Source organism: Vidua macroura, chromosome 5 (genome assembly GCF_024509145.1).
Source record: "Vidua macroura isolate BioBank_ID:100142 chromosome 5, ASM2450914v1, whole genome shotgun sequence".
Taxonomy (NCBI): domain Eukaryota; kingdom Metazoa; phylum Chordata; class Aves; order Passeriformes; family Viduidae; genus Vidua; species Vidua macroura.
Window position 1 is genome coordinate 26,721,129 of NC_071575.1, and position 72,089 is coordinate 26,793,217.

General features: G+C 38.4%; 1 protein-coding gene across 1 annotated transcript; it reads right to left on the minus strand.

Annotated features, from left to right (window-relative positions):
- Positions 1 to 9,604: 9,604 nt before the first annotated feature.
- On the minus strand, positions 9,605 to 42,935 carry SYT10 (synaptotagmin 10). Its single transcript, XM_053977964.1, has 7 exons — positions 42,785 to 42,935; positions 30,671 to 31,028; positions 24,098 to 24,662; positions 12,914 to 13,034; positions 12,405 to 12,576; positions 10,800 to 10,929; positions 9,605 to 9,728 (listed from the first exon to the last, which is right to left on the minus strand). The coding sequence occupies exons 1-7, from the start codon at positions 42,933 to 42,935 to the stop codon at positions 9,657 to 9,659; spliced, it is 1,569 nt and encodes a 522-aa protein (XP_053833939.1). The 3' UTR covers positions 9,605 to 9,656.
- Positions 42,936 to 72,089: the final 29,154 nt, after the last annotated feature.

A 72,089-nucleotide genomic window follows, 5' to 3' on the forward strand; every position in this document is an offset into this window, starting at 1 on the left:
CAGAGTGCTTTCAGAGGAAATTGCATATTAAAAAGACCTACAGAGTGGCTTTGTTCTATTTGGTCTATTTTCATGATATTAAGAAAATATTTTCATTTTAATTAATACAAGAACTATTGGCATATAAATCAGCAAGTGATTAGCTCAAAAGAAAGCTCCTTTTGAAAGCACACTAGAATACTTGTATATTTGGAATAGGGTGATAAATAGATTTTTTTAGCAATGCAAAATATAGAAATGAAGGTGTATTGTTAATACACTAAGATTAAAGAGGCTGAATTGAATCACTTCTATTGTGCTATATTATTCCAATAACTATTAAAACTACATTAGATACATTTACTGTTTTGTGGGTTTTTTTTAAGATAGCCCAAAAAAGGAGGTGGAATATTCTAATTCTAGTCAGAAAAAGTCACATGTAAAGAAAAATGCCTTTTTGCCAGCATCTTTATATTTTGCTGCCACAGATATTTTTTGCTGAAAGGCTTTTTTACTTTTTTTTTTTTGCATCAGTATTATTTTCAGTGCATGAGTAGATTGGTACTTTAGTACCATTTTTTGCCCTGCTAGAGATTAAATTAGAATGTTCTGTCTTGAGAAAAAATCCATTTTTAACAACAGTACATGAGAAAAAAGGAAAGAAAAATTTAAAAGCCATATTGGTATAATTTGAATGAAATCTCTTTTCTCAGCACAGATTGCTCATTATCAAGCCCTCTTTTGGTAGGACTGCTCTTCGACTTCAAAGACTGCCCTGTGCCTGGAGGGGAGGCAGAATAAGAGCCAGGATTTGAGGGGTTAATCCTCAGAGCTTCTCTGAAACCTGACTGTGGCCTACAATTGTCTGTCTGCTACTGGCAAGTAGCTAAAGTGCAATAGTGCCAGGCTCCCTTTCAGAGGAATACAGAAAAGGTCCAGCTGTGCAGGTTTCAGCTGCTGGCTAAGATAAAGCTATACTTTCTCATTAGTGATTCTAATTCCATAGCCCAAAGTTACCTTTGTGGACTAAGAACTGAAAAGGTTGTAGGTTTAAATAAATTAATCAGATTTTGTGCTATAAGGATAATTAAGATCATTAAACACTTATAATACACAAGGCTTGAAAGGAATAGATGTAAGAGTGTGACGTGCTCTTTGGAGAGTCCACAAAATCTCCTTTTTCATTTTCTGTGGTAGCCAAATCTCCATTTACCTGAAGAAGAAAGACACACCCATCCACACATACCCATTTGACTAAAATAATTACAGCTGGCAATTCTCTGTCTTGTTCAGCTATGCAGTCATTTCCCTCAAAACTATTATTACACAATTAAGCCTCAGAAAATTGTGGTGAGGCAAGTAATGGTCCTCTATTGATCACTCTGATTTTTAATAAAAGGCAGCCACTCCCAGGGTGAAACATTCAGAGTACACCCACTACTATGTGACAATCTGGGACAAAGGAATAAGAATTCATTATTCAGCTGAACCCCCATGAATAGGAAGAACAGAAGGAGACAGAATTTGGCTGAAACCTCAGTTCCAGGACCCTATTCATACACAAAGACCTGTGGGATATTAAGGGAGAAATACAACATAATTATGACTTCATATTTTTGAGTCATCAGAGAATTAGCACCTGCAGCAGCCCAATGACTTGTCCACCATTTTGTGGTATTAGTTGAGGCTTGACTTGAGAACAAAACTAGTATCTTGTGCACCACAGCAGCATTTCCAGAGCTGTTTCCTGTTGGTTATTCAAACACTCTTTGTCAGGAGTGAGAGAAATAGCGGATTGTCCCAGTGGGTCTGCTGGTAGATAAAACTGGCACTGAGAGATAAAAGAAACAATGGGAAGGATTCCACTGATTGATGAATGGAAAAAGATATTTGCTTTTATAAATAAGGTTTAAGTTTGCTGATAAATGAAATTAGACATTGAAAGATGAAAGAAACAATGGGGGGAAAACCCTAAATTCCGTAAGAATTAAAAATTAAAAGGGAGGGTTATACATTAGAGGGAAATCTTCGGTATCAAGCATATCGGAAAGTCTGTACCTCTCAAGTACCTCAGCCAATGGGGAAAGAGAGAAAGGAAATGTGGCCAGGAAATTAGGATAAAAAAGGAGGCTGCGTCCTCCAAAAATTTGAGAGACCCCAGGGGAATGGCCCATGGCCTCTCCCTTTATTCAAATAAAGTAAAAGGACTCCTCTGTCTCATTTTTGGACATAAACCTCTAATGTTTGTGGATTAATTTTCCTGACAGGAGCTTTGATAATGTGAAGAGGTGACATTACATAAAAGTGTTTTTTCACCTGGAGATCTTCCAACCCATGTCAGGTGCAAATAAATAGGAGGCCATTACAGCATCCAAGAGGCCATCCAGCATCCATCCACATGTCTGAGCACATGTGGGAAATGTCCTTTTTTTGCCTCAGTTGTCTTGCAAGAAAAAGACCAGGGGTATGGGATGTGCCATGAGCTCTTTGCACTGTGAATCCTCTGAGAGTAGGATCTGTGGGGCAGAGGGTTGTTTTTATTTGAAGAACAGACTCAGGTTCTGAAATTGGTTCTCAGTACCCTCATGAGCTGGCAAATGGCCGTACAAGATATGAGGTGGGGGAATCACGTCAAAAATCCCTTTCTATTTGGAAGTATTTGTTACACAAACATTTTCTCTATTGAAAAGACCATTCAACCCCTTTTTATACTTTCCACTTTTCCTTTTAACAGAATTTTTGCCTTTTTTTTGGGAGGGGGGTTTGTTTATTTTTTAATTTTCCAGAGGGCTCTCTTCATACTCGATAGGCTTTTCCCCTCCTCTCTTGTCTCCTGTTATGGCTCAGATGTCATAAGAGATTTTAAATATCTTCTTGTTCAGTCCTCTTCACTTCTGATCCTATTATCACTCTCAACTCATAGCATATTGAAAAAAAGCAACTCGACCCTTTTTCTCTCTCCTCTTGCAGACTACTTTTATGGAAATGTATCTGCTTCACAAAAATATCCAACAGCCTACAATTTCTCCTGAAATTAACCTAGAAAGTGTCCCAAAAAAACCCAGATTCCTTTCTGTCAGTGCTAATCTTAATTGCCTAAAATTCCTATCTGTGATGTTGACAAATATTTGTTGGAACATTTCTGATATTTGAAATCACACAGGGCCAGGCAACTAGGAATTCTATACCTGCAGGAAAATATTGCTTTACAATCAGAATCATAGCTTTTCCTTTTTAAACTAAGAGGTCCCAGGATAAAAAAAAATATCTCTACCATTATTCAACACAGGAAAGCGATTTTAAGCATGTTCTAGACCTTTATTTATTGTACAGAAAGCTTTTACTCCCCACTCTTGTTTAAATTTTATTTTATTTTCCTCATGGGTAGATGCATGGATAGATTTACTTTACTTTATGTCTTGAATTTTTAAGGTATTAAAACATCCCAAACTGTTTAAAAGCAATCTCTCAAAACCACTTATATGCTTGTATTTTGAAGGAGAGGAAAATTGTGTAAAAGGTAGGTTGCTGCCACGAAAACATGTTTCTGGCACTCTTTTCTAATCAAAGACTTTGTGAACCCTGAAGTTGTGATGAAATAGCTGTGCCCTCATCCTTTCCTTGGTCTGTCTTCAGTTCTTTTTTTGTGTCAGGCTTCCTGACTTCACTTCTCCTGGGGAGAGTCAGGATTTCACAATTCTTTAATTTTGGTGGGCTTTGGGACACTGTGTCTGTCTTAATTGTGCCAACCCAGGCAGTCTGAATGGATGTACAACTTTTCTTTTAGAGAGTCCGTGAATACTCCACTTCATTAAAAATAGAATGGCATTTAAATATTTAATCTTAAATATGCAAACTTAAATATTTCAAATAAATGGATTTGAAAATAACAGTCTATATGCATATTTATCCTGTCTCAAGCTTTCCCACCCATTCATGGGAGAGCAGCCAAGCCTATTTTCTCTGTGAACTACAGTACCAGCTTGCATCCCCATCCTGCTGAGACATAAATCTTGTCTGCTCTGAACCAGATCTCTTGATCTTTCCTGTGCCTTTTTCCCTATGCCTGCTTGGGATTTCTCCATTTTAGATGAGATGCATTTTTCAGACTGGCTACAGAATCAGCAGACTCTCCCAGGCCACCAAGATGGACATTAAAATTTTATACAACTCATTTGCTCCTGAGAGACACTCCCCTGTCAAATATTTTCCCCCCTAAAGTAGATTTATTGAAGTCACCTAGTTCAGGACCAATAGTCAACTCAAAATATTGTATTAATAAATTATTACAGAGCAGCTCCACTTTCATCACAGCAACTCTGTGACTTCCTGCAGGTCCAACTTCCAGAACATACTGCCTTGATTTATTTTTCAGGCAGTCATCATCCTTTTCCACGGGAGGGAGCTTTGATGTTCTGGCAACCTATATAACCTGTATTTATATGTATTAGCTATATTTTGACAATGTTGGTACTGACGATCTTCAATAGCATCAGCATGGCTCAGCAACACAGGCTGAGCCACAGAGTGCTGTAAGAAATGTCCTCCCTTGGATCAGCAAGGCACAAACACTTGTCTTTAATACCAACAAAGTGACTGGTCCCCATGAGGGCACAGCGCCAAATTGGTTTTTCCTATTCTGCAAATTTAACGTGCTTTGTGCCCTTCCAGAGGCCTGAGCCCTATGGAACACAAGAATCACAGTCTACACTTGGGTGGAAAAGAATTCACGCGGCAATAGCAGAGGCATTCTCCTCTCTGAGCCTGTAAAGAGGTTTCCCAGCAACAGCAACATTGTAGAGGTGCTATCAGATAAAACATCAAATCACAGCCCTGAGCACCTGTTATCACCAAACATCCCTTAGCACTCAGCACAAGACTGAAGGTGTTAGTTCCATTTTCCTGACCAGACTGCCCTGTGAAATTCAAATCCCACCTGCAGCTTCATTTTCTCTTAGATTTCTAGCTCCTGGTTTCCTTCATGCTGTTAAAAAACTGTCGTTTTCCAGGGTTAAGGAAAAGTGCCTTGTGCAGGAGATATTTATTCATCTAGAAGAGTAAACAAAAGACACTTTTAGAAGTTAAGGTAATTTTTGCCTTGGAAAAGGCAAATGGCTGTGATCAGCACCCCAATTAACTCCTATGCTTAATGCTGATGCTTCTTCAGGGACGTGCTTCTTTTGTCCCATTTTACAGCAGAGAAAGAAAGGACAAGTGGTAAAACTGTTGGAATCTGTTACAGGGGGAAGGTTTCAATTTCAGGGCATTTGCATGGAACAGCTTTGTGTCTACTGCCACATTTTCCTTCATCTTTTCTAGCTCTGGGTCTGCTCTGTGCCATAATTTAGCTGTTTTCAGAGAGCTCAGTTTAGACTGGCAAGACTCAGAAGCTAAATGAAAATGAATCTTGAGTTAAACTGAATCTCTGCTGTGGTGTGAATGAGAGAGAAAATGTCCCATGAAAACCTCCATTAATATTTCTCATATATTTGGTATATTTTATCCATATTTTGGATGGTCTAACACATATTACATGAACTTTGTCCAAAAGTCACCTCACTGTCTGATTAACATATACATCATATCTTAACACCTATAAAATTTTCAAGTATGTTCATTTGTAGAAATAATGTAATATGAACTTTTCAGGTCAAGGAACTGTCACTCAGTACACATTTTTCAGGTGTTTATCATGAACTGAAACGTATTTCTTATTAGGTATGGGTTACATACAACTTCTGTTGTAACAGAAGTGCTAAATAATAGTGATTGTACATCCAGCAAGTGCAAATACTTGTATGTGCAAACCTAGGTTTTTGCATGCTCAAATAAGGTGATTTTCAAATTTGGCAGGCACATTTATGGATTTCTGAAAAATGTTATATTTTCAGCAGAAGAAGAACTCTATTACTGAGTTCTGAAATACCCTTTTTTTGAATGTTTGCTCACCCAAAAAATACAGACAAATTATTTCAGATGTATAAAGCCTGTTAAATTAATGGAGTATAATAAAAAGTTAGTACATATAAAAGCTTATAAAAAAGAGATAGTAAAATAATCTTGTAACTAGACTATCATGTATGTGTTGTACATCATCATGTTAAAAATTTTTTAAAAGGATTACATTGAATCCAATTAAAAAGCCGAGAAAGAGGAGAAAAGGATGGGTCAAATGAATCTTTTAACTAAACTTTTTCTTAATATTGCTCCAAAAATGCATCCACAGAAAGAAATTAGGTAATTTCTTTTTCCCTTGAAAAAAATCAACCCAATGAAAACATTCAATGGTAGCTCAATATTTTCTTCAAAAATATTGGAAGTGGTGGTGATTCTTTAAGAAAAATATATAATTTTGTTACCTAAACATAAGTAGTCCAAAGAATTGCATTTATTGAAGAAGAAATTTTGCAGGGGAAGTTGCTGGCCACTTTATCTCTGACCAATATTCATATTCCTAAGCCCAGCATAGACAAAAGATGGTGAGGAAAGAGCTGGTTGCTTGCTGGGAGGGTGAGGGGAAGGGCCATGTCACCAGAGCTGTAAAATACTGGGATCCAAAACTGAGGTCATGGAGTGCAGTACATGACTTAAATCTTCGTGAGCTTGTGCTCACCTGTGCAGTGTGAAAGCATAAAAAAGCCAGGCCATGCAAATAAAATTCTTATTAAGTACTGATGCATTTTCCAGTAAACTGCTTCATGCAAAATCAGTCAGGCCTTTAGGAAAGAAAGATTTTCTGACTGTTGTAAAAGAACAACAATATATTTTAAACCAGCCTTTGCCACATTTGTTTTTTCCCAAATTAGAGTAATGCATGAGATAAAGGAGAATTGTGAATAAGCAGAAAAAAAAACCCCAGATGGGAGTAGACAGCTTCTCCAAATTTCTAAATTAAAATATTTAAAATTCCTTAATAAAGATATACATCGAGCAACATATTCCTTGACTTAAACTGTGCTAAGCTCTTCCTTGACGCTTCTGTGATGTCACTGAGAGTAACTTGTGAACAAGCTCTAAAGCCAATGGATGGGTTAAGCTAAATACCTATCCTGTCTTTTGAGATGGCTAAGGAAACAATGGGGAAAAAATACCTTTTTCACTAATTCTATTAATCGCTGCTAAGGGAATAAAGATAATTACTTGAGGGATCATTTTTGAAGCTAGATGTACAGATGAGTTTGCAGTCTGATTTCTCCTAGATGCAGAGCACCCATCAATCAAGTTTAGACACAGAAGTCATTCACTGTTGTTATTAACAATACTAAAAATAACACAACAAGGGGCACAAACTGAGCCTTTGGTATTTGACAACAATTAAAATTTAAGAAAATGAATCTTGAAATACCTTACTACCTATGATGAAACACACAGGATAGTCACAGAACTGTAAAATAGGTAAAAATACGTTGCTCATTGCTGAACACTTATGCTACATTTGACCGTGAATTTGCTTGCTTTTTGGATATTAGGTGCAAAAAAGTGCAAAGAATATTTGATTAACTGTTACAGTATCACATTACAAAAAGTATTTTCTAGGCCACAAAGGCCACTGTTGATATAATTTATATTAAGATAAATGTATACATAAAATAGTTTTTCAATCTCCATATATATATATATATATCTGTTTCTGTATCAGCCTTGCAGAATCCTGTTGAAAATGATCTAGGCCACAGAATTTTGTTAGGATAAGAAAGATGGGAGAGAAAAAACCTCACAGAGGAGAGTTTGTTCTCCTATTAAAAAAAATGACTCATCCAGAGCAAAAGGAGGAATGAAATTCTGCAAGTCTGCTCTGTATTTATGGTGATGAAAATACAATCTTAAGCAGGGAGGATCAGTGTTCAGCATTACCAATCCTCTCTGGGAGAAACCATTTCAGCCTAGAGGCCATGAATAACAACCTGAAACAGGCATTCAAAAACTTGGGTGGAGCCTTTTTTTTTCACTTTTTTCTTTTTTTTCCCTTATTTGTAAAGATTGTCTGATAGATTGATTTTTATATTTATTTCCTTGCTTGCTGTGTTCATAGGCACAGGAGGCAAGGTATAAAAGCTGCCTCCTTTTTTGACTTAGATACACCTGCAATGTTAGGACCAGCCCTGCTAGCTTTTCTGGAGCAGCTTAAGACACTTCAAGGCACTTTTGACTGCCTTAGAGATTAGTCAATGGCATGGAGGGACTGGATCTTCAGGAACGTATTCTGTGTCAGCCAGGCTAAACCAACTCAAAATGGTTCTTCAGAAGTTTGCCAAAATAACCTTTTCCCTTCATATACAGATGAATTCTCAAAATTTCTTTCATTATCATAGATCAATCTTTGTAGATTTTTCTCCTGTATGACACTTCTGTAAAAATATGTTTTGGAAAACAGTCTCCTCTGTTTTCTTTATATATATTGCAAAGACACAAAAGGTGCCACCACCCAACTTTTTCTAATTACAGTCCAGCTTTCAAAACCTCAGACCCAACCATGCTGTCTGTGCTACACTCTTCAGAGAAAGAAAGAAAAGAAAAAAGGAAAAAAAAAGAAAGGAACTATGTGATTTATCTGATTGAGGTAAACTGCAGTGCTTGGAGATAAATCCACAAAATAATATATATATAGTTCTCTTCTAGTTTTTAAAGTATCTGACTACAGCCAATAGATTTTTTGCATTTGCTCTCACTGTGTATTCTAATAAATTAGTTTACTTACTTGTAAAATAGTCACATTTTGATTTCTCTGCCTATAGACTGACAGAAAACACATCTCAAATTCATATTTAGCGTATGTGTCTAGAGGCATCCAGACAGCAACCAGAAACTAAATTCCATGTGTGCTGTGCACTCAGTCAAAATAACTTCAAAGAAATCTGTCTGTCACATTAAAACAAGAATCACAAAAATGTTGTGGGTAATTGCAATATTTGGTCAATTTTGTGAAGAGATAAATCACATTAAATCAATTCCTTTAGTTCTGAGCATTCTCTCCTCTGCAGTTTGACTTGTGTAGAGATGCAGCTGTCATCATGAGTGCTGCAAGGTTATAGCTGCATAGATCCAATTCTCATACCTGTTTCAGAAGGGCTGGACCTAAAGCCCATTGAAGTCAGTAGATCTGCCTCATTGGCTCCAGTGGGCTTTAAATCAGCCCTTCCTCTCTGCCCAAGGAATGAACTGATTTTCCAGATACTCAAAACATGACAGCAGTTGGTTTTTTTCATGCAACATTCAGTTTGAAGTGCTATCTTGCAAAGTCATAGAGGATTTAGTGCAATTTAGAAGGAATTTACTACATGAGCTGTATATGAATATTTGCTCTCCCTCAAAAGAATTAGGTGTTAAAAGGTGCAGTAGTTTTGAATTACTTAAGGGATTTTTTTTTTCTGGTTTCTTTGCCTGTGAAAAGATACAGGCCCCATCAAACCACTGCTTGAATATGACACTGGATATATGCGAGAGATAAAACAGGTTAATGAATTCGCACAAGGAAGATTTATATTTGATTAGAGTCAACTTCATTCATACTTTAACAAATTATTATAAACCATCATATAAGACTTAGAATAGGAAAGATGTATTTTGATTAAAAAATATGGATACAGTTAATCTGTGGAAGCCAAACCTTCTGTTGATGTAGATGTGAGCTACGGGGGAGTTTTGGACACTGAGCACGATGGATCCATTTGGGCTTCCTAGGGCGTAAGCGGTGGTTTGGGTGAGGAACAGGATCCCTGGCTATCAAAACTGGTTGCTCGGCCAGGTAGCTGCAAGAAAAGTGTTATTTTTACAAATGTCATCACGTCTGGCTGTGCATGATGCTCATTTCAGAGGATAAGATACTCCCTAAAAAAAGAATCCAGATCACATCTAGACCCTTTCTAGTCTCTGGATCAAAGTGTCCAGCAGAACTAATAATGGGAAGAAAATTTCTGAAGCGACCTTCTAAAAATGCCTCTGATTCATTTCACAGGAATGGGTTTATTTCACCATCAGGGGTTGTACCTCTGTCTCCTAATTTACATGAACCAGGTAGAGCCATGAACCTCTAAAAGACACTCCTCTGCTGCCTTGACTCAGTTTCCTTGCCCCCACATGCTTCTTGGTGTTTTACTGAAGCCTTGATATTATGCTTTTGCTACCTCTAACAGGACATGCTGCGCAGCCATGTGCTCCAGAGTGGGGGAATCACATGGCCTCAGGCAGCAGCTCATTTTTCTACAGATTGCTTTTGTGATGGGCTACACAGTGCCCTGCTGCTTCCTAAGGCTTCAATATGTATCTTTCTGAGTCCAGAGCTGTGAGGATTTTGTGTACAGAACACCAACAATGTGTGGCCGCAGAAGATCACAGAAGGAGTCCAAGCCCAGGGACTTGTAGATATAATCGCCCCTACATTTGAAAAAGCTCCAGTAAGCATCTGTTGAATAACTCTGGAGGGAGCTGCTCATATGTTGCCACAATTTAGCCTAATTTGCAGGCCAGTTACAGATTAATGTTTTAGCAACAGCAGTTTATGCTAACGATTTTTGAATAGGAAATGATTGCTTTTGAAATTTTCACAAATGATCTCTTCAAAGTAGCTGTAAGCTCTTTATTAAAATCTCTGAAAATTTTAAACATCTAAGTGCAATCTTACAATGCCATCAGAGCATCATGGAAACTGTTGAAATGGCACTTTTAAATTACAGATAAACCCATGCAACTAGATTTAGGCTGTGCTAATGATCTTTTATCTGATCTACAGGTGTTGCACTGATTTTCGTGATTCTCAGCAGCCCATAAATGTGAGGGGCAAAATCTTTCAATATCAAGGACAAAATTTTGCTACTTATTACCTCTACTAGTGGGTGCCAGTGAGTTATTGGTTTTCGTGGGTAAGCCAACATTTCATTCCAATGATCTCTTCCAAGGCCTTCGGCATCGATTCCCGTCCGACATACTCCAATGACCTCATTGTGCCCTACTCTGAGAATTGTAGAGTGAGAAAGAATTTATTTTTAATGAAAAATAGTTTTAATAACATCTGATATACAATTCTGTTTACTGGCTTAGTGTGGCACAGAATACATGGCCAAAGTTTTCACATCATTTATTACAGATATTAGTTTTAATGGTAGTATAGTAAAATTAAATTCTGTAATGGTAACATCAAAAACCTCCAGCCACTACCAGAATGCTTCTAACAGCTATAAAAATAGCAGTGAAAACATAATCCTTGCCATTAAAAGGTTACAGCCCAAAAAACACAAGGACAGAAAAGGATCATAACACAAAGTTATCTGAAGGAAAACATGCTTGAATTTTGTGAGAGAGGAAGGTGAAGGAAAATGGTGGGGAATACATTTCCTGCTGCAAATGCTTCAGACATAATTTCAAAAACTATTTCTTAGCTCTAGCTGTTGTGATCTTTGGAAGTTCAGTCAAAAATGTGAAAGGTAAGAGTCATAGTTGTAATAGGCTATGCCTTAATATTTCATGCTCCTCACAGTGCCATAAACTGGTTGAGAAACATCAGAAAGTTTCTGTACCTTGACTCTATGTACCTTAGAATAATGCTTTCCAATTTCCCCTTAGCAAGTGCTGGGAAGGGAGGAGCTGAGGAGGACTGAAAGTGTGCAAGCTGCTGTGCCCCTTCCCTGCTAATGGCACCACAGTGCCACTCTCATGTCTGACTGAGAAAGTCTTCCTGGCAGAACTTGGAGAACAACCAGAAATCTGATGGCAAGGGAAAACAATCTGAAGGGTGATGTTACTAAATTGGACTTTCACAGTGTATTTGCCCTGCAATCTCAAGAGCTCATTACAAATAGCACTTGAATGAAGCAGACTTGGCTTGGGCAGGGTTCTGTCAGTCTTGATCAACCTGCAGTCCTTGAGCCACTCTAAGCAGGAGTCTCTTCCTCTCAGTTCTCAGTGAGCCATAGATAATTAGCCTAAGATATGTTATCAGTGAGGGCTGAATCCAAAGGTTACATATTGAAGGTTACATATGGAAAGGTTATTTTACTGAATCAACTGAAGAAATAATTACAACTTAGTTCAATGACATAATTAGCATTTAATTCCTTTTTAGTCATTGAAATTTTCTTTAGTTTCAAATACCTGTTGGTATTGGAGGTGTGAGGACTTTCTTAAGCCAGAAGACATACCTGATTTATAAAGTTTGTACATAGTCCAGCCCCTAGAAATGGACAGGAATGTATGTCAGGCCTAGTGGCCTGAAAGAAAATTGAGCCATATTTCTTCCTCGTTTCAGTCATTTATGACACAAATAAAATGCCATGTGCTCTAAGAGGTGTGGAAGCTTTAAACCTCTTCATTAAAAGGCCCCAAGGCTTTACCTTTTGTGACACTGAAGCTGCTTGTAAGCTCGAGGCAGAAAGCAGTTGCTTGCAGTGATAAGGAATTGTCTCAATGGTCAGAAAGAGAACTGTGCTTACCTGTCGTAATCCATCACTGCAATGGAGAGGCTGACTTGGTCCACGTTCTCTGGAGGGATATCAAAGATGATGGCCTCATTATAAATGGGATTCAGCGTGTTCTTCTTTGTTGTTGTTTTCCGCTTTTTCAGCCTCCGTCCCTCGCACATCAGCGACACTTTGACGTACGGATCTGAGTAACATATAATCAGCTCATGCATTAGGACTCAAAGCCATTCAAATGGGTAGCACAAGAACAATATTTGTGGTAAGAATGTTATACTGCTAAGGTAAAAGGTTGCAAAGGTTTGAGTGACCCTGGCAAACACTGCTTTCATCATGGTGTAAATGCAAAGGAAAGGTACAGCCGTGCTGAACAGACACACTGGCTGCCACTCCATCTAGAGAGGGTTTGTATCCATTCTCTGCTACTTCCATCCCACAGCCATGTTAGACACACAAAACCCAAGGAACACTTATTAATCCCCTTTCTGAATAGACTCTGCCTTGTTTAAAAGAAGTAGATTCACCTGATGCACCAGTTATATCCATTGCTTTGAGATTCCGACATTTGATGACTGTCAAAGTCATTCTCCCAGCAGTAGGCAAATAACAAAGGGAAAACATGATCTCACCCAAATCTATGCTTTCCTGAAAAAGAAAAGCAATTATTAGAAACCTGATCATACTACTAAAATTCAGTTCAGATTATGCAAAACTGTAACATTTTTTTAACATGGAGAGAGGCTTCTTTTGCAGCCTCAGATGCTTCTGAAGAAGTCATAAACAGTTTTCAAAAATAATTTCCATAAAGTACAGGAGGAATAACAACAAAATAATAGTTTAGAGACAAGATCTTAAATTACTAAACTGAGAAATTAAAACAAAATCAGAGACAAAACTTTCTGGATTCCTGGTATTTTTGTGCTGAATTCACACAAACAAAAAGGTGCTGAAAGTAGAATGTCAAGTTCTGCTCTTGAAAACACTCATACTCTATCAGCCCCAATAGAAAGAAATCTGACGGAGCATTTAGAACATGCACATTTACATGCCCTTTAGACACTGGAATTTATGTAGGAGAATAATTTCTGCACAGGTATGTGTATAAAAAGGTAATCCTGTCAAAGTGTTTCAAAAAGAAGAATATACTTGTAAAAGTTGCTCTCTTTACTGCTCTCAATGTGCTTTGAGAGGTTGTTCTGTTTCAGAAGAAAAGCAAACTAAAGGAGTAGCACCTACAGCTTTCCTGGCTCAACAACAACTTTTTGGAGGATAATATACTCAGAAGGACGGATGGGTTCCATATGAATTTTAATAATCCTCACAAAGAGACAGGTTCTATGTCGAGGCCATGTGCTAAGTGCTCATGCAATAAGATGTTGTCATGCAGTTTAGATACTACAGTACTTGACATGTGTAACCTAAGGGAGTTTCTACCAGTTCTTATTTTTTCCTTTTCTCAGTTATACAGTTATCCTAACACTGCAAAAGCTAAGGTTTTGAGATGTTTTTTATGTTCTAAATTGTTCCTGTTCTAAATTGTAAATACACCTTTGCTACCTTCCCACCCTCCAAAAAATTGCATATTAAGAACTTAGGATATGAGTTTGTAAGGAGCATGTAAGGAAGCCACTCTGCAAGGCAACCACTCTCAAACATGCTTATATGATCTCAAAGGACTTTTTTTTTCGACTAGTACTAAAAAGCTTATTTTTAACATCTCAGCTTCAGTATTTTATCTGTCAAACCTATGGTTACCCTGAGAATACAAATTTGTTTGAGAGCTGCTGGATTTACTGTATAGCTGTTCTAGTATCAAAAGGCAAGCATAGTATATTTTTAAATGAAACATAATAAAATAATGATTGCTGTGTAGATGAGAAATATATTGTTTACAGTTATAAGACAAGACTGGGCTTCTTGTTCACATTCTTCAGCTGTTGTCAACAGTTTTATTGACTTCCCTCAGGCTAATACTCTGTCTAAATTGAAACAAGTATTTCACATCTTTCTTGAGTAAAGATGAACTTAATCACATGCTTTAGGGTGTGAGGTTTTTTGTATTTGGTTTTGTTATTGTTTTTTTCCCTCTGCATTGCAGACTAGATTGAAGAATACAGTTTTGAATAGCTTTAAAGTCTTTGTTGTAGTGGTAATAAAATATTGACTTTTGTGCAGGCCGGTCAATTCACAAGTTCAGTCATTTTGCTGGGATTTTGTTTTGACAATTACTAGTTTGATAAGCATGTGAACATGCACTGTGGGGAAATTTCATGCTTGTCAGTATTTCAGATTTATCAGAATTTCAAAATGATTGAGCTCATTTAGTTCACACAAGACAAATACAGCTATTTGACCTCTTCCTTTCTTTGCCACAAAGAGTACAGAATTTTGTCCAGAGACTAAATTACCAAACCCAATTTTCTATTTCAGAAAACAAATAAAACTTGAACAACTAAATGGTAATTCTTTCCACTCATGTGTTACAATGGTAAGTGATATATCTTTCAGTTCAGATATATCTGAACATTTGAAGCAGAGCTTCTCCTACTGGCATTACTCTGTGAGTCTGATGGTTGTTTCTTATATCCAAATATCAAACAGATCTTCCTCTTTTGTTTGAAAAGAAAATAGAGTTCCCAGAGTTTCAGTGCTTCAAAGTTACCTAAGATCTCTGTAGAGAAAGGTGATGAAGATGGGTTGGATCATGAAACACCATGGGTAGCTCATAAAAAGATCTATTTTTTTCTTTTGCAGAGAGATAGCTTGAGTATGTGAATAGAGAAAAAATAATTTTTGAAGATGGGAGTATGAACCTGAATGTTCTATTATTTCTTTTTGAAGAGAAATTGGGTAGCCACTCAAAGGTGTGTGTGAGCCCAGCTGATAAAGCAGAATACAGACAGGAGTATGTACTAGTATTTTAAAATGTTTTAAAAGAAGCATTGCTCAAAATGCTTGCCAAACTCTGTTGTCACTCTACATTTTGAGAGGCATAGAGAAAAGCAGTTTCTGCTCTGAGTATCTGCCAAGACTGGTGATCTTTCTTCATACAGGAGTGTGAATGTGTGAAGTTCTAAATGTTTTTTTTTAAGAATTAAGATTAAAATTATACCTATTATAGTATAAGAAACTGGGTATTACAAGAAATGTCTGATATCTCCATTTTCACACAAACCCACATTTTATTGTTAATTTGAGCACTAGAGATTCATAAATTTGGAGCTGAAAACACAGATTCAGACCTAGATTATAAGCATAGTAACTCTTTGTTTTGTTTTTTTATTTTTTGAACTTCTCATGACAGTCTTTGTTAATCACATTGATTGTCATGAGTAACATTTTAAATTCCCTGGATCCTTAAATATTATCAATTTTAGTTGAGATTTAAATATAGCATTCACTTTAGTTTAGAATCTCAGTGCTATGGAAAATTCATGTGTTTTTTTCACTGTATAATTCACTAGATAATTAAGTTGACACAAGTAGTCTGACAGGAGCCCTTCAGCACAAGCAAACCTGAAGGAACCAAGGCACAGAGTGCCCCCAACAATCAAATCTGCATCACAGTGTGCCTCAAACAAAACACAACTCACAAGACACAATCAAGTGGATGTCATCTGTGCATATTTTTAAATAATTCTCAGATTGCCTTGCATGTATCACATATTTTCCAAAAATTGCGCATCTTAGATAACTCCCATGACACTTCATCTCTTTCATAGACCTATTTTGAATTTTTCTTTTTTTTCTTGAACTAAATGTGGGTTTCAATTAACAGCTAGCTTTATGGATTCTTGTAATGATTGCCTCCCACTGGCTTCCAATAACAGGTACAGAAAACTCAGCGTCGAGCACAGCTGCCCTTATGCAAATGGAAGCTTTTGTTGACACCTCATATCTCTCCTTCACTTATTTCCCTTCTGTATCCACCAGCCACCACACAGCACTAAGGACCTGAAACAGTGGCCAGCACTCTACCAGCTTCAGTTACTTTCATAGCTGCCCTTTTACCTCTGCCCCATCCATTTTCTGGTACAGTGGGTCTAGAACAAAATAAAACAAAGAAAAAATGGTCTCACATGCACATATCAGTTATTCTGATGAACTTTGTGGGTTTTGAGCTACAAAATGCAGATTTTTAAAATTAGCGTCATTCCCATCCCACATTAGTAAGCACGTGAATGAATGTGCTAATAATATTTTTCCATTACTTCCATTAGGATGGATCTATTAGGATCTCTCCACAGTCTCTGCTTTGTGGGCTCCTGTGAAATTAGTCCAGGAGCTGGCACAGTCAGAAATAAAAAGTTCCTTATTCTATTATATTTGTTATCATACCAAATGGACACCAGTGCTCTCATTTCCACACATATGCTTGTAAAAATTGCAGCATTTCTACAGAGGCTGTGCTCCTTACTCACAATATGGAAAAAAGGGAAGGGATGTGAGGAGAAGTTTGGAGAACTTGTAGGGGAGCATCAATTAAATGGATTGAGGTTTTTGAACTGCTGTTGCTGGTAAAAGCTCTGCTGCCACTTACTCCAATTAATTTTCTCAGTAGTTACCACAAAATTCAATAAAAGAGACAACTTTTAACTAGGAACCTCCACAAGTTCAGTGGGGAAGGTGGCTATAGATCCTTCTATGTTCAGGATGTTTTTTACTTACATATCAACCCCCACAACTCTGAAACTGAAGAGGAAAACTGTTTATTGCCTATACTGATAGACTAATAACTTTCATAGTTTCCCTCCTCTATGCCAACATCTTAACTCATTTCCTATGATAGCAGGGGTAAAAAACTTTTAGGGACCTGATATGTGAAAAAAGGTTTCATTTCTGAGTCACAAGTGAACTTTAGACCATTTTTTTCACTGATGTTTGTTTCTTTCTCTTTTCCACTAGTTTTTCAAGTTTTGAAATTCAAGCAAAATCTTAAAGCAGCAACTTGCTCTGTATTCTTACAATTAACTATGTAAATGTTACTGAAACTGGAAAATTTACATGATTTTGTTGTTACTAGTCTGTCATTAATTTCCATGGTTAAAATGAGAAGTATCTACATAATTAGTAGTGCAGCAGAAATTAGATTCTCCCAAAAAATTACTTGTTGCTACTTTATTTGTCATTCATATTATTGTAATCCACAGTAACAAGTTCAGTTCTTAATCTCAATTTTAATATCTGGAACTACTTTCCTATTAATTGTAATTGAAATTATATTTTAAAGACTGCATGTAAGAGTAGCACAACAGAAATACTAACGGTGGCATGAATTCCATTTGTACTGGATTTCTAACCAAATTAATTGCAAATTTCATTCTCAGTTTTCCTGTTATATTTTGAGCAAGCCATTGTAATGAATAATAATAGTAAATTTCTGTCTACCTAAGAAGGTATTCAGGCATTTGGTTTTCTAGACTTTTAACTGTTTCCTTTAGCAATACTGAAAACTGTTCTTATATATAGTATGTAAATTTAAAGAAAAATGTGTTGGCAGAGTTAGAACTTTGGATTACTTGAATATTTCAGGAAGAGAATTCCCCCATAGCACAGATTTATCTTTCTCTGTATAGAAACATATTATATATATTTCTGCTTTCCAATGAAAACTGCTGACATTAAGCTTCAAGATTCAGGGATAAAATATAACAATGAATGTTGGGAGTTGGACGGAAAGAGAAAGAAGACCTGGCCCCTGAGAAAATTAGCTAAGAATGTGTTAAGGTATTTCTGGTTTTGAGGCATATATCAAGAGTTCAAAGAGTGATAGTAAAGACCAGAACAGAAATCTACCAGTCTGTTTTCTCATTTATGCATTTAGAATGCAATGGTACCCTCACTATCACAGAAATTGTTAAAAGCTCTGTGAGGCTCAGGCTGGAGAGCTAATTCTGCCACCTCCCGAGGGGATTTTCCTTTGGAAACTTTGTCCCTACCACTAATATTTATTTTCGTCTTCTGTTATTCTTTGCATATCAAACCCAGCTCTTTCCTTCCTCTCAGTACCAGCTCCTGATTAAGCTGTTGCCCTGGGAAATGAATCAATTAAGTTTGTGTTTGTTCTTGCCTCTGTGGAAGACAGTATGGAAGCAGTGGGGCCTGTTGCTCTATAATGACTGTGTCATCTGCTTATGGAGGGTTGATGCTTGTCTGAGCCTGTCACGCTGGCTGCTCTGGGTAAGCTCTGCTGCTGGTTGCAGCCCTGATGGCAGAGGGAGGACTCCCTGAGGCTGCAGAATGCCCTCAGTAGTGCCCTGGAAGCCTCCTGGGTGTTCCTTGTGCTGCTCCTTCTGTACAGAACCATCTGTCTTGTGCACTGGGGGGTTGTTACGCCTTGCCAGGCAGCAAGGAAGCCCATCCCTGCCTCAGAACAGCTGAGAACAGAGGTTCTTCTGGGAACTAACTGTGACAGGAGAATGAACCAAATTGTATGTGGCCTCCCACAGAAAGATGCTTTTCTGAAGCTGCAGGGCAATGTCTGCAAAGAGACTTTGCAGTGAGAAACTCAGAGAGCTTTCAGGGCACAGCAGGTCAGACAAGTCATGTACCTGCAGCTGCCACAGCACTGTCTGTATGCAGAGATATTAAAATCCCTTGAGGAAACCATGCCCTTATTCACCTAATGTTTATTACTTTTAGGGTAGAGTGGAAGTAGCAGTTTGCCTCTAGAAAATCAAAATATTAAAATAATTTGTCTTTTCAAATGAAAAGAAACATTAAATAATAATAATAGAAACCTTCTCTGCCTTCAGGAACAGGACAGAAACCCATCCTTTCTCCATTGTCTTTTCTAGTTATCAACCAGACCTAAAGCAGTTCCAAACATAAATGAAGGTCTCCAAAAGGTTTCAAGAATGATCCAGAGTATTCTCTCACCTGCTCAGCAGCAGCATTGGTCACATGGATCCCTTTTATCACTGGCCCTGAGCAGAAATGACAAGTGCCAGCAGTTCCTGGCTTAGAAGGGGCTGTTCCTGTTACAGACACGATCAGTGCTCCTACACTGACAAGCCCTTAGTCTTTCACACTGGTTTAAGGTTCTGCTGAACATTTCAGGTGCATTTCCAGAGACATTCACAGGTCTAAGTGCCTTCTGATGAAGAAGGGTAGCTGTAGGGCTTGGCCCACTACATTGGTAAAACATTTCCTCACAGTGCTGCTCTTTGAACACTAAGAAACAGGACAATCCTGAAAACGTGGCCTCAAGGTTAGGCTACAAAAGACACCTCTGTCAGCTCTCTACCACAACTGCCTTACTCAGGAAAAGGTCTAAAGCTTTGTCCACTTACAAAACAGGGAAGATGGAGAAAACAAAGCAAAAATTATGCTCTGGGTGAAATTCAGAGATAGGCTTCATTCTTGTTTGACAAGGAAATCAGAAGAATCTATTTCCATAACAGAGGCCAGCAGAATAAACTGTGTTATTTCCTACTCTGGGAAGTGTTTGATATAAATGAACTGAGACAAATGTTATTATCCTACCTATTTAAAAATACATATATTTAATCACTTCTGTCTTTTCCAGTGATGCTATTAATTATATTCCAGTTGCTTTAGAAACAGCAATCATGCACCACAGACATCACATGAAGACTATGTCCTTACAAAATCTGCTTCTACATTCCACTTCACAAATGAGCAAACTGCAGCACTGAAATGCCTGGTGTTGGGAAATAGTAATCAAGTTCCATCTGTCTACATGAGATAATTCAAGAGGGTACAAGTACATGACAATTTGATGATTAAGATCCCCAAGAGGCTACCTCTGTTAGAAATGGGAATGGCTTTCCTCTAAAGTCTGAGCTTTAATTTTTTCCCAATTGCATGGTTTCCTATCATTGGTTACTCCAACAGACTTCACAGGATACCTTCAGGAAAAAAAAATCTTTCTTACAGTCACTTGCCAATATTTTTAGGCAATAGCCTTAGAGGGATTTTCCAAAGCAGGTGATAATTTTTAAAAGTATTATAGTAACCTAATAAACATTTACATGCAGAAATTGATGGATCACAAGCAGTGGACTTCTTGCCTAGAAAATTTTAAGACACTGAATATTAGAAGTGCATGTTAGCAATTCCAAAAAGAGAGTTTTCTTTTTTTAAAGTAGAGTAACAAAACCTCAGAAATGTATGCAAAATTTACAAGCACTTGACAAAAACAGAAGCCTCATGTGTTGATTAAACAAACCATTTGATATTATTTGTTTGCCTCTAATGCTATTAATTAATTTTCTCAAGTGTAGTGAGAATTAAAGTATTCCATTATAATGAACAACCTTAACAGGTAGTCCAAATCTGACTCTTGATTTTTTTTCCTTTTTTTTTTTTTTTAATTAATCAGGTGAACAGAAGCAAATGATGGGTTATTAATTGAAAATTCAATCACCTATTCAAGAAAAATTTGGGGGTATATCAGATATCTAAGATACTTTTCCTACACTGCTGATTTTGCTCTAAATTTAAATTAATAATCTAACTTTGCATTTTAGATTATTAATCTAACAGGTACATGTTACATATTATTAAACGTGGTATGTTTTCAATATACAACACAGAAATACAACAGAGAAACAATGGTATGAACGAAGAAATGAAGGTAAAACCCAAAGTACAATATGTGAACAAATATCAGCATCTGAAAACAATGGGAATAAAAATGAGTATGTGTGTGTGGGCCAATCCTGCACTTCCGTAGAATAATTTCAAATTATTATTAAGAGCAAAGAAAGTGTATTAAAAGTGTAGATTCACACAGAGTCATGGGGTTTAGAGCCAAAAGGACTCAGTGCAACCATCCAATCTGATTTTCCCAGACTGCATTTCCTGTACTAATAAAAACCCTTTATGGTTGTGCAAGCAAATCTTTTTAAAATTATGTTAGCTACTGACAAAGAGTTGTTGCATAATGAAGAATCTCCTGATCTCCTGTGGCAATTTTCTTCGCAGGCAAAATGTTGCAATTAATTTTCTTGGTAAATCTCTCAAGTACTGTTTAAGACTGTAGAGTTTGGTGTCATAAGAATAGATTTTTTCACACTGGTAATAGGTATTATTTTTACTCTCATTTTAACTTCTGAGTAGAAAATTCTTGACTGGGGAAGAGATGTAAAAGATGCCCAGATGATGAGAGGCTTCTTCCACTGTTTTTTTTTTAAGTTTTGGACTAATTATTTGATCTAGCACTTCTATTATTTTCCCATCTATCATTTAGCAGCAGCACAAGCAGACCACTGAGTGTAGGAATCATGTCTGAACAGAGACAAAAACTTCTCAGAATATACAACAAAACAGAGCAAAGGTGAAGAAGTAGAAAGCATGAGAGAAATATATTTGCAGAATGGCATCTTGGTTCCTGGGCTCTAGTGGGTGGGTATGGCCTTTTCCACTCACACAGCCTGCTTGATTTACAAGGATTCTTTACAAACACCAAAGCATATTTGCTAGGATTAGAATGACTTTCCACCAATTGTAGAACCAGCTGGATCTTTCTTTTTCAAGGTTTATCAAAGTTCAGTTGACTCTGGCCAACATTAGTAATTTAGCTGCTAGCTAGTGACTTGGTAAATTTTATGTCTGGTGTTTAAGACAGTAAGTCCTCAATGATTAACATCTCACACAGTGTTTATTCCTTTGGAGGTTTGGCTCTCTCAGCTTACAGTTTCTGAAATGACAAAACTAGAAGCCTGTATTACAATTTCATAAAAGAAGTAAAACACAAGGCAGCACATTGCACATACAGTTACTGGACATCTTCTGGAAAGGCCTAATTTTTCCAGGAAAAAAAAAATCAATTGCCAGTTTCTTACATAATTTTCTGAGAATAGGCTAAGGCTTGTGAAAGCTGATGAGGCTAGCCAGCACTAAAAGATATCTTAATTTTATGTGCCCATTGTTGATGTTTTTAGTGGAGACAACCTTTTCATACACATGCAGTACTTTAAACTATACTGACTGAAAGGCTGAAATCCAAAAACCTCAAGTTTCTTTTAAGCTTGATACAGAGGAAAACACCAGCAGAGTGAGTTAGGCACTAGAACTGCATGCCTTAACCTTAACCCTTACTGAGGAAGAAATTTGAATTAGGATCCAGTGCCAAGTTTAGCAACTATTTTCATCCATATGTGTATTAGTGTCAACCCCAAATGCATAATCTGGTATGGCATTTCAGTCTGCTCAAAACCAGTGATGAACCAGAGATTATTATTTGCTGAAACCATTCTAGTTATCAGTTAACAATTTCATAGACACTGCTGCTAGTGACCAGTGAGCTTTTAAGTAATGACTAAAGTATCAAACACAATATCAAAGCTTGAAGAAATTTCTAAAAATGGTTACTTGGACTATTATTCCAAGACCTTAAACACAGATTCAGTTTTAAGTTTGAGAACACAATTCTTAAATTCACCTTAAATCTGAGCTTGATCAAACTAAGCATATACAGAATCAGATTTCTGGAGGTGTGCTGAAGGCTGCTCAGAGCTGTTTGGTAGGCCCAGCAGTTGAAATAAATAGCTGCTGTTATGAATTCACATTTGAAAACTGCCTCCACTATTTGACACTCTGGTATTTCTCCTTTCTCAAGGATCACAGTGCTCATGCTCAAACTGGTGAGGCCATATCAGTGCTCCTTGTCCTTCTAATTAGGCAGACCTGGACCTGTCTAGCAGGTATGAACATCATGAAAGCCTTTGGTGAAGAAGGCATGGGAAGTGTCTGGCAGCAGAGAAGGGATGGTGTGAAGCTTCTGTCACTGATGTGTAGCACTGGTCTGTCCTCTGTTCACCCCCGTGTGGAAATCTGGCCTGTGCTGAAACCCTGGATGAGTCACACTGTTTGGATACACCCACAGAACCAGGGATGGCAAAACTTCTATATAAATAGCATGCTAGTTGAAAAGAAACTGAAACCAAAACCAAAACAAACACCCTATACCTCACTATTTTAACTGTTTTTTTTTTTTTGGTTTTTTTTTTTTTTTTGTTTTTTTTTTTTTTTGTTTTTTTTTTTTTTCCCTTCAAATCCCAGCCAAGGAGGATGAGTTTGAAATTCAAGGTTAATAAAGCAATATCTGGAGACTGCTGTTCACTGGTAGCCTGTCATTCATCCTGTCATCCATGCACAGACCTTCCTTTCTTGCTTGCAACAATAAAAAATTAATTTCTATTTCCTAATTCTTCTTGCTTGTGCCTCTTGAGTTTTCCTAGCAACCAGCAGCAATGCAGATACAACTACTGGGGACCCTAAGCACAGTGCAGTCAGCAGAGAACATTTTACACATCAAGTGTTTTCGGCCTCTTTTCCTTACCAAGATTTCTAACCTATGAAAATTTCCTAACAAGAGCAGGATAGGATGGGCCCTTTTTCTTAATAGATGGCCACTTCGCAGGACAAAGTCTTTTGCTAACAGGAAAATAAGTCTGGCTAAGCAATGACTTTCATAATGCAGCATTTAATTAATAAATGCAATTTATATACAAACAGTGAGCCATAAAGATGACAGTATGCTCCCAGAAGATTTTTTTGGTAATTAAATTTTGTATATTCCCAAGCATTCTTCTCAGTGCTCAAAGGAAAATAGTGACAGCTCCTCTTTTAATTTTTGTGTTTTTTTATTTTGCACTCTGCTGATGAACAGGGTACATTGCCAAAAACTACAAAACAGAAATGAAAATATGATGTTAATGCTTTTATAACACATTACTTACTGTGGTGGCACAGTGGATGTCTTTCCATACATTGGCTTCCCTGGAGAGATCTGAGACTTCAAAAAGGTTATCAAGAATAACTTCCCCAATCATGTCATGTCTAGAAAATCTGTCAAAATCATAAACACTGAAATGCAATTTTCTGTTGCTGAGTTGATCATAGGCTACAGGAAATTGAAAGGTTTCATCAAAGACAGGATTTAATGTCTTTCTGTGAACTCGTGTCTGAAACTTCTTTTTCCTATCTGGAAGCAGATAAATCTTAACGTAGGGGTCGGATGTTCCTGTGAAGTCTTTAGCAGGCAGATCTAAGGCTTTGACAATTGTGACAGCCAGAAGTTCATTCTCATAATCGTACCGGAGAGTGAAGTTAAGTTTTCCACATGTTTTCACATCTTCTTGCTGCCCATCAGAATCCACAGACTTCTGTTTGTAGAGTTCTGGTTTTATTCTCCCAATGCTGGTTGTGGTCTCTCCCCTTTGCAAAACTGGGTCTGTCCCCATGTTAAAATCAACACTGGACACTTGCATCTGCCTTGGCAAGTGCCTCCTGAAAGAATTGTGCCTGCACACACACACACACACACACACACACACACAAAACAAGCCGTGGTTATCTCGGGGAAAAGACCATCTCTCAATAGAAAATATAAGAACAAATTAGTGAAAAGACTAAAAGAATTAAAAAATTATTCTCTCCACACCCCCTTCAGTGTTTTGCAAGTGTTCAAGCATCCTTGAGAGGAAATGTTCATTCAGAATTAATTTCTTGGCCCAGGAGACACCCACTGTCCCAGAAATAAATATATTTATAACTTTGTTTTCAGACTATGCAGCTGAAACTGAATTAATGTACTTTCACAGAACAAGTTGACAGCTCCAACATTCCATGATCCCACTTTGCTAGGGCCTGAGTAAAGTACAGTCAAACAGAAAAGAAAAAAAAAAAAGCACTTGCAGAATCAGTACTCTCTGTTTTTTTGGAGGCATTCCATGGTGATTTTCCAATTAAATATTTAGCAGCTTTCACACTGATGACCATGAAAGGCACCTGAAAGGGAAATGCAGAACTGTGTCTGGAGGTTTTTAGCATAGTGCTTTGCCATCCTACAACATTTTATGTACACCTGCTTGATCTGCTACATTGAGGTGCAGGCTAACTTCTCCAGAAGCACTGGGAATATTTTGTTCTGCTTGCAATGCATTTCAGAGTTTTGCCAACAATTTTCTGCCATTGCTCCTTTTTTTTCCTTTTGTTCTCATGGTCTGCTGTGCAGTGTATTAGAAAGCTGATTCCTGCACCACTAGCAAGAAACAGCATGTTAAATTCCTTGCAACTCTGAATACAATGATGCATAAACATATGTGTTTATGGGCTTATCTTGGCTCATGAATCTGAATGGAAAGTTGTGCTGTTTCTACTATGAGTGAAATCAAACCCCTGGAGTGCCATACAACTTTAGAGTAGTATAAAAACACTGGACAAAATGCTTCACAGCATTTATCAGCAGCAGACTACACTATCCAGTCTATTTTTTAGGCATTTTCACATTTCTTTAGTACTACCCTACCCCAACAATCTGTGTTGCAGAAGCTTACAACCTCCTCCTGTGAGCACACTTAGCTGCCATTAAAGAACAATCCGATTGTCAGAATTTCCTCTGCTTTTTGCAATCAATTGCTTATTAATGCCACAAGTAGCCTTGCCTTATTGCTTGGTTCCCCTGTGGTGTTGTGTTCTGAAAACAAGAGATGTCACAGCTGTGTGTTTCTTTCTTTAAAACAGAAATGCAAATTGTCCATTTGAAAGCAACCAGGACTCATTTCATAGATATTATTTGTGTTTTTGCTGTAAGTGAAGAGGTTGCAGAAGGCAAGAAGCACAAAACTGCTGCAGTTCAGCTGAGCAGAGATACAAGAGGGTAATCTGCAGCTATTAAATAATAGACAAGAACGTTTCCCCTTTCAGCTGTTTCAGTCCTGCTAGGTGCAGGGAGCAGTCCTAGCTCAACACAAGAACAGGGCAGGGAGAGCTACACAGTCTAGACTTGAAGTAGCTCAAAAACCCCAGGTGTTTGGATGTCAAATTTAGATGAACACTACACCCCTCTTGTAACACACTTTGTCTTTCTTTCTTTACAGATAGACAAGTTGAAAGATTTTCTTCTCTCTTAAATGTTAAAACTACTTGAATTCATACTGTCTAATTTCCACATTGGAATGGAGTGAGGAATGAAAAGGCCCTGACTGGTCAGAAAAGTAGAATATTGCCCTCATGGAGTGGCACAGCTGTTCTTGTGCTTTTTCCCTCCAAGAAGCACTAGACCTCATGGGTATGCCAAACATGGGGAAGGGGCTGAACTCCACCCAAGATGTAGTGCAATAAATTGCAGCAGCATTTTAGGGACTATCTTTTTAGTATCTTTGGCTCACAATGGGATCCAGGAAGACCTCTATTACTGCTGCTTCTGTCAGTGCTAAGGAAACCTGGGCAGAGAGGCCTTCCTGAGTGCTCCTCACACCTGCAGCTGTACTACTGAGGTGCCCAGATGATCACAGAGTCATAGCATAGTTTGAGTTGGGGAGGACCTTAAAGATCATCCAGTTCCAATCCCCCTGCCATGGGGGTGTTCAAACCCTGTTGTACATAAGCAGGGGCTAAAACTGCCTCTGCAGGGGAAACAGTGAAGCTGATTGTACAATATCATTTTGAGCAGAAACAGGTACATGACAAATTATCTTTTCTTCAACTTCTCTTGCACTTTTGACTATCTGGATTAATGCAATCAAAAGCAATATATAAGACCCCAAATCTATAATTTCTAAGGTACCAGCTTTCTTTTAAATTTTCAGACTTTATGCACTTCAGATGCTCTACTGAATTGTTGTGAGATGTCACTAAGTAAAAGAATTTGTATGGCTGTTCCCTGTGGGAATCAGCAGCACTTTTGCTCTAGTAAGCCAAAGTCCTAATTACACAGTGCCTAGTATCTGTTCTGAGTCACAGCATTTCGCCAAGACAGCTAATTGGTCTGCTAATTATTAAGATGTTTCATTGTTGTCATGGCAACATGTTTATCTTCCTTTGTTCTGCAGTAACAAAGGGATTAATGACTGTGATAATGAAATACAAGGATGTCAGAAAACCAGGTTGTTAAAATGTGGCAGAGCTACCAACATCTGCAAATCCAGGTATGTCAACCTCTACTGACTCTAACATGCAGCACTCCTATAGAAGTCTTGCCTTCCATAACAGAACAAATGCATTTTGAGTGATAGCAAATTTGCATGTAAATCTAATATAAGACTGTATTTTCATGGGCATAGTGACACTATAAAGCTGATTTCTAACTCAGTAAGACTGTCACATCTCTGACAAGAGGGAGGGATAGGATGCTGATTTATGATATTACTTGAGATTTATGAGGGGTGACTTGGGTCTAGCTTTCCTAGATGACATTAGAGCAATCTTTTGGCCCAAATCCAGAAAAGAGCATGATCACTCATGATATTTTGACAGAACAAAAGCTTCTCCTTGCAAACACTAAAATCAACATAGATGTTTGTTTTTCTTTAACCTTAACAAACCCACGCACCTCACTTTTGCCTTCGTGCCCCTTGGGAACTGACTGGCTCAACATGTTCCTTTCCAGTTGACACTAACGAGCAAAAAAGCATGTTCTTGGAAAATACAGGTGAATGTTTAAAGAATGGATTTCCATAGAAGCAATAAACTATATTGCAAAATGCTATCACAAAGGATGGGAAAGGGTGGTTCTCAAAAACACAGAGCAAAATTATTTGCAAATGAGCACCACTGCTGCAGTTCTTCTGCTGCAGTGGTTAGTAGGTAACAAAGACTAAAGAGCTTTTAACAAACAGGTCTTTTCATATTATCAGGGACTAGGAAAAATATGCAGTTAAAACTAAACAGAAATGTATCATTTCCCCATACTAACATGTCTCTGTGTCAAATGTACAGTCTAAAAATTGTGATTGGGCACATTTGAATGTTGTTCTGATTGGCTTATTAAAATCCTCATGCTTCAATTACATTTATTTTATTAAGAGCTGATGGCTGCATGAAGCCATCACAGAGCTGGTTACAGCCCTTTAATTTGCCCCATCTCAGGTGAGATCAGTGTACAGGAGACAATCCAGACAGCAAATGGTTCTCTCAGACCCTTTGTCAATGGAATGCATTTAGGAGAGGGTGCATCTGGATCCCTCAGGACTCCTGAGGATAACAAATCAGGGCTGCATTGAAGATGGTGCAAGAGAAATTGTGCTGCCTCTGTATCTGCCTTTGGCTCCTTTTTATTTAGAGGCTCCCAGTCAAGGACTGAGGGGCCAGGTTTCAGTCATTTTGCTGGTACATTGTTGCCAGCTAGGCTTAACACAAAAAAGGGAATAATTCAGAAACCTTGTCTAAATATCCAGCCTTATTCTCATATGTGATATTCTTAGTAGCAGCAATTAATATGGGCTGTTAAGTTGGGACTCCCTTAAGGCAGGCAGGGTGTAGATAAAATGTGTTTACAAACAGAAAGATCACAATTTCTGGGTAATTTTTAAGGCACATGCCATTCTAAACATGTTTTGTAAAAGGATGAAGAATTTTTCATCAAAATCTAAAAGAAGGTGATTCCAAACACCCTGTTACTGATTGGCTGTAGTGGGACAGTTACCCAAAGCATAGGCATTGTCCCTTTCAGAGGAGATTAACACTGATAATCTTGAAATAAAAAGAAACCTCCCTTACAAGGTTGCAGAAAGACTGGTATTGATAGGAGGTTTTGCTTATGTAAAACTGTCCTTGGCTTCACAAATATTTTGTATTCATTTAGACCCCAGTCCAAATCACTCTAGAGACCTGTGAGAATATTTTCACTGCCTGAAATAGATCTGGAGCATATCCCTGGAACTTCTTTCTTCCCCTATAGTACCACTGAGACTATTCAAGTCCATTTGCCAGACAGCTATTTCTTCTGTCTATTCAGGAGGTCAGACAGTCTGAATACTTGGATTTGATGGATAAACTCTTTCAGTTAATATCCTTTTAGGTAGCAGTGAACTAGGTAATGAGCTTGCTATGCTAAACTGTAGCAATTTTTGTTCCTCTGTATTTTGTGCAACGGTTACAAATTCAAAATTATCCGAGTGTTGTGGGAATGTTCCTCAGTGTTTGGATGCTGTGCGCCTGTTCTGAGCAGATGGATACAGTAGCAGGAACCAGATATAGTCAGGGTAATATGGCTTAAAGCCAGCTGGACAGTCTCATAATTCAGGAGATGCTTCAGCTGCTAAAGTCAGTCAGACCTCCTCTGGCTGGAGTGCTCTCATTTTGGGAGCTTCATGTGGCTTCCTCCTGGCTGTTCTGTGAGTTTGGAATAGCTGGGAAAAAGCACTTGAGTACTCACCACCATAACGAGTGCACTGAGCTGGCAAAACATTGTCTTTAGGGCTCCCAGGAGGCCAGCAAAATATGTGCCCACTCAGTGTAAAGCATGTGCCTTCTCCTCCTTTTGCCTCTAATAATTGTGAATGTGAGCCTTTCTTTCGTTTGTTTCTTTGGGTTCAGTGGGTTTCCTCATTTGGTTGGTTTTGGTTTTTTTGTTTTTTTTTTTTTTTTTTTTTTTTTTTTTTTTTTTTTTTTTTGTTTTTTTTTTTGTAATATGTGTTTCCTTAGCAAACAGCATTTTGAGAAAAATGCTACTTCCTACACAGTGTCTGTACTGTAAATTATGACATTACACAATACTTCAGGTGCCTCTTTTAGCCTTAATTTTCCCAATCTTTGCTTATAAAACAATCCCCTTTTTATTTAGAATTTGATCTTTGCAGTTCATTGTTTGTTTCCATGCATTAAATTTGCTGACAGTGTTTGAAGAAAATCCCATTTGAATCTGTAGATCCCTGCATGTCTTCACTGCTTTTCAATATAAAGTGGCACCTAATGCAAAATTAATTTTTGTGTCCTCCACTTTAATACTAAAGAAACCACTAAGGAATGCTGTGTGTTTGTCATTTATTTATGGACCTATATGGAACCTGTACAGCTTTAAGATCAGTCCATAAGGATCTATATTTTTAGACTGTAATTATAATTCCTTCGTAATCAGCAAACCATGTCTTCAGGAAATGTGCCATCAACAATGAGTCTGTCATTTATTTGGTTGAAAGGGAAACTTTCATCTGCAAAAACAACTGATATATCTATAAAAAAACATATCTGTGAAAATCTAGAGTTGCAGTTCTTTAAAAAACCACTGAAATCTGTTTTCCTGTAATCAAAACCCAAAAGAGAAATGCTTAAAGTGGCAACATCTATCTTTACAAAGTATTGGAAGATGTAGATTTCACTTTCATATGTTAAAACGATTATGTAACTGAAGGTACACTAAATGTTTTGGAATATTCTGTCCAATGTGGTTTCACATTCACATGACTGATGTTTTACCCATAACTTCTAAGAAACCTGTGAATAATCCCAGATCCTGGAAATTTTCAGCAGTGTTCCTGCTCTACTTGTTTCTGGGAAAGGTGCCACGAGTGCGAGTGCCTCTGACTTACCTTGATGAGGACGTGGGTTCCGTGATCTGCCTCTGCATCCGAGCATGCCTGATCAGGTGCTCCTTCAGCGCGTTCTGGACCTCTGCTGGTATATCAGGTGAAGTGTGGCTGATTTTCAGTGCAGCTTCAAGCACCTTGGTCGTAGCTTTCCCATTTTCTTTGACTTCCTTTTTCTCGCTGTTCTCCAAAACCTCCGTGGGAGCACTGGAGTTGCTCTGCGGGACATTACTGGCATTGGAGGTGAGAGGTTTGCTCCTCCAGCAGGGCCAGCACAGCTTCCAAAAGACAAAAAGCGAGACCACCAGCAAGGCAAGTCCACAGAAGCTGACAACAACTGCTAAGAGACTGACTGAGACATCTGCAAGGAATTAGAAACAAAAATCATCGTGACAGACAAACATGCAAAGAAAAAAAAAAATTAAAAATTACACAGGCAAGGAGATAGAAGCTTTTTTATTATTATGCTTGTGTAGAGCTTTAAAGTCCTATTTAAGATTGTGAGGTTTTTTTTTTTCTTTTTAATATTTAAACTTGTACCTTTAAGATGTTATTATTTTCTAATATCTGCTTTACAAACACTCCTTTAATTGCTCAGGCCAAGGGCCAGTATGTGTACCACTCACCACATCTCAGACATCCTTCTCAGGAATTTTCCTTCTCAGAAGTAAGGAAACAATCCTAAAACCTCCCAGCCGGTGTTGGCTAAAGGACTTTGAGATCAGTAGGTGACAGAAATATTGACCTACTTTGCTAAAGAAAAGTTGTTATAATCAAACAACAAATATCCTCACTGAGATTTAAAGCAAACACGTGAGAATTCTGTTCCCAAATCTAGATTTTGAAAACAAGTGCCAATATAGACAGCCTTCTCCTTAGAGGTAACATACACATCTCTTTACTTACTGGTTTCAGGTGGAGGACACAGATGCTGAAAACATCAACAACTTTAATTTCAGTCAGAGGTTGTTTATGCTTAGTTCTCTAGAACATATATTTAGAGCATCAAGAACATATTGATGAAAAACTTAAGCCACAGTCAACATTTTCTATCAGTACACATGAAGACAGATTAGATCTGAACTTCTAGGTTGATGCACAAATTTTTTTGAGACTTGCCAAACTTCTGACTCTGTGTGCCAACTGATTCAGAAACATTTTAAACCCTAACATTTAGACGTAAATATGAACAAGATAAAGTCTGTCATAAATAAGAGATTTCTGTGGTTAAATCATCAGCTCTGGACTAAGGCTGTGTCAGACCAAGATAGCACAGATATATCACTATCTAAAACTCTGCTGTGAAAATGCAGCTGACTTCAGAGAACACAGTGAAATGCCCTGAGCTGTACAGAGATCATGCTGTGGACTGAGCTACTCCTGCTGCCCTGTATTTGATTTTGCTGCCAAAACTGCTTAGAATATCCAATACCCTGGCTAAAGATAGAAGGACAGATTTCATACCAACAAAATTCCATGGACACACATGTATTTTAGGAGATGGTGGATCACCAGGACTGCCAGTTGAGCCCTAATTAGGAGTTTTATTCTATGTGACATGCTTCCATTTGATTTTTCCAGTATCCTGTAATATTATAACAAAAAAATCCCTTTCCTTTTCAAAACAGCTTTTTTATGTGCCTTAAAATTATTCACTAAACCCTGCTTAAATATCCCTCAAGTAATGGCTGCTGCTGTTTGTTACAACAAGTTTTGACAGTTTAACAGCTAATACTTTGTATCCATAACTCCAGGCTACAGGCTACTAAACTGAATCACTGGAAAACTGCAAAGAGAGCTTGAGCATATTTTTACAAATTTTCACATGGGCAAGAAGGTATAGATTAGCTCCATGAAACATTATGTACCTCACCAATGCTTATGATAATTGAAGGCAGAAAGATCAAGCAGAATGGTAAAGACAGAAAGCTGAAGGTGAAAATTTGGGAATGTTTTCTTTATTAATATATAATATCCAGATGCATCTCTCAGTAACAAACACTGAACTTACGGACTACTCCTCATGAAAATGTGTGAGAAAAACAAAAATGTATAGAAAATGTTGTAGTTTGGAAATCATACCCTCCCAGTCAATTCCAAGACATGGATCAGGAATCAGAATAGGAAAATGATCATTCTTAGTGGGTGGTTTGGATGTGCCCTTCTGTTTCAGCAGACAACAGACATCAATAGCAAGGAGAAAGGCTCTTGCATGACCTCAGTTCCAGGGAATGGTCTGTAGTGGGTTGATTGGCATATGCCAGAGGCTTATCAAAGCTGCTCCGTCAGCCCCCTCCTCAGATGGACAGGGGAAAACTATAACAAAAAAGCTTGTGGGTCAAGATAAGGACAGGGAGAGATCACTCAGCAGTTACTGTCATGAGCAAAACAGACTTGGGAAAAAAAATTTATTACCCATCAAATCAATGGTGACTAATAAAACCAAACCATAGAACACTTTTCTGCACTCCTCCCTTCTTCTGGGCTCAACTTCACTCCTGCTTTCTCTGCCTCCCTGCTCTAGCAGTACAGGGGGATGGACAATGAGGCAGCATCAGTTCATCACACATTGTCTCTGCTGCTCCATCCTCTGCAGGACTCCTCATGCTCTTGCCCTGCTGCTCTCCTGCAGTGTGTGGTCCCTGGCACAGGAGCCAGTCCTGAACAAACTCCAGTGGGAATCCTTCCCACACACTGCTCCAGGGTGTCCCTTCCTCTGGGAGCAGACCTTTGGGAGCAGACTGCAGGGTCAGGAGTCTTGCCAGCAAACCTTCTCCATTGAGGGATCCTCTCTCTTTCCACAGGTCCACACATCCTGCCAGGAGCCTTCTACAGGGTGGGCTCCTCACAGGGTCACGGCCTCCTTTGGGAATTCGCCTGCTTTGGGACTGGGATGCTCCACAGGCTGCAGCGGTGAAGACCTGCAGTGGGAGGCACTTCACTCTTACACCTGGAGCTCCTCCTCACCTCCTTCTTCACTAACCTTGGTGTCTGCAGAGCTGTTCTTCACAAATTCTGACTCCTCTCTTCCAGCTGCTGATACACAGCAGATTTTTTTTTCTCCCTTCTTAAAAATGTTTTCCTTCAAGTCCTGTGTCTGTGGAGCTTGGTCTAGGCCATCCTGGAGACAGCTGGCCTTGGCTCTGTTGGACATGGGGGAAGCTTCCAGAAGCTTCTCACAGAAACCTCCATACTGCTACCAAACCTGGCCAGGCAAACCCAATGCACAGTCAAAAGTGAATTTAATATATTCATACAGAGGTAGGCCTCACTGAAGAACCTTCTTTGACATATTGAACCAGACCAATTGTCAGGCAACCTCCCCAGATTTTTTTCTGTTCTCAAAGTGTGACAAAAAGTAGAATGCTTGAAAATGTTGATGGTCTGCCAGAAATAAATAAAAATTAAGGGAAAAAAAAGAGAAGAAAACAAAAAATAAATTCAATTTGGATGATTTGCAATATTGCCAGCCCAGTTTAGGGATGATTGGCATAATTAGGTTATATTTTGAGAGGAAGACTTTTAGAACTGAAAATTGTAGGGTTTTTTTCCATTTGGAAAATGTCGAAGGAGGATGTTTTAACAACTTTGGAACTGCTGGAAACATTTCAAAATCAGAAATATGAAAATTGATCCCTTCCAGCAGAGCTTCAATTTGATGAATAGATACTATCAGCTGAAAAACATTGCATCAAAGCATTTCTAGCCAATTCTAATTTAAGTTTTTCACTGCAAGACATTTTTCAAGCCTTCAAATAACTTCTTGTCTTCTTTCAACACCTACTCCTGTACTTCAACTTTCTCTAAGCTGTTTTTCTGGATTTCCATTAAGCTACTTCAAAGTTGAAAAAGCTCCCAAAACCTTTACAGAAAATATGTTTTATATCTGTAAAATAATCCCATGAAACATCTAAAGTCTCATAAGCAGAGATAAAGAACTAATTCTATAAATAATTGTAGTCTTAATTTTTTGCTATTTTATTAATAAATTAAACAGCCTCACATATTGAATTTCATAGTGCAACAAATGCAGGAAATATTTGAATTCCAAGAAAACTGACCAAAAATAGTTCATTATGAAAAACTACTTGATCACATTTATCGCCACAATTTCTATAAAGCAATCACAATGCCATAAAATAAAAATTGACATACAAAGCATAATGTTTCATGTCCTTCCTTCTGTCAGTCACCTAGTTGAGCAATTATAAGACATTTGTTGTTATGTGATGACTGAAATCATCTGAAGGGCAGTAAAACCCTTTGTGTGTTAGGCTGGATACGTCTCTTATATTAAGGCTTTATAGGAAGTTTGGTTGAAGAATGTAAAACATTAAGAGGAAGTTCTGTAGGCTTGGAGCTTCTTCACACCCCTGCCAAAGAATCCTGATTGGGAAGAAAAATGGGTACTGAAGGATGGGTTTGCTATCAGACCAGGGTTGCACTTCACATACAAAAGTTTTATTTTAAGATATAGAACTAGTGACAAATTTAAAGAATTCCTAAGTTTTTAAGGGCAGAGGAGATAATGCTGGGAAAGTATTAATTGTCAACATTGTGAATAATGTTCTCACTGGTCCAAAAGAAAACAATAACAGTCTTGAACAACTCTTTCTGAATTGGTAATTGCAGATTATCTGCAATGATTTAGATTTGCACAGAAAAGGACATCCCTCTGAAAATTTAGAAATATTACAGAATTATGCATTTCCCATTCTTGTTCTCACGCTTGGTATACTCAGGAATGTCAAGAAGATTTTTGTTCTCATACCATCCCCTTCTGGTCAGTGGGAGATCTTCCAATGACTTCATTTCATTCTTGGTGAAGTCCCTTTACTGACATTTGTTGTAAATGTCATATTTCTAGTCTTGATAAAATTTAATAACTGAAAGCATCCTGTTTCCTCATGGTTTGTATCTAAAACCACTCTTTCAAGATATGAAATTTTGGACAAATTTATATTACTCATTTAAGAAAGGCATGTCTACTGAGAAGCCTCGAAAATTTTCTGTATTGTAATAAACATGCTCTGATGCATTTCTACCATAAAAGTCTCCTTGATAGCCAGTCTTTTTCATCAAGCAAGCACTTCAGAAACATCCCCATGTGTCATTCTTTCTTTTTTTCTTTTCTGGATGCTAGGTAATGTCTTGAGCATTGGGTTTGGTACTATGGATTTCAAAAATTTTTTGTTTGGAACTTGCCTCAGAAAAGTTCTGCCCATGGATCCATTTGCAAGCATGCACATTGGCAGACTTCCATTTCAAGACCAAATTAAGGTCACTTACATTTTAGGCAGCATATGCTTCATGAGGCTGAATTTGGAAAAACATACTCCACAAACCCGTGATCTTGAACGGAGACAGAAACACCACACAGAGCTGTGATGTGGATGCCCAGGTGTATGAGGGTCAAGCACATCTGAAATGAACCACATTAAAGAGAATGGATTCTTCCCAGAAAAGGAGCAGGGGTGAAAGGAACACCTGGGGAAAGGAGGGATCTAGTCTCTTCTGGCCCATTTCTTTGTCTATATCTGATCTTGGTTCTCTTAAATATTTAAAGGGTAATGTCTGCAACTTGTGTTCAAACATATTTTTCTTTAACTTTGAATTTGTTCTCTTGTTCATCAAGCCATAAGGTACTTCAGCCTTCCCATAATAAAGGAACTCTTGTGTTTGTAACACCAGGAGTCAGCTCAATCAGATAAATTAATGTCTCTGATTTTCTAGGATTTGAAGGGAAGCAGGGCCCTTATAAATTATAAAAGGTCTGGGGCCAATAAATCTCCCCCATCCCCATGAAGATGAACTAGTTGGTTCAACCCATCATTTCTGCTGATCAGTTTTCCTTGGGGAAATTTTAAGCACATAAAAACTTGCTGGTATTAATTTTTACTCTGCATTAGTAGATCTTCCACAATTACCTCTTCCACAGTTACCTCATCCAAATCCCTTCAGATGGGGACATGATGCTCTAGCATGCCTCAGAAAGTGGCAGATGCAGAGTCTTGTATTTTCTCTCTCAATCGGACCCTGTCAAAACACCTGACTTAGATATCAAATGGAAAAAAAAGCCTTTCATTTAAAAGAGTTGGTGTGACCTCCTCTCCTGTTCCCATGGAGAAGCATCCTTAGAAGATCTTCCTCAGACTTTTACTCTGGCCTTATTGTGAATGTGTTCCCCCCCTGTTAATTCATTCTGGTGTCTGAATTTGTTCCACACAGCCACCACCATCTTCTGGCTGGTAGATTACTTCTTAATGCTAGCAGAACTCTATGATAGCTTTTTTCCAGGAGGGGAACCAAATGAATTCAGGGAACACTATGATTTACTGCATGATCACAGCATACAGAATTATGAATTTCTTGTCAAAATCAATTTATCTAAGCTATATTAGAGATGATGGTTCTCACTTTTGCCTGGCTGGGTCCATAAATTATTGGTCTTCTCTTTCAAGCCTTTTTCTGGCCTACATGCTTTTCTGCTTGTTGGCTCTCAATCTCAACAGGAGGGACTCTCTGCTAGACCCACACCTGACCATTTTCCTTTCCATTAAATGAAAAAATCTACAGCCTTAAGCTTGGTCCCGTGCAGTTCTCACACTTTTGAGGATCTCTTTGTGTCTGCAAGAAGCCCTCCCTATCCTCTTTCAGTTAGAACACTCCATGAGCTCACTGGACTGCTGTTCACCACAAGCATACCACAAGCATACCACAAGCTGTAAGGAGGTTCATGCAGCTCAAGTGTCATCTTTGAATTGTCATGGATGTGTTTATTCTTACCCAGCATTATATAACAAACATCTCACACATGTGACAGCACCCAGGAAAACACTATGTCTCTTCATCATCTTTTCAGATTTGTTCTCCAGATGGTATAAATCTTTCTGTATTTTTCCCCCTGTGTTTCTTTACTAAATGTGTATAGAGGAAGATTCTTTTGTAAACCTCTTGTTTTTTCTGTGTATTGCTGCTGTTTGCGTTGTTGTGACTGCCTTCACATTTGCTGTAAATAAATCTGGTCTCAGTGGTATGTTTACCCCCCTGTTTTGCCTTTATACTGCTGAATTAGATGCATTTCTGGTTTTCACAGCTTATTAACACTGATTTTGTAAGTTACGTTTTTCAGTAACCCTGCACTTTTTTCCCACCAAGCCTTATTTCTCTGATAGTAACATTGATCTAACCAGGTGATGAACTGTATGGTAAATAATTTGCTCGGTCTGTTAAGGTTAAAATGTTTATTATTTGATTTTCTCACATTCCCCTGTAGCAGAGACACTGTTTCATTTCTCTGTAACAGAATGCTCACTTGTTTCACACAACAGTTACTTTATCACAAAGAAAAATGCTCCTTTCTTGCATGACAATCCTACACTGAACACAGTAGCCCTTACATTTGTCCAAGCCATTTCTTATCCCCTTCATGCTTACTTTGGCACAGTTGAGCAGAATTTACAACCACTCTATGGGGTAAATCTGTTCTTCCCCCTCTCCTAAATAGATCCAGGCAGTGCAAGCACAGCCACAGCTCACACTGTTTGTGGATGTGCGTGCATTGTGTGCATGAACACAGTGTGTTCGAAGGAACCAGGACTAAATGTAAACTAAATCAGCTGCCATCCAGCAGGCTGAGAGCTATCAGAGAAGCTTCTGACAGCCAACAGGAGGCACATGGCAGCTACAGCAGGAGGACACAAGGCATTGCTTTTCGTGGAAGAGTGAGTCTGTATTACAAACTGGCCATGTGCAGGATGCTCCAGTGCTTTCTCACTCCCTCTGTACTTTTATAGCAAACTGTCAGTCAGCGGTAGGGTTAAAAACTTGGTAGGTTAAACTGTTATGTTAACAGAATAACTGTCAGTAGAATATTTACATGAATAACAAATGATCCCCTAGAAGCTGATGCTCTTTGCATGGTCAACTTTCAAAAATCAATTGTCTGACAAGCAAAGGTGCAAGCGTGAACATCACTCTCAAGATATTCACTACCCGCTCTAGTGGGCAAAAATATGTCCTCGATGTTTATAGCAGAGCTGGGTTTCCAGCTCTGTAATAAACATTTGTCACCCATGGGAACTGATAATGAAAGAGTAAAGTTTTGCATGACCAGCAGGCCTAAAAAAAGGCAAAGAGCACAAAGTACCCACCATTTGCAGAGAACATAAAATGAATTTTAAACATGTGTCCCTAGAGCAGAATGTCCAAACTCCTCTCATTATGCTGTATGCAATTGGCTTAATCTTCAGAAATGCTCACAACTGGGACCTTTGATGTGCTTAGTTCCACTGAAAATGAGGAGGGATGCTTAGCTGGAAAAAATTAATTAGAGTCCTTTGTTAATGAGATAGCCTGAGCCAAGATACCAGTATAACCACACTGCATATATGAGTTTGGGACAGTTATAGAAAATTAATAATTTAACAAGTTTAGAGATAAATTTTATTATGTGAAATCCTGCACATCCAGCTCCCATTTATTTTCCACCTTAGCTCTTATAATTGACATCTTAATTATTTTGCCCAAATGTACTGGAGGTGTAAAATAAAAACAAAGCAGCTGCACATCTAATTGAGCATTTTGGCAAAAATGCTATAACTTTCAGAAGAAAGCTCACAGTCATCTAATCATACAAAGGTACTATAAACCTAAACGGCTTCCTAATCTTTTCACTTGAGCATTCCCCTGAGATGAGCGAATTAGTAGTTCTTGTCATTACTGGGACAGAAAATATAACAACAGATGTCTGTATTCACTTGTCTAACGTTCTTATAAATTTACGAAAATTTCTGTCTTGTGAAGATTATTTGCTATGAGTTCTGTAGATTGATTGTTCATTACACTAAATATGTGTTGACCCAAGTATGGAGCAGTAATTGAGAGTCCTAAGGTGTTGGTTCTGACACTGAGAGGAAAAAAAAAACCTGTTGAATAATCAGTCATTTTTTTGATATAAACCTATCTGTTCCTTTATTGGCAGGAAACCTGAATATCTCCCCTTTCTGCTTTGTTGCTTCATTCTGTATACTCTGCCTTCCCAGAGCCATACTCACCCTTTTTTCTTCTGACTGTATCTCCAGCTTCCTCTTTGTTTATCTTTTTAATGCTTCTTTCTCTCATCTAGGCATATACACTATTAAAAAAAAATCACTACCCAGCATCTCTGCTTCCCTCTGAAACTTCTTGGGTCATGGGGTCAATATTGTCTCATATTTTGCTTTGAGCCTGTGATTGGGTGATGCATCTTCTGCCTCAAGTAGCTGATTCCTCTGAGAAGCTTGGCTGCTTTTAATGGTCTAGCTGAACAGAAAGCTATCACCACACTGACTAACATAACCATACCAATGCAGTTCTAGTTGCATTTCACAGTGTTTTCAACTTCCAGAACATGTTTTTATCCTTGTATTAAATAAAAATGGTCTGCTTTCCTTTTAACCATTGACTCTTTTACTTTCTGAAAGGTTGCTTGCACCGTTCACTCCTTTTCAAATATGTGTCTCCTCATGGTTTACAGAATCACAGAATATTCTGAGTGGGAAGGGATCCACAAGGATTACCGAGTCCAACTCCTGGCCCTGCACAGGACCATCCCCAAGAATCACACCATGAGCCTGGAAGCATTGCTCAAATGCTTCTTGAGCTCTGCCAGGCTTGGTACTGTTTAGACTTCTCTCCTTTAGTGACATCTCATTAGTGATTTTTGCCTATTCTACCTTTGTGATAATTTTAGGTAACTTTTTGAGATGAGGAAAACTGAATGAACTTACCATTTCCACCTTTAATGAAGAGGATCTAAGGTTGTTCAGTGCTCTGGACAGCATTATCTTTATCCATAGAGATGACAAGGAACTCTGTGTGCATTTGAAGAGGAGATATTGCATGGCTCACCTTTCAATGATACCACTTCTATCACCTTCAACTGTATTTAGGGTATTTCTGCTCATAAAATTGATGCAAGTTATATTCATATCTTGTCTACCTAAGTGTTTACATATTAAAATATTGTCAATTATCAACAATGACAGTATGTCTGGTCCTCCTCTGGAGACAGAGTATTACTATATGTTCATTAGCAGTGTTATTAATGAGATAATGCTCAATATACTGGGCATCTTAGTAAAGTTGACACCCATCATCTAATATTGGTTTCCTTTTAAGGGGGAAAAATTGAGATTCAGGAATTCAGCTGAGATGTGGTACCCAGTGGTTCCAGCTTCTGGTCTATTAACTATATTTTTTTCCCTAAGCCAACAACTGTAAGGTAGTTAGGGTTTACAAAGGGAAACCCAAGAAGATTGTTGACTTTCAAGAAATGTTTAAAGAGAAGCTCCTCTTATTATACACAATGCAATATTTAACCAAGTATTGAAGATTCACATTTTCTAAAAAACAGATCTTGGTTTACCTCATGGAATGTTTTATGTCCTTCATATCCCACCTGTTTATACACTGACTTTGCAGAGCCCAATTTTCCAGGCTCCATAGGGTAATGCTATTTTCATTCAACCTTCTACCATTCAGACCAAGACTAACACAAAGCATGATCAGAATATTCATGATCCGTGCTGGGGGAAAGGCTGCAGCCCCCTCGCCCCTCCTCGCCTTGCTTGGGCGGCTGGGTCGGGCTGGGCTGAGGAGAGCAGGGTCAGACAACAGTGATTTTGATCTGAGATACCACAAATAACCCGAGATTTGTGGTAAAATCTGTGGGTATTCAAAGAAAAGAAAACAACAACAAAAAGGCCATCTGCTGCGGTGGCAGCGACAGCACAGCTGGGACACCCGCTGAAAACCTGCTGCTTTACATGACCCAGTGTTAATTTATTTAATTTGCACTGTTACACTTGGCATTTGCTGGTCATAATGCAGGCTGTTCATTTGCATTTATGGACAGACAGTAGAGGTTATCAATCCCTTCTAGCAGAAATTAAGCTCAGAACTTCGAGCAACTTTCAAGCCCTGTCCTAAAAATAAGTGCCAAGGAAAACAAGGTGCCCAGGGAGCACCACACAGGATAATGTAATAGTGCAGAGTTGGTACAAAAGGTGCAGAAAATCCAGATATCAGGGACCAAAGACACCACTTTTAGGACTCGAAATCTTAGTTTCAATATGATAATTTTTATGAATTTGGAATCTTTAAATCCAATTTTTTTCCTTCCACGCTACCCAAATTTTCCTGGGCAAGTGACCTGGGCCGGACCGAAGCTGTGCCCTGAATCCACAGGTTCCTACTGCCTGTCAGATGGCTCTCCTGCCTCCCCCAGCGATGAGCGGAGAGGATGCAAAACACTCTAACCCCACTCAAAAAGGGGAGACTGCGGAGCGGGACGTGACGGGCTGCGCCCCGAGCCCTGCCGGCTGCCCGCACTCCCCGCCGCCCAACCTGTTGCCCGGGCCGCAGCGTCACACGCCAAACGCAGAGGGACGGCCGGGAACAAGTGGCGCGCCTAGCGCACGGATCCGCTGCCCACCCGTGACAGGAGCATGGACCGCAGCGCTGTGCCCCGCTGCCCACCCGTGACAGGAGCATGGACCGCAGTGCTCTGCCCCACTGCCCACCCGTGACAAGAGCATGGACCGCAGTGCTCTGCCCCGCTGCCCACCCGTGATAGGAGCATGGACCGCAGTGCTCTGCCCCGCTGCCCACCCGCACGGCCCCGCCAACACATGCAGCAGCAGCCCGGCGCCGAGCTTTCCGTACAAACTCCCGTCGTGGGGAAAACCTTGCCGAAGCCGAGCTGCGGGGGGCAAACGAGAGAGATGCGGGGCTATGAAGCCGTCTCCGGCGGCGATTTCTGTCCCTTCGGCACCTGTCCGTGCTCCCCGGTCCCACGTTTGCCCGCACCCTCGCCCGCTGCCCCCACGTTTGCCCCGCAGCGCTGATCCCCGCCCCGGCGGTCCCGGCGCTCCCCTCAGCGCTCCTCGGCAGCCTCGGCGGGCTGCGAGAGGGAGCGGATTTTAAAGCGGTCTGCGTGCCTGCCCCCCCCCTCCGCCCCCTCCGCACGCAGGGAAAGCAAAGGAAAAAGTTGCGCTCTCCGGCCGCCCACGCCTCGCTGTCCTCCCCGCGGCGGCGGCAGGACGAGCCCGGCGGCGGCGGGGCCGGTGCCGGTACCTGTGCCGCCGATGCCCTGCCGGGCGCTCTCTAGGGGGAAGATGCCGGCGCACTTCTCCCGCTCCACCTGCCCGCCCAGACACAGCTCCGAGATGATCTGCAGCGCCTTGTGGCAGAGGCTGCCCACGCCGTCCTCCGCTGGGAAACTCATCTTATGGCCCGGCCGCCGCCGCTAGGCCATGGCCGGCGCGGGACGGCTCCGCGCCCGACCCGCTCTGCCTCCCGCGGGGAGCGGAGCGGGGCGGAGCGGCGGCGGCGGCGAGAGCGGCGCGAGTGCACCGAAGAAGTAGTGAAGGAGCAGGGGGAGGCAAAAAAAAAAAAAAAAAAAAAAAAAAAAAAAGTGGGGGGGAGGGAAAGAAAAAAAAAGAGGGGGAAAAAAAAATAAACATCCACTTAGCAACGCCTTTTGTGGCTCCGGGCTCCGGCAGGCGGCTCGGCCAATGGCAGCCCGGCGCAGGGGGCGGGGGGCCCTCGCATCCCCCGGGAAACTTTTCCTTCCCCCGCCCCGCGGCCCCGCTCGGCGCGGTGCGGTGCGGTGCGGTGGGCGGCGCGGAGAGCGGCGGGCGGAGCGCTGTCCCCTCCCGGCCGCAGGACCACCGGCCCCGCGGGGCAGCGGGGACAGCGGCGCGCTCCCGGAGCACTCCTCGGCCGCTCATCGCGCCGCCAGCGCGAAGCAGAGCTGGTTCCCCACCGCTCCGCTCGTTTATTCCGAGGTGACCTCAGCGGGGTGATCTTCAGCTCGGGCCACCGAGCCGCGTCGAATAACTTCGTTGACCAAATCACCGTCACCAGCCCGCTTCTCCGCAGCGGAGGCAGCGGGACGGTTGACTCTGTCGATTTCTTTAACTTCTTAAAGGAGTTAGAGGAACTTTACGGTTGTCTGGTCTACTTCCTCAACAAATTCTGTATAACGTTGGGTTATTTTATAGATACATAAGTTGCAGCTACGGCGTATGTTTGAATATACTTCTAAAAATCAGTGCAGTGTATACCACTAGTGGTTATTTCAGTTATTGGCTGTGGACTGAACAAGACTTCATCTGTTAACTTGTTCATCTACTGACTGAAATTCTGACACAATTTTATGTTTGTGAGGGAAAATTCCTCTAGTTCGATAGCATACATATGTATTGCAATGTTAATTCTAACTAGGCATAGCTGGAAGGATGTCTGCCAGCAGTTTACTTAGCAGCACTATCTGTAGTCTGCTGCTTGGGTGTCTTGGTTTCATAGGCATGAGAAGTTAACTTCTGTGCTGCTGTGCTTTTTTTTCCCTCTGGATTTTGAAGCTTTTTATCTGTTACCTGTAAATAAATATCTCTAGCAAACTGTCAAGTTTAACAGTTGAAAACTTTATAACCATTCTTCAATAGCTGAATTACAGAATAAGAAAATGAATTATTATTCCAGTTTTAATTCTGAAATTTTATATTTTATATAGCATAGATACTTGTTAAAAACATAAGAAGATATTTCTAAACCCCAGCCTTTTGGTGTTTTGAAGGAGCATGCATTTAAACAGATGAATTTATGCACATGTACCTTTCAAAATCTTAGGAAAGTAGTAGATTGAGTTGTACACAAACTGTAACATCAACACAAAAAATCTGTTCCACAGAGTTTTTTTTTTCACAGATATAACACCCATTTCAGAAATATCAGATGCTACTAAAGAAATTGTTCCCCATTTAATGCCTTTCCTGAGACGAGCATTGTCAAAACCCTTTGTTAATGCTGCAAAATGTTCTGTCAAATCTTGGAATGTTTAGACTGTAACTAGTCAGGGCACAGAACTGTGGAGGTCTATTTGAAGACTCCTTTCACTCTCATAGGGAACTAAATCTGTATAATTATTTAAATAGTCTTGCTAGCAATAGAAATGTATGTAGATATTTTCATTAGAGTGAAGGCTGTCTACATCCAAACTTCAAAATATGAACATATTTACTGTCTGTGTGACATTTACAGTCCTGTTCCCAAAATTCTGTCATGCATCACCAACTAATAATTAAGCAGTCTGCTTATCTTTGAGACATACCCAGAACTCTAGCAAAAGCTAACAGGAGACACATATACATAGAAAGGGTCTTAATCAGAAATTGGTGTTAATGAGAGCAAGGACTGCATTTAAAGGCTGAGACCTAAGCTCCTTCACTTCTGAACTTTTCTACAGACTGTGCCCATGGATGTATCACACAGCCCATGAATGAAGTTTTTGGTCTCTAAAGTGAAAGGCAGCTTTCCACTGATTATAGTAAAGTTCCACACATAGACCAGTTTGCTATCCTGCTTGTTTATTTATGTAGTGAGACGTTGGTGCATTTCTGTATTGCTTGTCTTTGCACACAAGAACTTCATTTCAGTGAAAATCACACCATCTTGGTGTCATTGATATTATTGATACATACATAGATGCAGAAAAGCACAAATGGGTGTCTTCTACAGTAAATTAAAAAAAATATAAGGCTCCTGCTTTTGAAGATTTTCAGGTAGGTATCTGGAAGTGGATACCAAACTCATCTCTCTTAGATGTTCTAATTATTTTTTAAAAATGCTTTTAGGTATATAGCAAACATTAGCCACACTAACTAGTACCTTTATCAGAGGCATCTAAAGTATCTAAATCCTGTTCTTCAGTAAGTAGCATGGATAGAAACTAAAATTAATCAATAGAATAGTTTTTCTCAGTCTTAGTACTATGAGATTAGTTTCAACAGATTAATGATTCTTCTGGTGAGATATGCTGACTAACTTGTCCTAAACCAGTTCCAGAAACAACTTGTATTGTTGGAATCAAGTTATTGATGAAGAGGATGCTTCACTTTCCTATTGAGGATTTTAGTCTTAAATATAAATTCAGATTACCAATCATGGCATTTTTCTCCAATATGTTCTTTTAGTGGAAAACAACTTTTTCTGCATATGGAAGGACAGAACAGCTTGCTTTCAAGCTACAACTCCTACTGCTCTGATTTTCAATAGCCTGGCAATTTTTAAATTAATATGCAGCTGCACCGTGTGCCCTGGTATCCACAAAGACCATTAATTTTCCCTGTGGGAGTGGTCCCACATGGTGTTTTAGGACACAGTAACCTCTTGCTTCATGGGTTTCAGGAGGTGCCATCAGACTAGACCATAGCAACTCTTACTGTTCTGACTGCTGGTCATTACCTGGCTTGACAGCTTCCTGTTGACTAAGGGAGAAAATTACTCTCTTTTTTCAAATTAAATGCATGTATTCACATCCTCAGGTTGTCCATGAAGTATCCAACCAAAGGTAAGGGTTCTATGCTCTGGACAGGAAAAACATGGCAAAAATTCTCGGTTTTGTGAGAAGTATCCTTTAATGAGGACTGTGTTGGGGGTTTTGAAGTTTAGGCAATACAGGTAGCCTATATATAAATGCAGACAAAAGTTTTGGCCTCAGTCTCTTGATTTGGAATCCAATAAGGAAGTAAAAAAAAAAATCATTTGGGCTGGGGGAAAAGAGACATTTCAACATTCAGCTTTTAGGAAGCTGTGAGTAGAAGAAAAGATGGAAACTATAGGTTACAAACACAGTTTGCCTTTGCAACAGTTACAAATACATTATTCCCCCCCCCATAACAGCTCAGTAAATTCCTTGTAAACAGTAAAATAAACCCTGAAATATTAAAGATTGCTCTCCTTTATCTACATATTTTTAATCCTCTACTTTTGAGTAAGAAGTGAAGAAAAAAAAAAAAAGGCATACAGCAGTAGTCCAGGAGCCAGTCAAAGCTGAATGTTCCTAGCCTGCAAATTAGAAAGGAAGACTGCCATGAGCACATATGAACGGGGAGTCTTCCTTAGTTTAAGCAGTAAAAAAAAAAAATAAAAAAAATCTAATTTTAATTTTTTTTTCTACCATTCTTATAATTTTTTCTTCTTGCTTCCACAGTTTCATAATATGTTGCACTGCAGTCCTCCTCTGGGTTGCTTCTTCCAACTTCTAATTTACTGTGAATAAAACTCATAATCATAAAGAGATCTCCCCATATTTTGTCCAAACAGATGCTTCTTCAATTTTCAGAAATACTGAGCAACTGTTACTTTATTTTTTTTTTACACTTGATTTGGTGCAGTTGGTACTTAAGACCACAAATCTGAGCAGAGACAGTCCTTCAGGACCTGCACAAAAAGATGAAGCCACTTCTGAGAGCCAGCAGCTAATAATGTTGGCAGTTTTGTGAAAACATTTTTTAAGAGATGTATGGCATGGAAAAATTTATGAAGATTTAGTATAAGTCCTGCAGAATAATTGGCTAGGGACAGAGGACAAAGTGGTTACTACTCTATTTTATTTCAAATTGTGCTTTTTATGTGATACACAGCACTGACAAATTTTTGGTGTCTTGGAGCCCTACATCCACTGTGAGCTGTTGTTTGCTTTTTAGCTGCTAGCAGGTATTACATAAAATCCCTTTTTTTTCACTGCAAAATCCTAAGCATGGGGTGTGCTTTTATGGCTGTTTGAGCAGGAGGAATGGCAGAGCAACCAACTGGGAAGCCAGCAGATCCCTAGAGCTCATCCTGGCTCATGGGGAGAATGGGTATATTGGTATATTTTGGTCCTCACTTGGTGTGTCCAGTGGACAGACTGTTGGAAGATGGAAGAGGTAAGAAGGGCAAATTAAAGGCAATTTCCTCCTCTGATAGTTTTGCCTGTTTTTTTTTTTTTTTTTTTTGTTTTTTTTTTTTTTTTTTTTTTTTTTTTTTTTTCCCTTTTATGTCTGCCATTTCTCAGCAGAAGGGCTTCCTTGTCTCCTCTCTGTGGCTGTATTCACACAGCCTCTCATTTTTATCATTTTCACCTAATTTTTGAAGCAGAAGGTCACAGAGAAGCAACGTATTTGGGCATGTATGTGTGACATGGTGCCTTAAAAGCACATATCCTATTGAATCATAGCATGTTAACAAGCTCTGTTGCCATTTTTCTTCCTATTACCATCACTTCTTTCTCCTAGCTTCACTTACTGAGGAATGAGGTTGTGGCTGGCATTAGCCAGCTTTCTTCAGCTTCAGGACAAGATACTATACTGAAATCATGTTTTGCAAAGTTGGTTGGTTTGAAGAACCCATAGAATAATAGGAAAAAAATATTTTTCTTCTCTCAGCATACTTTTCAAAGTTTTTTCCTGAAAGCCAACTTTCTTAAAATACTCTCTGTATTGTAATACAAGGCAACCCTAAGCTTTGTTGAAATAAGGTATTTTTTGCTACTAGAATTGTTCAATGCAGCCAGGTTTTGCTGATTAATTTGGGCTATTCCTCTGCACCTAATGAATTTCTGTCTCTGTGTGCCTTCTAGTGATATGGCTGTGAGCATGCTCCTTAATGATTTTCAAGCTCTATTATCAACCTAAACGCAGACACAAGGAGCTTCTTTGGTGAATATAATTTTTGTTCCAGTTTTGTTCCTCTGTACATAATTTTCATGGTAGAGTGCCTCCTATAACTGTTCCAAAATTATTCTGCTTAAAAAATACTTAATTTAAAAATCCTGATAAATTAAGGATATTGTGGCCCATTTGGTTGCATCCTGCTCCTACAACAACACTATTCAGTGAATGTATGATTAGGTCCTAATAGAACAGCACAAAACTCACTGAAGTAATTTGTGGCAGTGCAGATACAGCAAAAACATTTGCTTTGAAGGGCAACACTTTTGCTGCAATACATTTAATTCATATCCTAAGATAATTAGAATAAAATAGATTAACTATTATGAAATAAACACCTGTTCACCTGCACTATCAATAGCCACTGTGGAGATGTACATGTAGATAATAAAATTATTACATCTATATAGATCATTAAGTTCCACATAAAAGAAACAAATAATTGCTACTTAGCATTGTCAAAAGAGTAAAGCTCCATGCTTTTAGAGGACAGCAGCTCTGCCTCGACATTCATTCATGATAAATGAGCCTCATTTCAGCATTTGTTGAGCACAGGAGACCTTTATCCTGCGACATTGTTCTATTCCACTGTCATTATTTCTTAATTATCTCTGTCATCACTAGTTTGGAGCTTGGTGTATGTTACTGGCCAAATTCAGCTTTGACTTAAGTGGGTCCAGGGTCATTTAATCACAATAGAAATTATGTTCATTTGCATCAGGGCTTTGCTTGATTCTCAGCTCTTAACCAGTAGATCATGGAACAAGGAACAACTTTCCTTGTTCACAACAGGTGCTGGAAAATAACTTTCAGAGTGAGAAGATGCCATTCACACATCTGGGGATGAGTCTCACCCTGCTCCCTTCCTCCTGCCCTTGTCACCTGCCCCTCATTCTGCTGGAAGACAGGCAGAGCTGCCTGAGGGGTGTCTGACATGTCCTGCAAGCTAGGTCTGCTACTTGCACAGCGAGATGTGTACTTGGAAGGTCTGATAGTGGCAGCAAGAACAGCATTGTCCTTGAGCATCCTCAACCAGAGCAGTCCTCTTAGGTAATTGAGAACTAATCTGATTCACCCTGCTGTGCCTTTTGCACTTACAACTCCTGCTGGGTAGTATTTTGGCTGGGTCATGGAACCTTAGCAATGTGCCCAGCCATCAAGCGCTATCTCATGTTCTGGTTCTCAGAGAGCCAGTTTCCCACCTGGATCATGGTAAATAAATTCTGTTGGGTTTAAAATGACCTTTTCCATTCTCTAATAATTTGTAATTTAATTTTTTTTTTTTTTTTCAGTGAGAGAAAGGAGCTAATCCCTGGTAATTCTAATTAACTCTGATCAACTCTGATTTTCCATAATCATTCAATTCAGGGATTTCTTCCTAGCCCTGAATCACTGCTTTTGTTTGCAGTCAGGGGAATAAGTCAGACACAATACCCAAAGACAATGTATTAGTGCCATGCAGAGAGCTGTTTATGGGGTCTTCTATCAGCAGAGTGAGGTTGCTGCTGACTGGAGTCTTTGGAAGGGATGAGGGCTGGCAGGGTGCAAAGCTTCCCAGAAGGGATGGGAAGGGTGCACACAGGGCCATGGCATCAGTTTTTTTCCAGCACAGGCTGACAAAATGGGCAAGTCTGCCACACCAGTAAAAGTGTGCTGCAAATTTTTGCCCTCATCCTCAAGGAGGTGAGATTTCCTGGTGGAGACCCACAGCTGAGGCTTTGCAAATGGCTTAAATAAATGGTAGGAATGCTGATGCCTTCCACCTCACCTCGAAGTCTGGTTACCCATCTTGAGCTAATAATCATATCACAAAGTACAATATTTACAAATTTCCTGATCTCGTGTGTGAGCACTGGGGAGATTGACAGCAGCAGAACCTGCCTAAAGGTCGCAGTGTTTAATATCTGTGAAGGCTGTATTAGGGCTATTTTATTTTAAGCACACTTTTATTTTTAATGTTTATGAAAAAAAAAAAAAGTTTCAGCTTGTTTGAATATGTTGTCAGATTGCTCCAGCACATTGATGAGAGTCTGTGGATGTTGGAAAGAATAAGGATATAGGGAAGTATACCCACAGGAACAACTCAAACATGTAGAAATCATGTCTCAAATGTGGCTGAATCGTGAAGGTTTAATCAAGATTTCATATCATAGGTCTCTAACTTGTCATATAATCATGGTATATATATATGAACAGTATTTAAATAAATAAATTCTGTTGAGGCACAAAGTGAAAGAGGTGGAAGCAGTTTCAATCATTCTTGGTAGGACATCTGAGTCTCTAAAACATGTGATTCACTAACTTCCATGGGAAGATTCTCCTGATTCTCCTCTCTGTGTCCTTACAGGGAGGTCTTGTAGTGTTTCTTTAATTCCAGAAATAACTATCTGAGAAGGAACATGATAGCACTGTAGAGGATGTTTTACCATTTCAAAAGAAAACCTATACCTGCAAAATGGCATTGCTACATTTGTTTTTCAGAATTAGTTCTCACAAGTGCGTTTTCTATTAAAAATGTTTTTCTTGAATGGTTTACAATGCACATAGTCAACGGCAGTGAATATAATGATAAAATAATATAATAATGCTTGGAGAAAGTCATATATTACCTGACTGAGAGCAAAATTCTGGACTACTGCAATTACAGTATCTTCCATTTACTGTAGAATTCAGAAGTCAAGTTTTAAGGGAGAACCACTGCCAAATAACTGTGAACATAGAGTGTTTCATATTCCTAACTGTAAATGATGCATTTAGGGAGAAAACCTGGAGATGAACTTTAAAAATACACGTTTTAAGGGAAAAGTGGAAAAAAATAAAAGAAGCTTTTTTTGTAAACTTAAAAGCTTTTGCATAAATTCTGAGTCAGGCACTGTAGACAGCAGTTTCTTCTGCTCAAAAAGGATAAATATATGGCTGCACTCTTCTCTATATCAAATTGTAATTTGATTTAATGGAAAGAAGCTCACAAAGAAGCCACTTGTAGGTCTAGCTATAAGACTGGTACTATTTGATGAAGATTTCATATTTTGATCTATTTCAGAGCAGCCTAAAATCTCTTTTTAATATACACTAATAGATAGTGAATTGTGCCTGTCCATCAGCTTAAAATCTGCTAGAAATCAGAGCTCTTGAGTTCTGAAGGCCTTAGCCCATAAAAGAAGAGTGCAGAAGAATTTCTTTGTCTTTCCTGTATTTAGCTATCTACAGTGTAGATCTGTTATCTGTCATCTGTTCATAGCTTATGGACAGAAATGGACATGGTACTGTGAATTATCTGAGTCCTCTTACTTGCTACCTTCAGATGAGATAAATTTTTCTTTTGGCATACCTATTCTCCATTGACTGTGAAGGGATGGCCAAACAGGAACATGAATTGCAGTGCAGGGCAATAATTCTAACTCTGAGATTTAGAATTTCAGTCTTCTAAGAGAATGGCACTCACAGAAAGCATGAAGGTGTTGCAATATTCCATGAAACTATGGAAGTAAGAGGTTCTGGGGAAAGGGATTCCCCCTTCACTAGCCTTCCAGTTCTCACACAGACTGATCTCATGGGAGTTTTTGGATTTTTTTCATGATGAACATCATCTGTGGTGGAAGTTGCAGTCCAAAATACTTTTGAAGTCTCCTTGTAGAACCTTTTCCTTCAGCTACTCATCTTCTGGGAAGCCAGAACCCTTCCACTGGTCTCCTACATGAGAATGTGACTCGCGAAATATCCATGGGTCCAGCTGATATTGCTGTGTGGGTATGTGGAATTACTTACAATGAATACAGGTGTGCCCTCTAGGAAGTGGTAAATCTGTTCAAAAAATGAACTCAAACTGGGCTGGACTGGAACATCCTTAATAAAAGAAAAAAGTAAATGTGTGCTTCTGCACACTTGCAAATGCACTTGTATATGTGTTATACACATTCTGTGTGAGGAATAAACCTAAATAAAAACTATATTTGTCAATTTTTCTACATCATCAACAAAATAATATTCTATAATTTCTAAATCTGAAGGTAATCTGAACTCATTAGAGAGAACAGCAAGGCTGGGAGCTAGTGAACTAATCATTTTATAACAATATTTTTTATGGCAGTGATGGTGAAAGTGGTTTTTGTGGAAGAAGGATCAAGAGGATGTAAGGGAACATTGATATTTGAGATCCATTTAAAAAAAAATTAAAAAGTTGCAGTGCACAATATTTATATGATATTTGGTGAACAAATCTAAAGAAGATAGAGTCTGAAATAGGAAAAAGACTGACCTGATATGAGTTGTAGTCAGCTACTTGAGTGAGAACTAACAGCAAGAAGTTCTTCAGAGGAACTAAGGAAACATATTGGAGAAGTTAAAATCAAAGAAAGTGTAAATAAACTTTGCACCTATAAAATAAAAGATAAATGAATGTTCAAAGTTATGCCTGCTCTGACTAGCAAAAAAATAATCCCTCCAAATAAGCAGAAAACTTTGCTTAAAAGCTAAGAGAGGTACTGAAAAAAAAAAGCACGATAGAAAGGAGGTGAGACTGACACCCAAATCTTAATGAACAGTTCACTGTGTCCAGAGAGAATTGGTGAAGGTGGCCAATAAAGTTCAGAAGCACTGAGCTGTGATTCAGGAGCAGGTGACACATCATATTTATTACAGTGAGATGGAGAGAGCTCTATTGGCAGGGGATCTCTAGCTCATACACTTGGGTTGGCAGTACGAGATAACAATCCCTTACCCATATTTAGTAACCAATATGATGAGGAAGCATCATACTTTGCTAGCTTCATCAACCAGAAAATTATGCAATTAAAAAAAAAATTATTATTTTTAACTTCAACAAAAAATCTGTATGTCCTTTGGCTGGGAGTAATCAAAGATGACTCGATTTTTAAAAAATATATGCCAATATGCTATAAAAAACTAAAAAAAATACAATAATGCAGCACTTCAAAGTATGAGTTTTGCATAATCTCTATTGAGCAAAGCCATTATGGTTCATAGTGGATGGGAAGCTTGTTGAACAGTAAGGATTCAATTGGCATTCAAGATGAACATTTCATTTTAGCTGTTTAGGGAGACAGAGATTTGCATATTTATATGTATGTATATGCATAAAATACATGTATGAATCTAAAGCTGGTTTTTTTTTTTGTGTCCAAATTTCAGCCCCCTGCTGCTTTAGCTTCCTCTAATTTATTGTTGTCCTACAGCAGCAGAACAGTCCTGAATTTGTCTGTGTACCTGATTAATATTATACAGTACCTACTCAGGGCCAATCCAGAGCCACTTGAACTAATGAGCAGATTCTTGTTAAGTTCCAGGGGTTTTAGAGCAAACTGTCAAGAGATGCTTGTTACTCAACAAATACACTGGATTCCTGCTGTTATACAATATTAGATAATAATAAAAAAATGTGTTCAGAGAGTCGGAAGCAGAAGGCACAAACACACCATATTTTAATATACACATAAACACATTCACATAATGCATTTATCTCTGAAGCAGTAAATTTGCTCTAAAGCCTTTCATGTATCAATACATGTGTCTTTTAAGAATGTACAACTCTCTACTGTTTTTTGTTAGCATTATAGCTTTGGGTACTAAATAATTAATCACTTCGTCTTACTTTTCAGTAGAGGGCACTCAGAACAAATCATAGATCAAAATAATGCATAAAAGACACTAAACATAATGCAAAGTATTCATTAAAAACTCTCCTGTGTCTTAAACAAGGCTACTATATATTTACATCTGTTTCATATGATAAGCAACTCTATGAAAAGATAAAACTTTTCAAAACTTGAGCTGTCTCTTGTGTACCTTCTTATGTGCTTCACAGTGTGATGTAAGCAAGCTATTAAACTTTGAGAAAAAGAAGTTTGTTCCATTTAATGGATTAACTAGCCAGGGTCTAATAAAAAATTTAACAACTTTGTAATGAACTGAACCTGTCCTCTCTTTCTGGATATAATGAATAGTATGTGTAAGTCTTGGTAATAGACATCATTCCCTTTTTTGGTACAGCTAATTTAAAACATGTAAAGTTGAAAACATGCAGGTTTTGTTTCCAGCAGAAACTGATCTGTATATGAGGGGAAAAGGGTCCTGATGCCTCACTAGCTTTATCTAACTTTTATGCCAGTATAACTCTAATGAATGCAGCTATCACATAATTACAAAAAGAGCAATTCTGTGTAAATCTGGATAAAACAATTTGATTATGTTGGCTTTCATGAAGAAAAATGCAGATTCAAATGAACTTTATTTTAAATAAAATTCAAGAAAAGAATCAATCTGTGTCACTTAGAAGACTTTACAAGGCCATGCAACAAGTAACAAGTAAATATAACAAATGTAAGGCATGAAAACTTTTGATATTTTTATTTGTTATATAAGAGCTCCATTTGGCCCAATAAATAGAAAGGAAAGCTGTATTTCTTGGGTTTTTGGGTTGGTTTTTTTTCTTTTTTTTTTTTCCCCACACAAGTATCTAAACTTAGGTTATGTATCTGTAGTTTATAAAATGGGTGCTTTTTGAGTTAATAGTTAGTAATATGACCCCACAACTTTTGTACACACAAAGTGTTCCATGAACATGAAGGGCTTCTATGCTTATATAAATATGTGTCTATCATCTACTATGTCTGGATTAAACCCAGAAAATGGAGGTGTGCTCATCTGTTTCTTCACTGAAAAAAAACATCAATCACATAATTTTACTTATTTCTTCCAAAGATTTTTAACCATTTTTTTTTAATCCTTGTGAAACGGTAAAACTGCAATTTATCTACAGATTATGTACACCAGGACAGCAAATTTTCTTATGGCTTTCCCAGTGGGTGATTCAAATTTGATCTGCTGGAGAAGAAGGAAATTCCATCTGCACGCTAATTCTTCACTGGGTATAACTTCTTGAAAGCTGGCCATGCTGAGGTTAATCTCCAGCACACTATTTTTGCAACCAAGGGACGAGGAGCATTGATATTTGATGTGTCATTAATATGGCACTCCCCCTGCTATGATAGTGATAAGTTTCTATTAAACCAGCACTGGTAATCATCCAGAACCAGGCACCAGTTCTTTGGGACTAACCACTGGGTATAAGCAGGAAAATTGCAAACTCATTTTATTTCTGAGCTAATTTATCACCAGGATGTGAGGCTGCTTCTGCAGAGGTGAAAAGCTAGAAAACTAATCTACCATGCTGCTAACTCTAAAGGCTTAGCCAGTCCTGTCTTGCTGTGTGACATAATTCAAGGCTTTTATTGTTTCAAATATGTAACCCTGGTGATTTAGGTATTGACTTTAAAGATCATCGCAGAAGAAAGTTTATTATATTATCTCTCTTCCATGTCAGAAAAGTACATACTGTGAAATTAAAATAACACATCATTTCACATTAAAGGAAGCTAGTCTGTGCTCTAGATTGATTAGTGGGGAAAAAAAATCTTTATCACAAAGCAATTTAAATGTGTTTCATAAAATTACATGTTATGTTTGAAGACTGTGACTCAAAAAGAAATACATACGCATGGTTTTGCTCTTTGATACATCCGTGTGTGTATTGTATTTTATGTTTGTGTGCAAGCATTTTACACTCCTACAATAATACTTAGGATTGCTTCAGAAATATAAATGCTGAATAGCATTTAAAATCAGTTAGAAATCAGAGCTCTTGAGTTCTGAAGGCCTTAGCCTATAAAAGAAGAGTGCTTTTTTCCATATTGCATGGAAGTACCTTGCAGTATAAATTCTGACAGCAAGCACTGGACACACAAGACACATCTGCAGCCCTGGTGTTTCAGATCACCTATGCAATTCCAGCAATTCCCTTGTTCTGTGCTTTACTTTGCATCTTGGGGTGCTCTCAGAGTTAGAAATCGGATTCCTTTCTAAGGGAAAGAACCTTGAAGAAGAGATCCAGGATTGTGCCTAACACCCTATATCCACTGTTGATTATACACCATTCATTCATTCATTCATTCATTCATCCATTCATTCATCAGGGAACCACTTTAACTTCATGCAAAATGTGACAAGAGCACTGGGTTCTCAACCCCAATGGTTTCATCCTGCACAACTCTTTTGTGCTCTACTTGTAACACAGTCAGTGCCCAAATAACCCAAAATCTATATACTTTAGATATCTTATTAATTTTGATTAGTATTTCTTGGTCCATAAACCATGCAGGGGCAGTTCAACATGAGCATTCAAAAGCTGAACTATGCTTTATATTGGCTGATTTAAAATGTGTATTCAGATCAGATGGGAAGCTTCGTATCCTGATTAACTGAAGATGGGAATGGAATATTTTATGTTTAGAAATTCAGTTTGCTTTCCACAAATATTCTCCAGTGGTCACTTAAAGCTCAGTGTTTTATATATTTCTGCAAAAAAGATGTTTGCTGTAAAAGTCAAACAAAAAAAGGTTCATGATTATAAGCATTGTGAGAGCAAATTAATCTTAGAAATGATTTTACACTCTTTGCCCAGGAATAATTTTGTCTGCATCTCTTTCAACAGCAGACAACAGAGGTTTTGATTGTTGTAATACACATTTATAATGTTAAAATATTAATAACTACAAGGAACTTAATTATTTTCACTTGAAAAATAAAATGTTAATGATGGCTGGAGGAATCGTTGTTTTGCATAATGGCATCTACTGTAGCCACACAATAAAATGCCAAAAGAGAAGAATACTTATCTTTTTTTACTAACATAACACATTTTACATTACTGAAAACATGATTTTTCAAAAAAAGTCTGTTCCTACTTAAATATATGTGTCATTGCCCTCATCCACACACAGCTCTAAATGCTCTTATGTGGATTTTTATACCAAGAGGCCACACCTGCTTAGATAAATGAATAAAAGGAGGAATTTAGAAGAAACTGTACATGCCAGCCACATGAAAAGATGTTTTAGAATGTGCACAAGCTTTGATAGATGCCCAAACAGCATGGGCTTTTTAGGCTTCTCAAGGAATTACAGAATTCACAAACAGCACTTGTTATAAGGTTAAATTTTATTTTAATCTTAATTCTTAAATAAAATATGTTGGTGAAAGAGGAAACATTTTACTCTGCAAATTTTTCTACATGAGCTCTGTTGCTGGGTCTCTGTGTAGCCACAGAAGATCGTCAGCGCAAAGCCATCTGCAGAGCTGTGGTTTTTGCACTGCTTTATCCAATCTGTATTCAGAAGATTTAGAGATTTAATGGCTCAGTTTTTATGGTAAGCATAAATCAGAACAATCACCAAACTATGCCAAATTACCCATGTGCTGTTTGGCATCTTTTATTTTCCTGTGTTGAGGTGGAACTTTTGTAACACCAAATTTGTGCTCACATTTACCTCAAGAAAATACATGCCTTGAATTCTTGAGTAATGAATGAGCATGTTTGTTACTCATACACATATTTTTTTTTAAAATCTCATCATTTATAATTCTATTTAGAGCTTGTCTTGAAATAACAGTTTATGTAAGAAAGATTTTTAGGGCATTTTCACTGGTCACAAACGCTAGATTTCAAATCAGATATATCCCAATAAGCACGTTATTATCAATTTTATTTAACAGTTACATGAGAAACTTGTGGTCCTGTTTCCTAATTTCTAGAACAGAATTAAAATAACATTGGTCCTAGAAAAGCTTATGCTTTTTCCCAGCTCTGGAGAAGAGAGAATGAATTTTTTACTGTGAGGATGGTGAGGCACTGGCACAGGTTGCCCGGAGAGTTTTGGATGTCCCATCCCTGGAAGCGTTCCAGGCCAGGCTGGATGGGGCTCTGAGCAACCTGTTCTGGTGGAAGGTGTCCCTGCCTGTGGCAGGGGGTTGGAACCAGGTGACCTTTAAGGCCCTTTCCAACCCAAACTGTTCAATGATAAAATGGATTTGAGCCTACTGAGGATTTTTATGCCTCCAGAGTAGCTACTAAGTATTTGTAATCCTTGCTAAATCTGAATTATATTTGGCTATGGTGTAAGATTGTGTGTCTTACTGCCGCAGATCACTGCAAATATTTCAGCAGGAGGAAAGCTCTAAGCCCCACATTCTTTTGTACATATTCATATTAGCCTAATGATGCCAGCACAGGCATGATAAGGATAACAAAGGAGTGCAGTCACAGTGCTGTCAAACTGTATAATGCCAGTGTCCATCCACCTCCTTATCTGCTTTCAGACATAGCAAGGTATTTTGGAAAGAGTGCAAGAAACACAGAGAGTTCTTTGCACTTCAGAAAAAGACTGCAAGATCCTCCTCTGTCCACCAGCTTCTAACAACCTTCCTGATTTACAGTCAATTAAATGTGCTAACAGCTGCCAAAAGACCTCTCTCTCCTGAAATTTTCTTTCCTGATCTAGAGTCAGGGTTCTTCAGACCAGTAGGTGCATACCTCTAATTAAAAAAAAAAAAAAAAAAAAAAAGTTTTGTTCTCCAGAAACTTACATTTTAGCTCAGAATCAGAATCTATAATACACACATATTTTTGCAAATTTCCTAGGTTAAACTTTAAATCACAACACCAAAGCACTGCGATGCAGCCTTTTCCTGGTGCAGAACAAGGTCACCCTGCTCTTGTGTGCTCACAGCCTGGCCCCTTTGTTTCCCAGTCTGGTGGCACAGTGCAAACCCACCCTCAGTGCTGATGCTAAACAATGACTGGAAGAATATGAATCGTGGCCAGCCCCCTGCTATTTTTGCTGGAGGGCTAGAAAGCAGTAGCTCAAAGAGAAGACACTGAATGAAATATTTAGGCATTGTCATGCCTCAAACTAGTGCAGCAAGTTCTTTCAGAGCTTACCTATCCTTTCTGCTGCTAAGAATTGTAGTCAAATTCCTGCTAGTGCCTCTGGGTTGATGAGGCAATGAGATTATTATGTACACAGGCAAGATAGGATAAGATTTTCCTTTTACAGGCAATAGCAAGATTTCCTACATGAGTTCCAGAATTCATTATTCTATTTGATACAGGAACAAAGTACTATGCTTAAAAGAATGAGAAATGAAATGTGCCCTTCTAGGTGAGCTACTTGTTATTCCTAATGATCAGGTGGATGCCACCCTGAGCAGGCTGCAGAAAAGAAGAGAGAAGAATGGTGTCCACCTGCATGGGTAAAACCATGTTACAGATGCAAGAGCACATTCTAAGCCAGGCATTGCTCCTAGGAGGTTAATTTTTCCCAAGTCAGGACAATAAAATTTTCAAGGCTTCTGCTCTTGAAACTTGTTTTTACTTTATCTAGAGACTTCCAGCTCTATTAATATTGCATTCCTCCAATACCTTCAGAAGTGTGGACACATACAGGAGTCTAGCATTTCTACTTCAGAAATTTGAAGAAAATAAAACTCTCCTAGAAATGCAGCACTTAAAAGTTTAAATTTCTTTTAGTGCCTGCCTTTTCACAGAAGATCTGCCTCACAAAAAGGAAAATTAAGATTTTCCTTACAATCATTGTAAAGGAATCATTTATATAATTTAAATTTGAGTTATTGCAGTTGATTCCTTTTTTTTTTTTTCTTCTTTTGTTAAGGTGGAACAAATAAGTGAGGATTGTTGATCCTTTACTGTAGGCCAAGTCCCAAAATAAGGAGAGTATTGGTATACTGAGCCTTGCAATGATCAGGACTCTTTGTAGTTCTGTCTCCATTTGCAAAGTGTTATTGACAAGGAGAGGAAAAGCAAGTGAGCAGCTTTTGAGGGCTTCTTAATCTCCAATTAAACCAATTTTTTCACTCCGGTGTGGCAGATTACTTCCTTGCCCATTTTTGGCACAACAAAGAAATCATGTAAGGGACTTTGCAGCTGGAATAAATACTAGAGGAGACTGGCAACGGGGTGGTTTCATGAGCTCTCTGGCTACTGACCCTAATGGCAGTTTAGCAAAACAATCGAACCACCAATCATTGGTGGCTAGAAAAGAGAACACTGTTACAATACTTCAGTTAGGGAGCAGAGAGGAGTGTGCTGAAGTGAATAAATCAGTTATAAATTATGACTTTGTTGGCCCCACATTGGGCCTCCCCCTGTTGGCTCCCCTGAGAGGGGAAACCCTCCTGGAGCAGTTTCATGTCAGGAAAAGGAGATGCACAGGACTTTTTTGGTCTTCAGCTTCTTGTTAATTGTTATTTTATCAAAACTTCAGCATGCTATCTGCACCAGATCCTGCATGCAGGAAAACAGTACAAAAATGGCTAACTCTTTCGTGTTACAAGGCCTTTTGAGCCTAATCAAAAACTAAGTTGCCCAATTAAGAAGTGACACCTAAATTATTTTCCTTTCTAACCCAATAACTGACCCCTAAAGACCCACAATGTGGATTTTTCTACCCAATTACAAGATACCACCTAAACCTATGAAGAAGAAGGAAGAAGGAAGAAAAAGGAACACAAGACAACACCCATCTTGTTCCCATCTACAACATACTAAAAATCCTAAAACCTAAATTTCTCACCCAAGTGACATACTATACTACTCTCTATAATCTATTTCACACTTTTGTGGTCTCTAGTTTATTTTGAGACTTTGGAGGCCTTCTCCATGAATGAGGGTCAAAGTCAGTGCGCTTCCCTGGCAGTCAGAACCCCTAAGGGCAGACAGAGAAATATTCACCTTACCCTGGGTTTCCACATCTCCCCCTTCTGTTTGAACCAAACACTCCTTTGACAACCTCATTCATCATCCGTCAGACACATCAAAGTAGACATGGCACAAATATTATAAGGACTACAACACCAATCAGTACAAATTTACCTATCTTCACGAATTCTCTTCATGCTGGAGCAAGATTAAACCAATTGAACATGCCATCCAACCATGACCCATTCTCTTCCCTGAGTCTGGCCACTCCATCTTCCAATTGTTGTATGCTTTCATGAATATATTTTGAAGGATCAGACAAATTCATGCAACACATTCCTTCAATTTCCTCACAATAAATATGTAAGACCAATCAAGTAAGGTAGTAAAAATCTAAGCCTGTCCTCACATTTTCGAGAGGCAGTTGAGTGCGTTAATGCCAGGAACAGGGACTGCAGCTGGCTTTGAGACCAGCTCCAAGGAGACCAGCAGGGACCTTGATGCCCTGTAACTTCTGATTTGGGACTAGGACTGCCTGTCCAAGGGCAGTGATATAAATCCTTGTACAAATTTTTTATAAGTTTTATACAAATGTAAAAATTTTGCCCCAAACTTAGGTCCATCCAAATGCAATGTCTGCTAAATAACATTACAAAATCCATCTATCTATGAATCCATTAGACAGCATCAGCTTTCCACTGCTGATCTTCCACACCAGTGTTTGGCATCAGACATGATTGTTCCATTCTGCAGGATTTCTACAAAGGCTGTTTCTGGTTACTCATATGAAGCACCACATTCTGTAGCTCCTCAAGTACAGGTTTGGCAATGAGGAAATAGATGTGGCCATTTTAAGAGTAGTGACCGGTTCTAGTGACAGTGAGGTTGCCAGAATCTGCCAACACTTGCAGCATTTGGCAGGAAATTACAGGACAACATACACTGAAGAAATGGGAGAAAATGCAGGGTAAACTTGGATATTTCTCCCCCATGTCCTCAGCAGAGGAAAGGGAGTGATAGAGCAGCTCTGGTGGACAGCTGGTACCCAGTCAGGGTCAACCCATCACAGCATGTTATGTATCAGTTTGCTTGTGACCAGCAGTGGGAAAAGGAACTATTACAGATAGGGCATGGTGGCAGGTTGAGAGCTTCAATAGGAAGTATTTGGAAACAAAAGTAGAACTGGTAAAAATGGATTTAACCTAATTATATAATTTCTGTATGAAGACCCAATATGGCTGCATTCTGTTTCAGACATTTTGGCAACTTCAGGATGCAATTGCATATCTGGGCTAAATCTTTTTAACTGGAAATAGCAAATAATTATGCTCAATCCATGCATGATGACAGGAAAAAGATGAGTTGGGAACTTTTCTGCATCTAAGGCTTTCTACAAGTGATGAGTGGTCAGTACAGATTTGCCCAAAATCCCAGGTGCAGGTATTAGATAATCTGTTCTATGAAATCACTTGATTTGACGTTGCTGTGATATTGTTGATGAAAAGACTATACATAAATGGTAATTCAAAATGTCTGTCACAATCAACTGAAACAAAAATTCGCTCTGCTGCTATAGATTCTGTAAAATGATTAACAAAGTGACAGCTTTAAAAAATGTTCCTGTTACATTTGTAATGAAAGAACTGCGGTGTAATCTGTATTTTGCTGTATAGGAAAGAATAGAATATAATGTATTATCAGACATGGGAAAAGACAGACCTAAGAGCTTTTACAGGGCATTAAACACAAAAATTAAATAAATTTTGGATGGTGTTAAGCCTTCCTAACAGTCCAGAACAGGCATAACATGTCAGACTGACTTTTAATAAAGAAGTGATTCTTCTACTATTTAATTTCTTCAAAGCTAGAAAATTTTAAATATTAAAATATAAATAGATTTTTAAATAATTTTCATTGAATTAAAAAGAGTACTTTCTAAAAATTTCAGAAAAAATAGTGAAGAAGCAAAGTCTGAACACAAAAACCACAGAGAGCATTGTTAGGTGGTCAGGGACCTGATCTTTGACTTCACTGTGAATGATTGTGGTGAAACAAAGCACCTGGAATGTCAGAATAACTAATCATCTGGAGATTTCCCAGAAGATACCTAAATGCTGGAGATTTAAAAGTTCATCACAGCAAGGTGATCTTTGTGGCAGAAAAAATGCTCACACTGAGACAATCTGCAGGAACTAAAGGAGAGTCCTTACCTTCTGCACTGTCTGCAAGCAAGAGCAGCCAAACATTTCTAAAGGCCAGGAAGGCACATTAACCATATTAACCTCTGAAGTGCAGCCCAGCAAGCAAGGGCACCTCTTCAGGGTCTTGATTGGCTTTGAGAACGTCCTACAGGGATCCAAAGAAATTCTCTGGCAGGTTTGTGACTTAGTTGCTGTCTTTTCAGTCAATGCTGAGTGACATAGAGGGTCAGGATCATCGTCTTGGAAAGCTAGTTACCAATCTAACCAGTACAGGAAGAGCAGCCCTTTGCAGACTTTGCTTTATGTGTCTACACATAAAACTCTTCCCCTGACAGCTCCAAGTCAAAGAAAGGAAGGCATCTTTAGGCTGCAATTTGCTCTTGTGTGATTTCTTTTCCCGAGAACCACAGGCAGCTGCATAGTGTTTTATCTACTGAGTGCCACACTTTTCAGAAGAGTTCACATCGACCTGCTACTGCTTTTTATGTACAGTGGTATAACGTGATGTCCCAAAATTCAGACAATACACAATGGGTAAATGTGGGTGGAAGTATAGGCTACAAATGGTTACTAAAACAGAGTTAAATTTTCAATTTAGAAATTATTATTTTCAAAATTATATTTAGGTTTATTGATGTGTTTCCTGACCTTCACAGTGTACCTGCTTCCCTAGATCTGTTCAGTACCATGCCCTATTTTGGTTTGACTGGGATTGTTTTACTTTTTAGCTCCTTTTGTTCACAGAGGACTTTAATTTCATGGTTTTTCCTTCATTTGAAGTAATGATATTGTCAGTGTGTAGTGGTCTTTTTTATGTGCTGGGCAGTTCAGCACTTTTAAAATATTTTTTATAAAGGTTGTTTTCATTTTGTTTTGTTTCTGCATCAGTTACCCACTTTTTATCTTTTCTTCAAGAAGATCCATGGCTCTTTGTAGCTTGCTGTGTGTTTATGAGGATGCAGCACTGAATTTTATGTTTGCTATACTTGGTCAGAATTTTGAGTCTTTATAAATTTGAAATTATTCCTTTGACTCAATATTTTGGTTTATGACACTTTTAGTGAGATAAGAATTTGAGCAACTGCATCTTCCACGATTAGGATTTAGAGCCATTTGAACAAAGGAGAGGACTAAAGAAGCAATCACTTTATTAATAATGAATATCCTTGATCACAGTGAGGACTAGTCCATTAAGGAACTCCATAGAAATGAGAATCATAGAGTAGCCAAGGAAACAATGAAAAACTTGGAGCATGTCCTGGTCAGGTATGAACAGTGGTCCTTGCACCTTTTTCCACTATGAGTGATTATTAATTATTAAGTATGGAGGTTTTTTAGATTTCCTTATTCCCTCTTGAACAGTCAAGACCATGAATGAGTTATGGCTCAGTCAATTTGATTCAATGCATATCTTTCCATTAAGATCATGTAAGTGTAAAGGTTTAACTCTTGTCTCTTAGGAAATCACTGTTTTCTCCCTTTCTGTTATGAATATGAAAGTGTTCATATGCACCTGCACTACCATGCTGAATAGCACAGCTTCAGAGACAACAACTGCTCCAACTAAAGGAGCTGTCAGCATTTCCCTTTTCATTCCTGACTTCTCCATTACAAGCTCAGAAACACCACACTGAATTTCTAAACAGAAGGATCAAAGCACAGCATTCAGGAATTCGGTGGCAGATTTGTTTGGCATAACCAAGGAGTGAGACCATTCTGGAGGGTGAATGCTCTGAAAACTGTTCAGTTGGACCTTTGATTTGTGTTCCGTGTGTGGACCTTTGCTTGTATGCTGCTTTGCTAGACCAGTGGAAAACAGTTTTAAATATCAATGATAGAATCTAAATTAAGTCTGGGTTTTGGCTAGATTCCTCTAGGTACTTTGCTACAAACCAAGTCTTTGTAATCCTGTGGTGAGCTTTTGGGTACTCAGGGTGTGATTCACCAGGTTCAGCAGATAGCATGCAATCTGAGAAATAACTGGAACTTTATAGAGGTAAAGACAGAAAAACTTCACTCTTCCAATCTTCTTGCCTTTTATTCACTGAAGCCACTTTAGAAATGTAAGTGCTTCTCAGAATTTAAGCAGACAGAAGTTTAAATAAGGTGAACTTGTTCAACTTTCCCCTAAAATCTTAGCAACACTTTATACTGCTAGAAGCACAAAGAAGGGCCTTATTATTCCCTTGACAGGTAATTTTCATGCAGAGAAATAGAAATTATGAGTTTGAACTAATGATGGTTATCTTGTTACTCCTTTGGAGAATTTTCCTTCTATAAAATAGGCTAAGAATTCAGCCTTCTCTATACACAAATTGTCGTGATCTGGAGAGGTCAAGGTCATGAGCAGAGAATCAGGTCACATTCAAACTGCAACCCACCTCCATTTCTTTATTTATTTGATGTCTTTTGTGGTGGCTGCAGTAATGCTATTCCTAAAGGCCACTACAAAGATGGAGAGGGAAAAATGGGAGTGGTGTTTCATTCTACTACACAGAAAAGATGAGGGAATCTCTGAAGCACTGATCTCCCTAAAATGCTTAGGAAATTCTTTCCATTTGCTTGAGCAAATGGAGCTGCAGCTCCTTCCTGAGGATGTGGGTGCTTCAGGAGTTTACATCAGGCTAAGCTGACTGTTCTTTCCTTAGCTTCATCAGTGGGTTGGGACATTGCACCAACCTACATCTCCTCATGCTGACCCTGTGTGCTTTTATTGCCTTAAATAAAACAAAATATTTAGATACTATTTATATCATGGCTGATCAGCAGAGACTGTTCTTTGACAAAAGGACATTTAAGATCAGTGTGTGGGCTGCAGTACATCTGAGTTATCATTTGTGTTTTCACATTTCACATTTCACATTCACTAATTTTTCACAAGCTTCTTCTTCAATTGCAAATGTCAGACTGTCATGCAGGAATGATACTGTAGATATATATTTTAGGATTTTATCAAATATAAAGAAAATATTAATTCTCTAATGCTGTTATTTGGACTGTGCTTTTCAATTCATTATGCTTCAAGTAGAAGCAATTTATATTCAAGTAGAAGCATTTTATATTGAAGCATTTAGCTTCAATATAAAATTAGCCAATATTTAAATTCCTTAAAACATGTACTTCTGTAAAATTACTCAGAATGAGTATGTAATTTCTCAACAGGCATGCTAAATAAATTAAGCACTCAAGGAATATTTTAAAACTCTTAAGACCTTTCCTGAAAATGCTGTTGGGGAAAACATGTTTTGCAAAATTCTCTCATCTTATAGTTACACTTTGGACATTCATGGAAATAAAATTCCAGTTGCATAGTTGTGGAAAGACAAGGTTTAAAAAGACTTTACAGACAGATATATCAGCAACTGAGGCAAAGGAACCCTTTAGAGCTGTTGAAGATCTGGCCTTGGCATTGACTACATTCACTATAAATGCTGACTTACTTTATCTGGAAAACTGAATCTGAGAGCAAACAGAATATAACCTGCTGCTCCCAGTCCCAGAGATTATCAAAAGGCATATATTACCTTCCCCAACATCTGTGAGAAACTGGAATGTTGTGTTTACTGCTTACTGTGAATATGTAGGGAAAGCAGCTGCCCTTGATTTCTAAAATAGTTTAAATACTTCTGTGCTTTCAAAACCGGTAACAATTTAATTCACTCGAAAAAAGAAATGCTCCTAAAATTGCCATAATTTTAGATGCTCTGCTCTTTCCATGAGTGTGCACATGCACAAGTTCCAGACCATTACCAGGAGGCTGGGCTACAAAATACCACAAACTGTGTCCCTCCAAGCAGTCATTTTTCCTACTGTCTTGCCATCAGTTTTCTGGAGGCGATGCAGGCTCATTAAAGCACCAAGAATGAAACAAGTAAATAAATAAGTAAAAGTGTAATACAGCAACACTCCTTTGACAGCAACCCTACAGGTACAGTGCCAAAACCCAAATGGAATCAATCGTTAATTACAAGTTTTGCTGGACTTAATGGAATCTGAAAACAATCTAAAGTGCACAGGGCATGGTAAGTGATGAATGTCAGGATAATGGGAAAAATTTAGCTTTCAGACATATCTGCTGCACATTAACTCTGATTTGTCTTTAGATCAAACAAAGAGGACAATTTCAGGGACTACAGAACATGCCCAACTCATATAAATCGATATACTGCCTATTGAGCTATTGGAGCATTGCTGATATAGATAAAGGTCAGATCTACTCCTGTATTATCTGTTCATCCTTAAGAGCAAAGTTTGGCCAAGAAAGAGCTGAACTTTATAAAAACACACAAAGTGCATATAAATTGATTGAACAGGACATGAGGCCAGAATCATTCAAAGTGCTCACAGACCAGAAAACTGTTCTGAAGGAAGGTCTTGCAGGCTGTATTGATGTACATTTCATTTCTGGGTGGAGATAAATATCACTGTATTTATCTCATAAAGCCATAAATGATTTTTATTTCTGCCTGTATTCAAAAAAAATTCAACTGTCATTTTTCTAGTACAAATCCATTTGAAATGGTAATGGGAAGACTTGCTTGAATTAATGGCCTTTTGGATCAAAAGGTGAGGCAAGATAAGGATACATACAAATTATTAATTGCTGCTATGCAGAATGGTATTGTAAACAGTATTTTTAAAGGCAGAACCAAAGCATCACAGATCCATTTTTAGACTGACATGTTCATCATTATTTGTAATAACTTCAAATACACTTCCTTTTAACCCATAATTGAATTTTTCTCCCTCAGAAATTGCTATGACACTCCTACTTAAATTAATTAGAGAATGGAATCAGTATTGTACAATCATAGAATTACAGAATGGTTTGAGCTGGAAGAGACCTTTAAAGGCCACTGAATCCAGCCCCTGCAATGAGCAAGGACATCTTCAACTGGATTAGGTTGCTCAGAGCCCTGTCCAACCTGACCCTGAATATTAAGGACTTATTTATTCAGATCCTCACCCTCTTACATATACTGGTGGAGGAATGCTCACCCACTTGTGGGATTTTACATTTCTAGGGAAATAATGCCTTTGCAGCATTTTATGTTCTCAGGAGAGAAAAAATGAGATTGGGAAAGAAAGAGTAGCAGTTTAATATTTTACGATGAAATCCTTGGTGTAATCACTTGGGGAAATATTAGTTTAAGCCAGGAGTGTTGAGGGGGTGTGTTATGCAAGAATCCTCATGTGTTATTCTCCCATTTCTTAAAAGCTTGACTGAAAAAATTAAAAGCTTTGTTACCTCATCCCTTGTGAATGACAGTGAGATGCTATCAGTCATATCTTCTACCGTCATATAAGTGGAGTGAGTACAGATAAACCTTGATATGATTTACCAATAATTCATTCAGGATTGCAGAGGTTAAAATTCATTTCCACCTGAGCTGGGTTACAGGTAAAGAAGGAATTCTGGTGGCCTATGGAATGGTATACTTGGAGGTCTCAAACACACAGATATCTATGAATATGTATGAATTCATTCAGTATTAGCAAATTTTGTGTACTGATTTCTGTTTATTTAATCTGGACAGCTCCATGGTTCTATGCAGAAACCAATTTTCCAAAAGAATATGAAACTTGGGTTGTTAGCCAGGTTCTATATCACTGTGGAATTAATTTTGATGATGCTTGTGAATGGAATTTTTAATTTTAGAAAAAAGACCCTTTAAAAGTCACTTTAAATTAATGCAATTGCCTAAAAAGAAACTGTTCCTTGCTTGCTCCTTAATGGAGGACAATATTGTTTAAATCCTCCATAATTAATTAAAGGTTTGAGTGCCTGTGCTATCTGTTTAAGAAAGAATAATGATGCCAATTTCTTTCTGTTGAGCTTCTTAAAATTTGCTCTTTAGCAATTTATTCTTTAGAAACAATAAATTAATTTATTATTTATTAAACAGAAATGTTGAGAATTTAGAATATTCTGACAGAGAACTGCTGCTCCTAACTTACTTTGTTTTTCTCAAGGTAAAGGTATTTGTATTATCATTGGTTTCATCTACCTTTGTCAGGGAAAGAAAATGTGTTTCCTAAATTTATGCCTGCTTAAGATGACTATTTCAATCTTTGTGTTCTGTGGTTCTCAGTTGCAATTACGGGGAGATGCTGAGAGGGAAAGAAATAAATATTTTAATGCTGTTCTTATTTTCCTCATGGTCTAATCTTAAGAAGTAGAGAGTGGCACTGGGTAATGGCAACTAATAGGGTCCTTGTTAATGCCAGACTGCCTATCAACCTGCTCTGGCTTGCCAGAGACTGGTTTGCAGAGGCTGGATCAGGGAAGAGAGACCCAAAATCATGCATATGTATTGCATGATTTTCCCAGATGGTGTATTGAATGCTGCTGCATTATTTCCTGCCCCGCCCCCTCCACCTTTTCCTTATGAAAATGATATTTAAAATCTGCACTTGATATTTAAAATCTGCATTTTAAGTAATTTTGAATAATGCTTAGGACTCATTACTTTATAATCCTCAAAACTTGGTATTTTCTTCAGTTTCACTGAATGGGATATGAATGATGTGCTGAACATCAGAAATAATGAGTTCTTTATGCTGTGTCCTTTTTGCATTCTTATGGGCTAGAGGAGATGTTTCCCATGTGCTTTGAACTATGGCATTATGAGAACAAATGAATTTCTCCACAAATGAGAGAACATTTGCCATGTTAGTGTGAAAAGTTTGTTTAAATACTTAGTGTTCAGGTGGAACACAAATTCTTGACTGATACAAATAGGTCTAGACTGGTTTATATAGAAAGAAAAAGCTACAAATGTGAAAAATGGAAACAGCAGAAGAGAAAGAAGACTGATAGGGATTTCTTACTTCAGGTTTTTGTAAAAGGAACCAAAAGCTAAAGGGAGATTCAAAACATTTGCAAGCTACAGGTGAAAAGAAAGTTTTAACAAGAGTGTGAAATTTATTTTACAGTAATTGACCAAATTCTAGCATAAATTAGAAAGAATGGTTTAGTGGCTTTCTTGTCCATTCTGGTGAGGGATCTACTGTTGAAAAGACAGACTATTGGGTTAGACAGACCTCAGAATTACCCCGAGGATAAGTCTTACATCGTTAAGAATGTTCTTGATGGAGGGGAAAAATAAAAAAAAAAAAAAGAAAAAAATGGAAAAAAAAAAAAAGAAAAACTGCAAAGAAATCAGACGTGGGAAAAGCTGTCTCTCTTTGCACTGAATTCTTTTTATGTCAGTCTGAAAGTGTGATAACTTTAACTTCATACAAAAGTTGCAAAGCCCCAGAGGAATCTGAACTTGCTGGACAATTTGATCCTTGAAGTTGCTCTCTAAAAAACACATTAATAAATACAGATAGAGACCATCAGGAAAGCAGAATAATCTTCTGGCTTTAATTTCTTTGTTGCTGTCTAACAGCTCTCCATGGTATCTGAGTCCTGAGGCTCTTTTTGAGGAAGAAGTCTAACCCAATCTCATGTCATATTAGCCCTAGAACAAAGGCAAACTTAAATTTCATATGTATCTATTTTCACAACATTTATCTGTCTTGAGGACAAGAAACATGCCTGGGTAGCTGTGCCCATGTTCTGATCACTAAAGATCTTTCTGAAAGGAAAGGAAACAAGAAGGGAAGGATTGGTTTGTGATTAAAGTCTGAGAGCAGGACAGTGGGTCTTGAATCTCTCCATGGTTCTGTCATACTCTTCCTTCATAGATTTAGGAAAACCATTATGTTTTCTGAGATGTCTGTACCTCAAAAGACATATGCACACACACACAAAAAAGGCTCAGGGGTGGAAATTATTTATTTCTATCTGTTCTTTAATCCATCCATAAAGAGTTTAAGTTAGGATCTGTCCCTTTCAACTATCTACCCAGCACCTAGCAAAACAACCGCCTCTGGGATTGCTCAGCTGTCCTGTTCATACACAGAAATAGTGTTAACCACAGATATTAAAAAAAAAAAAAAAAAAAAAAAAAAAAGGAGCAGGTGAGGGAGAAAAAAAGAAGAGAACAGTGGTAAGAATTAATTTGCTGACCTGAATTAATTTCCTGACCTTAAACAGAAATAATGCAAATGGGAGGATGAAAGGAGTAAAAGGGAATCTCAAATTTTATTGTTCCGTAAGAAAGTGTGAAAACACCACTCAGTTTTCACAGTATTTCATCCAGCTCTCAGCTGTCCAGGGCAAAGCCTCTTTTGGGGGACCTTTGCTGGATTTTGCCATATGTTTTTCTGGATGGAAATTTCCACCTATTGAAGATATAGTTTATTTTCTTTACTCATTTATCCAACTAAAACCAAAACAAGGGAAAACACAGCTTGGTTGGTACATCTTTTTTCTGTTCTTTTTGCTAGAAAGAATAAGTAATTATATGAGCCACGTGTGGGTTTGTGGGCAACTTGTTTTCATGTAGGACACAGCAAAAAGCCAGAAACTCCTCCCCACCAGGCAGCTGATGCAGGCACAGCTACAAAACTTTCCTGAGGCTGGTAAGGTTCTATACCAGCCTTGGCCTGTCTTAGTCCATGCCTCAGTGAACAGCATGGACTCATCTGTTCTTGGTTTTCAGTAGCTCTCCTACTGTCAGTTTAGCTCTGCTAAACCCAGAACTCTATCCTTATCTTATAAATGTTGCAAGGCAAAACACTGAAAAATACACATAGAGAAGGGAGCAGTATGATAGTAAGATATATCCAAAGTACTGATGAAAATGTTTATATGTGCAGATGAAAAATATATGCATATTTTAGATATACATGCATGCATGTAGGTCTTGTATTCAAATAAGAAAGGAATTGGAGAGGTTATCACAATTTCAGCATTATTTGGAAGACACTAATTTATGAAGAATTCAGATGGCTGGTGTTCTACACCTGGTGTTGTTTCCAGAAGGAATAAATTTCAATTGCTAATCGCTAAAGCCCCTAGCTCTCTAAAAGTAGGCTTCACACTGGTGCCAAAAATCTGCAGTCTGCTGTTGGGTCTGATAGAACCAGCTAGCTGATTCAGAAGGAATGAGCAGGCCATGTCAGGAAGTCTGCTGTCACAACTTTAGCATATATCCAGGGCCTATTTTTGCAGGATTCTACTGATATGACTGAAGTATTTTGGCACAGGGAGGGAGTTAGGA

What these genes read in the sequence shown, in the direction of transcription:
- SYT10 (XM_053977964.1), bottom strand. Translation starts at nt 42,935, where the DNA reads ATGAGTTTCCCAGCGGAGGACGGCGTGGGCAGCCTCTGCCACAAGGCG. An exon ending in GCAGGGCATCGGCGGCACAG is followed by an intron (nt 31,029 to 42,784) that starts GTACCGGCACCG and finishes AATTCCTTGCAG; the next exon opens with ATGTCTCAGTCAGTCTCTTA. An exon ending in GAACCCACGTCCTCATCAAG is followed by an intron (nt 24,663 to 30,670) that starts GTAAGTCAGAGG and finishes GTGTGTGTGCAG; the next exon opens with GCACAATTCTTTCAGGAGGC.